General features: G+C 39.5%; 2 protein-coding genes across 2 annotated transcripts; one reads left to right on the top strand and one right to left on the bottom strand.

Moving 5' to 3' along the window:
* Window positions 1-11,967: 11,967 nt before the first annotated feature.
* On the bottom strand, window positions 11,968-33,495 carry LOC129750859 (uncharacterized). The gene is made up of 3 exons (XM_055745968.1): window positions 32,686-33,495; window positions 13,503-27,370; window positions 11,968-13,436 (listed from the first exon to the last, which is right to left on the bottom strand). Exons 1-2 carry the CDS (start codon window positions 32,910-32,912, stop codon window positions 27,022-27,024), a joined length of 576 nt encoding a protein of 191 aa, XP_055601943.1. The 5' UTR covers window positions 32,913-33,495; the 3' UTR covers window positions 11,968-13,436; window positions 13,503-27,021.
* A 5,207-nt stretch (window positions 33,496-38,702) lies between these two features.
* On the top strand, window positions 38,703-58,489 carry LOC129756450 (citron Rho-interacting kinase). The gene is made up of 6 exons (XM_055753326.1): window positions 38,703-39,145; window positions 39,258-39,355; window positions 39,421-39,567; window positions 40,255-42,098; window positions 55,063-57,257; window positions 57,319-58,489. Exons 1-6 carry the CDS (start codon window positions 38,914-38,916, stop codon window positions 58,362-58,364), a joined length of 5,562 nt encoding a protein of 1,853 aa, XP_055609301.1. The 5' UTR covers window positions 38,703-38,913; the 3' UTR covers window positions 58,365-58,489.
* Window positions 58,490-67,077: the final 8,588 nt, after the last annotated feature.

Genomic DNA, 67,077 nt, shown 5'->3' with positions numbered 1-67,077 from the left:
CAAATCAAGCAAATTGAACCAAATTGAATCAAATTTGACCTCTCAGGAATTCTGGGTAGGACAAACCGTTTATTATAATGGCTTAAAACTCATTCCATCTATGAAACAAATGCTTCCATACAAATTTAATATAAAATTTACGTATAACTCGAGAATTCAACAAACAGAACAAATAACAGTAACCGAACAGAACAAATAAGTTCAGATAAATAAGCCATAAACTCATATTGGTACCTTATATAAGAAGCTAATGGATCAAGTAGGCTGTTGCTTAGTATGACAGCAAAAACATGGTTGCATTGTTTTTTTTATATCCAAATATTCAGTGTGTAAATAATTTCTATTTTATTTTTGAGTCAAACTAGAAGATCCAGTCTTTTTCCTTTTGAACGAATGTTGTAGAGACATTTTGTAGAAAAAAAGTTGAATAAAAAATTAAGTTAATCAAAAGATACTAAGCACCTAACCGAAAAGGTTTTGAGAAGGTAATAGAAAGTTTATATTCTAAAGACGTCATTAACTTTTGAATAGGCAAAAAGTGGAAACTAGTTTTTTTGTGTTGGATTGCTGAAACTTCAATTTAAATGTTTGAGTAGGAATGAGAGTGGGGTAACGCGGGGTAACATGTTTTCCAGATGTCCGAATATGATGCAAATTCGTAATTTTTTAACGTTGTACGTTCATGCTGATTGTATCCCATTTACCCGAAAACCATTGCCCAGAATGAATTTTTCCCAGAATGACAAATACCCGAAATCAAACCCCAGAATGAACCATTTCCCAGAAAAAAATTCCCCAGAATGTACCATTTACCAGAAATTTTTTTCCCAGAATGGACCATTTCCCAGAATTTTTTCCCCAGAATGGAACATTTACCAGAATGGCACAAATCCCAGATTTTTTCCCCTAGTATTTTTATTTGTTTTTTTTTCTAATGAATTCTTGAATATTTCATATGATTCGAAATTAATTTTTTCAAAATAATTTTTTAAATAAAACTACGACTTTGAAATTTTCCAACTAAATTTATTTTAGAACAAATATTGTGCATTGTTTATGGTTTGGGTACTTTAATTGATTCAATATTTACCATGGTCCTTTAAAAAACCGTGTTGGTATCCGACTCCTCACGCTGCGCGTTCGAACTTGAAAGACGTTTTGTCCTTCACGCTGTCGCGTGGCGGACGGGGCTAAGGGATCACCCCTAGCTTTCACGCAGACCTAGGAAGCCCCGGCAGACCTAGACCAATGTAATGGGGCCGCCGCTTCCGACGGCGGGTCGGCGGCCACCTCGGATTTGGGAGCTTCGGCGGCTTTGTGCCGCCTCAGCCCCTTCATCCTCGTTGGTTGCGGCCTTGCCGCAAAAGAATAAAGTTATGAAACCCCATTTTTTTGTAACAATTTTTTTTTTTAAATAATTTCTAGTAAGGATAAATGTTTTCAATTTTCTGGGAAATGGTTCTTCTGGCGAAAAAATTTCTGGTACTTGGTTCATTCTGGTGAAAAAATTTCTGGGAAATGGTACATTCTGGCGAAAATTTTTCTGGGGAATGGTTCGTCTGGGGAAAAAAATTCTGGGGAATGGTTCTTTCTGGCGATTGGAATTCAGGGGATTTTTCATTCTGGGCAATGGTTTTCGGGTAAATGGAGTACAACCGTTCATGCTTAGCTTAGCTTAGCTTGTTTGACTACTCATATCCACCTTAAATCAATAAGCCCGAAATGCTTTAATTAGTCTTCAAAAATACAATGGTCTCATGGTTTTAATAAACATATAATATTATATTGTATCAAGGCATCAATACATTTCGAATTTCATGATCGCTGGTGTGGCTAAGTACAACGAGTTCCACATCGCCAATGGTTGCTACTCCGTGATTGATCGAGGCCATCAATTTTGTACAAGGGCCAAAAGAATGGTGCTTGGGATTAGCAACTCATCCTCAATGTACAAAACTCATGCTCTCCCATAAAAAAAAAGATCAATAACGGCGCCGGCCACATCCTAGTAGTCAAAGAGGGATACAGAAAGGATTGTTAGTAAGATACTTTTTAGGATCAACCATAAATCTGTTATTCCAGTTTTCTTCAAAAGCTTGTTCTGAAAAACTCTGAAACAATGATAAGTCAGTATCACCGGCTATAGAAACCGTCTATACGTCTGCGAATCTATATTCAAGTATCTCAGAAAGGGTTGTTTTAGTAAGGGAGAGGTTTGGATCTGGAGCCATTTTTGGAATATGGTGCGATCTTTGGTTGACCTACACCTCCTGTGCTCCTAGACATTTCTTAAGGAAACTCCTAATAATTTGAGGTGTTTTTAATTAGAAAATTTTAAAATAGTTATGAACTCTCAAATAATTAGAATAGCAACCATGCGAATTTCCTAGAAGCTAACTATTTCCCCCACTATGATCTCTAACATATCACTGATTCTCGAAATAACAGTCTATAATTCACCAAATTTTCAATTCGCGAAAAATAAACAAACAGGAAAAACACGACGACGGAAAAAGCGCATCCGTTCTCGAGCACGGATTGCTGCGATCTCTTTTTATAACGTTAAAAATGTTCGTAAAAAAAATAACGATTTTTTTTTCAATTCTTCTACCTCAAATAAATAAATTTCATGTTATTCTGAACACATCCATGCCAATTTTTTTTATTTCTTCATGAAATAAAATTTTAGTGGAGTATTGAAAATATTTTTTTTATTCGCGATAAAATGCAACAGCATCAAACCGAAACTTCACCTACGTAGCAAATTGTATGAAACAACGAATTTGAGGATTTGTTTGATAGATTTGTGATCGGTGAAATGTCCAGTTTCTGAAAAGCATAAATTTATAATGAATTTTCGAAATTTACAAAAAGGGGTTTTGGCCAAGCTTTCATAGGTCCTGCCCCACTGTGCGTCAGCAACTTATCGATGTCGCTGACCGGACAGCTCCGTTGCTAACTCGCGTTATTAAACGATATAAGAAAACATTCGACGACGATCCGGAAACCTTAAGCCAACCGTCGGAGTGGAACCGTCGATCGGATACTGCGTGGTAAGATTTAGAAGACGATTACTAGTTGTCAATCGATTCGGACGTGTTTTTTCCGCTCCTCCGTACTCTGCGTTTAACTTTTTTTTTTTATCGCCCGCTGTTTTTAAATTAATTAAAATGAAGTGTGAAATTTGTTCTCTGGACTCTGCCACTGATTCAATCATGTGGAAGTGCATTGGTTGCCCGCGAGTTTTCCATGCATCCTGTGTGGGAGTTGTTATTCAAAGAAACACATTGAGGAGCAAAAAAGTGGATTCCAGTGCGTACCTCTTACCGTGCTGTCAAACTTGCCAGGAGCTCGTTAATGCTAAGCTAGAAATCAACAGTTTAGCTGAAGAACAAAAAAAACTAGCTGAGTTGATTCACAAAAACACGGAGGTGGCGCATCGCTTCGCGCTTCAGCATGATCAGTCAAACATGATCTTAGAGGCGATCGAAGGGCTAGAAATAGCTATGCAGGCCATTAAATTAGAGCTCACTACAATTAATAAAAACAGCACTTTAGCTGGATCTGTCGCTGCGTTGAAAAACCATGCGACATCGCTTTTCGACACGGCTATGTTGACTTCGCAGGAATGCCTAACAAAGTCAATTAATTCAGTGACGTCAGGTCTTTCCAAAGACCTGTGCAACATAAATGAGGAACTCAGTCAGCTACAACAGCTGTCGATGGAAATCGCCTCAAGTTGCACGATTACCTCAAACCCAGTATTGGAGCTTGATATACTGGATGAGTTAAAAACATTATCAGCCAACATAGCCTCTGCCCGTTGTCGTTCTCCCTCACCTCCGACACCAGATTACCCAAGCCTAGATATCGAGCTAAACAGAAAATTAAAATTAAATGATTCAGGTTGGCGACTTCTGGGTACAAAAAAGGTGTGGAAAGCTGACTGGGCAGAGTTCGATATTCGCCAGTCGCGTCGCAGAGAGCAACAAAAAAACGCTGATAAAGCGAAAAAACGAAGAAAACGTCAACGTCAAATCAAACCGATCAAAAAGCCTTCCACTGACAAAGAACTGCTTGCTGCCGCCAAGGTCACGTTTAATAGGAAACCTCAGCCGAAAACAAAGATCCCGACCTTCATCAATTTTCAACGTGGAGATACTCTAAACCCTGGACCCTCTACTGTATCATCAAATACACCACCACTGGACTCTGGACCCTCTTCTGTGTCACCTAATACGCCACCACATCATGATAGGCTACCGGCTAGGTTCCCGACTACTGCTCTGCCGCTCATAGCAAGTCCGTCCCATTTGCGTTTTTGTTGAGTTGAGAAAACAGCAATTGAATTTGGTTACTTGTTTTGAGAATTTTTGAATTTTCCCGCGGTTTTGATGGCGGCAATCAACAGCATTTGTTACTCACGTGACAAACAAATACTTTTGCATCATTGCTCGTTAAAAAATACCAAAATTTGGTTTGTTTGTGATGAAAATTATGCTCTGGGACGCATATGCGATTATTTTCATGGTAGGTATCTAGCAAAAATGATAGCAAGTCAGTCCCATTCCATAGCCAACTGCTAACGCTGATGAAAAAACAAGGCTAGAAGAGAGCTTGTCCCGGTCTATCGGAACCTATTTCTTGAACAACCAACGGTAAGCATTCCAGATTGCCCAATTTCAACCAGGCTACCGGATCTTTAAAGAATAAATGGGAAATACCCGGTCTGGTCCGGTTGCCCGGATATCGAGAAAACAAAACCCGTTTTTTCTGAGTTTTTTTCACAATTTTTGCAAAATGCAAACCAAAAACTTCATTTAGTTCATGAAATGTATCATTTTTGGGACAAATTACTTCGAATATAAAATAAAATAGCTTTGCATACATTTTTGGAATAGTAAAATAAGATTTGAATGCCCGCCGTTGATGTGTCTTGGTAAAAAAAATCTGTTTTCATGTGTTCATTTTTTACCTTTTCTCTTGCCTTTTACAGGAAAATACCTGGATTTTGACCAGAATTGACCGGTTATGGCCCGGTTTTTTGAGTTTAAAATTTAGAAATCCATTGCCCAGGAGATTGCAGTATTTTTGGATGAAATTGATCGAATTTTCCCGGCCGGATACATTCAAAAATAAGCTTAGAAAGCTTAATGTAGGGTATGAAGAGAACTGTAGGTAAAGACTTTTTTGCGTTATTATTTTATACAATTTAAATTTTATGTAGAATGTTCGGAAAATAGCAAAAATATTTCACTTTTTTTTTATAACACGCGAGTAATTGCCGGCTTGATCTGTATCATATCCAATATAACTGCAGGCTGCACAACTGTTACAGTAGCAATGTTATATTTCAAAGCACACTACATGGTCGTTTATCACTATAATTGTTGACTTTGGGACCGACTTGTGATGATTTTTTTGATGGGACCGACTTGCGATCATTTTCACGATGGGACAAATTTACTTGAGGTTTTTTTCAATGTTCATCAGAACAAAGTACTCAAAAAATTTTTTTCTCCTAAAACTACCGATAATTTTAAGGTGATTCCACGGATAAACTCAAAAATGATAAAAATGCAAATGGGACGGACTTGCTATGAGCGGCAGAGCTGCTGCGGCAACGACTTCACCGTACCAAGCAAATATGTGCACACATCATCCATCGACTTCCATGCCGCCATATGCAACGTTCAATCCGTGTCCCACTTCATTCAGTGCACCCTTTGCCGGCCCCTGCTACCACCATGGCCCTAATGCATTTGATTTCAACAACCCGGTAATGTATCCATATTTTCTGCCCCATCGACGCGTGCCACTATAGGTACTAGCTCTTTGATTAATGTTGACCAAGCGGATCGCGTTACAATTCGTTCGCGCGACCATAGAACATCTTCTGCCCTGAATACATCCGCTATAGTAAATAATAATGAAATTGTGGCTTATTGTCAAAATTTTAACAGAATGCGAAGTGCATCGAAATTGAATATAATTTATAAAAATTTAGCAGCTAGTAGTTATACTATAATTTTGGGAACAGAAACAAGCTGGGATGTAAACATAAAGAGCGAAGAAGTTTTTGGTTCTAGTTTCAACGTGTTTAGAGATGATAGAAACTTTCTTCTTTCTGACAAGAAATCTGGCGGTGGTGTGGTTGTGGCAATCAGCTCTGTCTTCGATTCTGAGCTCATTCCTACGACTAAACACAAAGAATTCGAGCAGGTGTGGGTCAAAGCCCGCATCTTCAATGAAACGCATATTTTTGGGTCGATTTACTTTCCGCCAGAATATGCCATTAAAGAATATTTTCAAAAGTTTCTGTTTGACATTACTGAAATGTTCGCAAATTTTGAGCCCGAATTTAAAATACACCTTTATGGCGACTTTAACCAATCAAGTCTCCAATTCTTAATTGATGAAGATAATGAAAGCATTCTCTTGCCGATCTGTGGTGATAATGAAACACTGCAAATTCTTTTTGATAATCTGGCTTCTTTGTGTCTTAATCAAATAAATCATGTAAAAAATGCCTGTAGTCGATATCTGGACTTATTATTTTCCAATTTGACTGATGATTTTTGTGTTGTAGAAGCTTCAGATCCAATCTGGAAAAACGAGGTCTTCCACACTGCTATCGAATTATCAATCATATGTCCTGATCAAAAACGTTTACCAGATGATTACGAGTTTATAGAGACGTTTGACTTTTTTCATGCAAACTATAATATGATTAAAACAAAATTACAAGTTGTTGATTGGCAAACAATATTCCGAGCTGAAAACTCAACAGACAATCAAGTGGAGATTTTTTACAAAATTCTTGGTAATATTCTCAATGAATACGTTCCAACAAAATTAAAGCGACGAACAAATAATAACAAAAATCCGCCATGGTTCACGAAAGAGCTTGTGCATTTAAGAAATAAAAAGCAGAAGGCACATAAAAACTGGAAAAAGAATCCATCATTAGTCACTAAGTTAGAACACCAAGAAGCCAGTAATCGACTAGCAATACGCTTAAATACTTCTTTCCAAGACTATAATATAAAAATTGAGCAAAACATAAAATCGAACCCAAGAAACTTTTTTAGATATGTCAATACAAAATTAAAAAATAATAGTTTTCCATCTCGCATGCACTTTGGCAGCGTAGAAGGTCAAAATTCCGACGAAATTTGTAATCTATTCGCCGACTTTTTCCAAAATGTTTACACTAGTTTTTCCGAGCAAGATCGTGATACTTCGTTTTTTAGTTATCTCTCTGATTCAACGGTACTTACTGTAGTAGAATCAATTTCCTTTGAAGAAATATGTAAAACCATTTCTTCCTTAGACAGCACTAAAGGGCCCGGGCCTGATGGAATTCCTCCACTTCTTTTAAAAAATCTAGTAAATGAACTGAGTATGCCATTGTTTCTTCTATTTAACTCTTCATTGAAATCAGGTGTTTTTCCTCAAGTATGGAAAGAATCATTTCTTGTACCCATATTCAAGTCAGGAAAAAAATCTGACATAAACAATTACAGGGGCATAGCCATTTTATCGTGCATACCAAAACTTTTCGAAGCTATAGTGAATGCAAAAATATATAACCAAATTAAAACACTCATTACTGAAAAGCAACATGGATTTGTTAAAGGAAGATCTACAGCCACTAATTTACTCGAGTTTGTTACCTATAATATTAGCTGTATGGATCGCGGTAATTCTGTACAGGCTTTATACACGGACTTCAGTAAAGCTTTTGACAGAATTGACATCCCCATGTTAATTTTTAAATTAAATAAACAGGGTTTCAGTTCACACCTACTGAAATGGATAAGGTCCTATTTAACGAACCGCTCACAAGTTGTTAGATTTAATGGTTCACTTTCAAAAAGTATCTCCGTTACTTCTGGTGTGCCTCAAGGCTCCCATCTCGGCCCCTTATTATTTATTTTATACGTAAATGATATAACTTGTCTTCTCAAGCAGTCAAATGTGCTAATTTATGCTGATGATATGAAACTTTATATGAAAGTGAATAGCGAAGAAGACTTTAGAATCTTTCAAAACGAAGTTAATGTATTTAACAAATGGTGCATTAAAAGTCTGCTCAAACTTAACGTGGCAAAATGTTCAAATATTGTATTTACCAGAAGAAAATGTCAGTCATATGAAATTGTCAAATTGGGAGATGATCCTGTCGAGAGAGTCAACAAGATTAGAGACCTTGGAGTTATATTGGACTCAAAACTTACCTTTGTAGATCACTATAACTCAATAATCCAGAAATCAAACGGTATGTTAGCATTTATAAAACGTTTCAGTTATAATTTTAAAGACCCATACACAATAAAAACATTGTACACAGCTTATGTTAGATCTATTCTTGAGTATTGTAGCGTTGTGTGGTCGCCTTTTCAAATTTTACATAAAAACCGTTTGGAATCAGTCCAGAAACAATTTGTTCTATTCGCTTTACGAAATTTAGGATGGTCTCAGAACCAATTACCTAGCTATGAATCACGTTGCCTGCTTATAAACATGGAAACATTAAGTGTAAGAAGAGAGTTTGCTGCAATCTGTTTTGTAAACGACATAATTAATCAGCGCGTTCAGTCTGCTTATCTACTAAATCAATTAAACTTTTATTGTCCTTGCCGTCATTTAAGAACAAGAAATCTTTTCACTATAACCTCTACTCGAACTGATTATGGAAAATATAGTCCTGTTAATTGTTTAATGTATAGTTATAATAAACATTATGAGAATATAGACTTAACTATGTCAAAACAGCAGCTGAAAAAAGGTTTTTACGGTAACAGGCACCGAAGAACCTGACTTTGTAAATGTAAAGAAAAATTATTATTATTATCTTATTTGAACATTGTAATCTCTAGGTTTAAGTTATTATATATATGTAGCCTACACTGTTTGGCGGAATAAATAAATAAATAAATAAGAGGAATTCCAATCTGTCGGACCGTGATTTGACCAGAATATGACCAGGTGCTGACCAAGTTCGACGGGTGTCTTCTGATGGATCCTATGTCAAGGCTGACTTCGGGCAAATCCCAGATCAAAAATTTTACTTGGCTCGGGGAGATATTTCAGCCAAATTCATATTTGTTTTTGCCGACAAATTTGCACGAAAATTTATGATTTAGCATGGCATTTGCAGTTGTGGCAAAAAAAAAAACGAAAGTTTACAAATTAAACAACGACGTCGAAACTAAATATACCAAAAAGAGTTCATATGTAGGAAGGTTCCGGGCAGAAAATCAAAGCCTGCTAATGATTAAAATTGGATAGCGGAAATTTTTGACGGTTTTTTTTCCTTCTACCGTTTATAGCACGGGGCACAAGCACGTGGTTCTTGGATCAAATAATGAGCCTACATTCATGATGAAAAAATACTACTGGCCTGTTAGGAATATATTGATATGAACAGTGGTTTCCAAAGTGGTGCCTACCGCCGTTAGGAGGGGGGGGGGGGGGAGCGGTGAGGATGTTGAGAGTCTACAAGAATACGCAGTGTGTAAAGTCAATTCAATAATTCATCTTCATAATGAATTGATTTTTTCAGCTGAATAATTTTAAACAAGTTGAGCACCACTGACTTTCAGTGTGTGCTGCACGGCTAACTCTTACCGAAAACACAAATACGCAAAACCCAAAACGTTGTAGCAGTATCACAATTTACTTACATGAAATTTCACTAATAGGACATATTCACAACCTAGGCTAGCTAACATTGTTTTATCCTACTTATGGGCCCGTATTTCCTACATTAGTGTACAAACTGACAAACAAGACGAACAACATCCATATCACAGTTGGTTCGGCACTGGAATATCACAGCTATTGCGTCGGGTCGACTATAACAGGAACTGGCAACACTGCTCCGAGGGCGCACCTCAACTGCCCGGAGCACCTCTGACTGCCTGCAGCTGGGTCTGTTGGCCACATGCTAGCTGCTTGGCTCAAGGCGGGAATTTAGCTCATCAACAACGGCTCTGTAGAGAACCAAATTTGTTTCTCGTTTTCTCAAAAGGTTTCTTAAGTGCTAATTCGTCACTCACCCAGTTGGAGCCGTCGGAAATTACAAAATATCAGCACAGTCGGTGATGACTGTGGTAATGTTACCGTTGTCTGTGCATTGAGGACAATAAATGTTAATTCGATCCGTTTCAGGTGTCTTATGTTTTTGCTCAGCCGGTGCGGAATAATCCGGTGCTTTATAGATCACAACCTGTATGTAACGAAGTGCGCGAAACAAACTACAACTGCGAAATCGACGAATGATGTTGTTTTGTTCGATCTTTGTTTATGTTTCCCCATGTGTTTTTGTTTGACAGCTTACACACTTAAAATTATACACGCATTTTTGGCTACTTGTTCAGTCTATTCGTAGGATTGACTACACATTAAAGACAAAATAGCTACACATATTTAATTATAACGCTACAAATTATTTGGACGGAGTGACGAAAACTAATGAGCCGACTTTCATAAATGGTGATTTTTTTTATTATCTGATGGGTTTGCGCCTGGAGTCTTCGGATTTTCTCCAAAATTAAAAGTTTTGTTCGTTTCTGCACCACAAGAAAACTTGTGTTTTTGCAGATTTCTAACACTTTTATTTTTCGAGTTAGATAACGTTTAAGTTTAAAAAAAAAAAATTACCCTCTATCCAAAATACCTATCTACCCAGCTATCCAAATGAAATATTAACAAAAAATTATATATTGATTCTCGGTATAAAATGAAGTAAATATGTCAAAAATGACGTCCAAAAGTACCGTCTGCACAACCAAATTTTTTTAACATATTTCATTTTATAGTCCTATTAATTTCACAACTTTCATCTGAAGACACCAAAGTGGGCCATAAACTCCTTCAAGAGTTATGAAAGAAACAGTGACAAGAAATCTCTTTTTTAACGTCAAAAACTAACAATTTTCGAACAACTGCACTCACAATAGGGACTTCGTCTCTTATCGTACGCAAGTGCACCGGGGGTTAAAAATCTGCAAAAAATGCCATTTTATAGTCAAATTAGTTTTACAACTTTCACTTGAAGACACCAAAATGAGCTAATCACTCCTTCAAGAGTTATGGAAGAAATAAGGACCATATGCATTGTTGGACCATATGCATATATATATATATATATATATATATATATATATATATATATATATATATATATATATATATATATATATATATATATATATATATATATATATATATATATATATATATATATATATATATATATATATATATATATATATATATATATATATATATATATATATATATATATATATATATATAAATATATATATATATATAGATGTGGTATTTTATATTCTACGTTGAAAATTGACAAAGTTATGGGCATTTGAAAAGAGGGTAATTTTTTTTTCAAAAAAACTTAAACGTTATCTAACCCGAAAAATAAAAGTCTTGGAAATCTGCAAAAACACATGTTTTCTTATGGTGCTGAAACGAACAAAACTTTAAATTTTGGAGAAAAACCGAAGACCCCCGGCGCAAATTGTCAGATAATAAAAAAAAATCCCCAAATTCCTACTTCTAAGAACCAACCATTTTCATATTTTTGGAATTCCTCATAGAAGAAGAAAAATTAATCAAATTTAGTGTTATAAGTTGGAGGCCGCGATTTCAAAGCAAGTCGATAGCCGTCGGGAAAGTTTGTGAAATTCGAAACAGTGGTTGGCAAGTTAAGGCTGTTCAAATTTTTAGTACTGACTAAATATTTCTGGAGGTTAGGATTTTTAGTGTTAAAAAGTATCGGAAGTGATGAGCAGTTGAATCGTCTTGACGCACTCAGAGTTAGTCGGTCGAATCACGAACCTTTTGAAAAATGTTTATCTACGCGACTTACCTGCAGTTATTCTTGAAATCAAAAAGGGACTTTTTCTTTCCTTTCTAACAACAACAAACCAGTCAGAATATTTGAAAAGGTCTGATTTTATGTATACAAATGTTTAGTTGAATATTTTACTACACATCCCTATCACTATTGTGGAATACAGCTCATAACAGTTGCGGTGACACAATCTTCAATTTTTTTTCAGTTGTAAGTTCACCTCAACGCAAAGTTGAAATGTCCGGCTATCCTGTATAAACTGTTTAAGTAATGAATAAATGTTAAAACCTCAATGCTTTTCATATGGAGTGTAAAAAGAGTAAAAGATAATTTTTTGAGGAAAAATATATATAAAAAATATCTTCAAACGAATTGTTCCGAAATCAATACAAATGAAGCAAGATCAGTCGTTCTTCGGGTGAGTTTGCGTTACTATTACGATTAGATTCTATTACGATCTACTGTTTTTGCACATATTTATCATTCACTTCCCCTCAAGATTTAACTACCAAGTCTTGTTAATACAAACAGCGCATCACATTTCCGCTCATATGCTTACATATATTAACTACCTCTTAAAGTATAGAAATTTGTTCTAGGTTTATTTTAGTTCTGTATTTATAGTTCAACGATTTGATCGTGGAAGCATTTCTTATAATTTGAAACTCCCTTTCGTAGGGTTTATTAATAAATCAGATATTCAGTGCACTTTTAAGATGAACGGAGTAGTGTTACATTGGTATCGTTTTGTTTGATTTTTTTTCTTTCTAAATTTCGATTAATGTAATATTGTTTTATGAGATTATTTAATTACTGGCCCTTATTCTGCGCCTCGAGTGACGTGACGATAGTCGAGTCACCCAAGTCACTCTATTCCCGTAGTCGGTTTAGGTGAGGATTGTCACTTCGGATGAACTTTGTGAGTTCTTACCCTATTCTCGTAGTCACCGTGGGTGAGAATCGTCGCATTCGGGTGACGATTTTAGGTGACAATTGTCGGTACCTTTTCAGGTGGTGACAAGATAGAAATTCAATGAAAATTTTTCATAAAGCAAACTTAGTTAGGCTCTAAATAGTTCACCACAGACAACAATGGCAATTTTTAGAAAACCCAGATAAACTTATTTACCTTTTTCAAGAAAATCAATTTTTTTCACCCCGTGAAAAAAAAATTTGTAATGAAAAAGATGATTTGTAAAAAGATGATTGTAATGAAGATGATTTAAAGAGCTGATTTTCGAATCCAAATCTAAAGTTTGTTTCTGCATGTATAAAGTTATTTATTTTAGAAATCAAAATCCAAATTTAAATTTTACAATAATAGCACAATATTGGTATGAAGGTGTTGATGATAATATAATCCTTTCAACGAGTGATCATCTCCAGTTTTGCCCATCTCCAGTTGGATCCATAGAAGCCTGGAACTGAGGCTTTCTGACGAACATGTTTCCTGGATCGCATCCGCATCTGATAGCCGATAGGTTGTCCGGTTGCTTCCAATTTTCGGCGGCATTCCATTATGCTAACAAAACCTGCCACCTTCAATTCACCCCTACGAAAAGTGCAAAAAAATATATCCGGATTAGCTCGGATCATTTCTGTTTTTTTTTAAACTTACTTGTTGTTAAATCCTTTCTTATCCAGGGACAATACAATACCGGTTTGTCGGGACAGCAGCCGACGACTCCTGCATTCGTTTTGCATATTTTCCTCTGGGTATCATCGTATCAGCCAACTACATGGTTATGTTTTCACACCATCCGCTGCACTTCTGAACTTCTTATCTAGCTTGAATGCCTTGCTTAGATCGTGCAATTCGACGGTAGCCTTTTCCGAACCGAAAATCTTACTAGTTGAATTAAAAACTAATTTAAAAGTTTGAAAGCGCTTACAAAACAAAACAAACCAAGCCGGTTAGACACATAAGTTCATTTGGTCACTCACCCACAAATGAGCACCTGTCACTTCACCCACACAGACTCCGGGAATAAGGTGACAAATCTCACGGTGACTCGAGGTGAGGTGACAATCGTCACCTCATGCGCGGCGCAGAATAAGGGAGACTGTGTTTTTTTTTCAATAACAATTTGACTGTGCTTATGGTGGTAACAAAAAGATTGCCTTTCGAGTTTTAACCTGACATACATATATGCGTTAAGCTTTTGACTGTGAGCCGTTTGTTATCTTGCGATAAGCCTTAAGTTTAATTAATTTGCATCGTTTCAGGTTTTTCGTAAATTCTATTGTTTACTACCAAATGATAAAATGAATTAACGAAATATTTTATCGTTAAGTGAGCATTTTTGTTTTGCTTGTTAGACCCAAAGTTCTACATAAATGACACCGCTAATAGCTGGGGACTTGAATAACAAAGATTTTAAAACGCTGTTGAGCTGATCAAGTTTTTACAAAAAATGTACTGAATTGATACATTTCGTACATAGCAGACCTTCGAGTAAAATTTTCACAAAGAACAGATTTTCAGGCATTTATCAGTTGTTTTTTCCTTGAGTTTTTCTTTCTGTTGCCGAAAAAACAACAAAGTTGCTTCTAAGCATTCTAAATGCCACCGGAAACTTTACTTTTAGTCTAAAAGGATTAATCAGTTGTTGGTTCGTTTTCCCGCAAACTATAATGCTGCATTTAGGATAGGAGCTTGTATTCACTAGACCAGACGAATAGTGGTACTCATTTCTTCCTCGAATAAACACGGACGAATTCGTTTTATTAGCACTTTTGGAACTAAAATAAACGCTAATTGCCTGCGATTTCGTCGTTCCTTTACTATTACAACTAAGTATCCTTCAGAAAATCCTTTTCCCCAATCAACCTTTTTTTTTCATTCCAAAAACCGCAACATAACCAGCCCTTGTAGACCATCACTTTGCCGCAGTACTCGGAAATATCGTGACTAGCTAAAAGATTAGGTAAGTACCAAGTGGAGTAGATGAAATCATTTGCGAAAGCAGTAATGAAATGACATTCCCCCAACCAACCACCGCGACCGCCGAGAAGAACGAAACAAAACGTTTTTTGGCATTTTCGAACACGCTAGGCTAGGATATTTATGAGTTTTTTTTTCCATTGCAGCGCCAGCTAGAGGTGTACAGTAAATATCTCTTTTAATAAAAGTTGGTGCTGGGTATTTATTTGGAATTTATTCTTGTTCGTTTAAGACATGGACAATGGGCCTCCTAAATAAGATTGTTTGCGATAAAATGATTGAAGATGAACGTCCATGGAACTCACAATCGAAAAGATTTGAATGTTGCCAAAAAGCTGCATAAGTTTCAAGATGACATGAAAGTGTCTCTAGCATTTCGAGACCGTTGATAGCAACCACACACGTTTGTTCAAGTTCAAGAGTGTGCAGCAAAGAGGCAAATTTGTTTTTCTCTAAAACTGTATAGATTTATTTTTACGGAAAGGGCATCCTAAGCTTTCATCGATGAATAAAGCATGGATCACCCAGAATCTGGACGCACTGTTTATTACACCATAGCGCTCCTAGTTGTCGGATCTGGAATGTTTTGACAGTATTTTGTTCGGAATTGTTTCCTCTATTAGTGCTGAAAATTTCATTTCGGTTCGTTCTGTTCCAAAAAAGTTACACGTGATGGAAGCCGCGAAACGAAAATTAATTTTGGACACTCACGTCAAAAACCCGACGTGGTCGGGTTAAAAAATAGCAAAATCTGTAAAGATGGTCAAATCGACCGCGTGCAGCGTTCTCAAACGTTTCCGTGAGATGCGTACTATCGATCGTCAGTTTCATACCAAGCGTTATAGTGGAACTAAGGATCGGAAACTGCATTTGAAGGTGTTGAGAACGATCAAGATAAACCCAAGGCAGTCGGACTATGAAATCGCCAAGAAATTCAATGCCGACCGGAGCACCGTCAGAAGGATTCGTCTGCGCGAAGGAATACGATCTTATCGGGCCAGTAAGCAACCAAACCGGATATTGAAGAAGAATGTAGAAGCCAAAGAACGGGCCCGGAAGTTATACAACAAGGTTCTAACGAAGTACGACGGATGCATCCTCATGGATGACGAAAAGTACGTAAAGATGGATTTTGGGCGGCTTCCTGGCAAAAATTTTACGAAGCCACTGGTCGGGGTGATGTCCCCGCCAAGTTCAAATTCGTTTTTGCCGATAAGTTGGCAAGAAAGTGTTTGATCTGGCAAGGTATTTGCAGCTGCGGACGAAAAACCCCGGTTTTTGTGAAAAACAGGACCATGGACTCTGAAATGTACAAGGAGGAGTGCCTGAAAAACGTTTTTTTCTGTACATCAGATCTCACAAAGGATCAATAAAGTTTTCACCAGATTTGGCAAGCTGCCACTACAGAAAAGAGGTACTACAGTGCTATCGAGACAATGCAACGGGGTGGATTTTGTCGAAAAGGACATCAACCCACCCAACTGCCCTCAATTCCGCTCTATCCAAAAATTTTGTGCAATTGTCAAGCAGAAGATGAAGAAGAATGGTAGGACGACTCGGGATGCAACAGAGATGAAGAGATTGTGGAACAAAATGGCCGCTGAGGTCAGCGAATAGGGTGTCCAAACTATAATGAGTGGTACTCACCGAAAAGTTAGATTTTTTTTTATTATTTTTCTTTTAAAGTGCAATGAAAACCCTACATTTTGAATATAAAACATTTTTATTTCGTTCACATAGCTCCGAGATAGACCCTTTTTAATGCGTCCAGATTTTGGGTGATCCATGCTTTAAACTCGCTCGATAGTTATGGAATCGCATAACTCGAAAAACTGACAATTTTATATCCTATTAATTAACGGTACATTTAAAGAGGTTCGGATCAAAAAGTGTATTATGTAGGCGGATCCGTGGTCGATGCCTAAAAATAGATGGTAATTCGTTAATTTTTTACCTTATATTGGCAATATTTTAAACCATTTATAGTCAATAAGCGTGTTACTTACAGTTCACTGCCTCGCCGGACTGTTCACAATATGGCACGATAACTTCATTACATTCTGGACTTCAAAAGTGTCTCGACGAGGGATCTTTTACCAATTCGTGGAACATGGCGAAGTTGGTGCTACTACCGAAACCTGGGAAACCCCTAGGGCATCCATCATCATATAGACCCATTTGTCTGCTGGACACCCTTGGTAAGCTACTGGAGAGGACAATATTAAACAGACTTATTATCAACACAGAAGGCGAAAGTGGACTGTCGGACAGACAGTTCGGTTTTCGGAAAGGGAGATCTACGGTGTACGCGAATAAAAGAAGCGGATAGATGTTCGTCACTGCGCCATTGGGACGATCGACGTTAAGAATGCCTTCAAAAATGCCAGCTGGTAAGCGATTGCCAAAGCGCTTCACAGGATGCGTGTTCCCAATACCCTCTGCAGGATAATAGGAAGCTTTTACGAAAATCGAATCCTGACGTACGAAACCGAAACTGGGTTACGATCTACTGCCCTAACAGCGGGTGTTCCACAGGGTTCCATACTCGGACCTGTGCTTTGGAATGCCGTGTATAATGATAGTCGGATTTGCTGACGACATTGTGCTCATGATCACCGGCGAAACAATCGAGGAGGTAAAAGACCTTGCAACGGTGTCCGTAGAAAGGGTTGGCATCTGGATGGAGGGAGTTAAGCTTCAGATAGCTCTCCATAAAACCGAAGTTCTGCTCGTGACCAATAAAAGAGTTGTGCCGCACATGGAGATTACTGTTGGAGGGTACACGACATCTTCGAAACAGCAGCTGAAATACCTTGGAATAATGGCGACCATCGCTTAAGTTATAGTGCGCATGTCAAATACTGTTGTGAAAGTGCATCGGAAGTCATAGATTCATTGGCCTGGATTAGGCCGAACTGCCATGGTCTAAAGAGTAGCAAGAGACGTCTCCTTGCGAGCGTAGCACTGTCGAAACTACGATACGGAGGAGCGGCCTGGAGCTCCGCGATAGAGGTAGAGCGCAACAGATCCAAATTACGAAGCACACATCGGCTAATAGCCATGCGAGTTTCCTGTGCATACAGGACCATATCAGCAGATGAAGCATTTGTCATCGCGGGTATGATTTCCATCGACATAACTCTGGCGGAAGATATGGAGTGTTACAAAGCAAGAGCTGTTAGAAGAGTGCGTAAAATTCAACGAGCACGCATCGAACAACGCAAGATGGACGGATGGATTAGCCTATGCCGCGAGTTTCAGACTGGGTAAATCAGAAGTATGGAGAGGTCAACTTTAACCTAACGCAGTTCCTTCCGGGTCATGGGTGCTTTAAGCAATGCCTTCATCGGTTTAAGTTTATCAGCTCGCCTTATTGCCCGGAATGCGTAGATACAGAGGAATCGGCAGAACATGCTATCTTTATCTGTCCCAGGTCCATTTCCAGGCGTCAACAACTTCAAAATTTGAACGCTGAAAACATTGTGAGTGAAATGTATCGCGACGAGTAGTCGTGGCGTGCTATAGTCGACGAAATCTCGCAAATCCTGCGCGATCTGATAAGAATCAGGAAAGATGATGAACGGAGAGAGCGAGATAGTCAACCAAATTTGACAAGCTCATGGAAGGTCTTGGGCCTCGTATGACATTTCAATCCAAAAGCAACGCGATCTTAGGGCGCGGTATAACCCTAATCTGGACTCATACGTGTCTCACGTACTCAGCTACGATCTTTCCTGCAGTAAAAGGAAGCGGAGATACCATTCGGGGTGGTCGTGACGGGATTCTAGCTTGGAAGCCATGCCTTGGTGGTTAGATATCCTGCGGCAGTGGTTGCTGTGACGGGCGCGAGTTACTTTGAAAGCCTTACCTAAACGGCATACGTTTCGGGGTCTTCCGTACCAGTCTGAAGTTGGCGATAGAGAAAAAGGAGAAGGAGGAAAAAGTGGATAAAGCAGAACGATGATCAAGGAGAAAGACCAAAATTGAGATAGAGGAGAAGTAAAAGGGTGAGATGTATAAGTGCATGAGCACAATCCACCCCTTGATGAAGTCTCATAGGGTGAAACCAAGGGGCACATCTGGCACAGGAAGCCCAAGGTGGTTTTAGTGGGTCGAACCCACTCATGGAAGCAAACACCCGGCTGTTATGGTTTGAAGTCAAATTCCCATCTTGTAAAAAAAACATTCTGGACCTCCTGGGCTTGTGATATAGCTCAGTTGGCTAGTCTGTTGTCTCCTGAGCAGATGTCTGCGAGTTCGAGCCCAAGAGTGAACATCCAACACAGTTGTACCGGATAAGTTTTTCAATAACGATCCGCCAATTGCAACGTTGATAAAGTCGCGAATGCCATAATGATGGTAAAACGACTATAATCGAAACAAGAAAAAAATCTGGACCTCCTTGGGCACGAAGACTTGAAGCTGGTGTGCTCGTTCTTGCCGTGCCCGCTGCTGGCCTCTTTGCGGAGTTGGCACTGCGGAAGCCGCACCGTCGTTGGTTGACCTGATGCAGAATTGTCCCGACAATCCGGGAATCGCTTACAGAATGGATTGTTCCGACTTCGTCGACCTGGCTGGCTTTTGTCCACCCATCTATTTCGGCTACCGTGAGCAGCCGCCTGGCTTTTCCAACTTCGATTCGGCTAAATTGAGCACCTGGATTAGTTAGACCACTGCACGCGATCGCCTGGCTGTTTTGCGTCTCGTGTATTGAACAGTTCACCTGGCTGTCCCGACCTCATGGCCGCTGGGTATCTGCCCTTTTGGATCTTCTTTTTTCGACCACTGTGTTCGGCCTCTCTGGCCGCGCCATCTCCGATTCTATTTGGATTCACTTCCGGTGAATGCTGCTGCGGTTTGAATACCTGATGTGAGCAGCCGTTCTGATTGTTTGGGGAGAGGATGCCGTTGACCAGACCGCCTCGCTTCTCCGATTTCGATCAATGAACACAGCTGCCCTGGTTGCGTCGGACTAGACTGGACTCTCGCAGTGATCACCCTTGGCGTAAAGAACGCCTTCAACAGCGTCAGTTGGGCAGCGATTGCGTCGTCGCTCATCAATATGAGGATTCCGGCATATATCTGTAGGATGGTGGAGCGATCAAATACCTGGGGGTGATGATCGATGACCGGCTGAGCTTTACGGCCCACGTCGACTACGCCTGTAAAAGAGCGGCAATGGCAACAGCAGCCCTCTCACGGGCCATGTCGAACAACTCAAGATCCGCTGCAGCAGAAGGAGGGTCTTGGCGAGTGTGACCTCGTCCATTTTGCGGTATGGAGCGGCAGCCTTGAGCAGGCACTGTAACCTGCAAAAGCTCTGCAAAGTGCAGCGGCTGATGAACCTGCGAGTAATCAACGCATACCGAATAGTGTCCTCGGTAGCTGCTGATGTTGTGGCGGGGGTCATGCCAATCTCAGTCTTGTTAGAGGAAGATATCTTCTGCTACGAGCACAGGCACTTGCCCGACGTGCGGAAACATGCCAGAGAGGCCTCGATATCCAACTGGCAGCACCAGTGGAACAGAACGGAACGTGGCCGATGGACCCATCGCTTGATCCCTTACATCGGACCCTGGATGGACCGGAGACATGGAGAGGTAGATTTCTGCATGCCACAGTTCTTGAATGGTCACGGATGTTTCATGCAGTACCACCATCGGTTTAGACACGTGGCCTCGCCATCCTGTCCAACCTGCGGTGACACAATAGAGACATCAGAGCACGTAGTGTTCAACTGTCCGAGGTTCGAAGGGGTAGGTGCTAACATGCTTGCCGCCTGCGGACCAGACACGACAGCCGACAACATCGTGCGGAGGATGTGTGAGGATGCCAATACTTGGCGCGTGGTCAGCGATGGGTTTACCCGGATCATGACTGTCCTGCAGAGGAGTTGGAACCAGCACCAGTTCGCGACCAGTGTAGGGTGACTCCTTCGTCGGGGAGCACCTAAGTAGTGTGCGTCCGATCCTGGCAGTAAAGCATACAAAGATAAGACTATACCTTCTGCGTATGCCGAGCTGTTAGGTACGTCGCGCGTCTGTGTCTTGGTTTCCGTCGTGGAGTATCCGAGTCGAAAGCATCCTCTGCGACGGAGGTTGTGGGGATAAGACATGACCTTCTCCGCAGTCGAACTCGTAGGGGGAAGAGTATTCACGTCGCGGAGTACTCTCGGGTAGAGTGGTCCACGTCGGAAGGTTAAAGACCCGTACGTGCGCTGTGACTGGCGCGAGTCCAGGATAAGCTGCTCTCGATTCGGCACACAGCGGGCAAAAAGCATAAGGTTGCCGGCCAAAAGGGAGGAGGTAAACCGGACCACGGTCGGAGTAGAATGCCCTTTCGGCGGGGGGCATTCGAGAAGTATGCGCCCGATCCTAGCAGTAAAGCATACAAAGATAAGACTCTACCTTCTGCGAAGGCCGAGCTGTTAGGTACGTCGCGAACGTTGTGTAGGATACCTCCACCGCCGCGGAGTCTCTGAGTAGAACGCGCTCCCTACGAGGGAAGCTGCAGGGATAAGACTTGACCTTCTTCGCAGTCGAACTCGTAGGGGGAAGAGTATTTACGCCGCGAAATACTCTCGGGTAGTGTGACTTCACGTCGTCGGCGGGTGAGTCCCTCGAGTCGGTGGAGGATGAAGTCTTCGCCGGGAATAATCGGAGTAGTGTTCGTCAAACCCCGGACGTGTGCTGTGATAGGCGCGTCCAGGATAAGCTGCTCTCGATTCGGCATACGGGTGGGCAACAGGAGAGGGCCTCGAGCAAAACCAAGATCTCGAGTCGTTAGAGGAGAGGTCATTGGTCTCTTGCAGTGGTCTCGAACAGAGGCGGAGCGCACGATAGTCATGGAAACCAAGCGAGCCTGCGAGTATAGGCCGGACCTCGAGTCGTTAGAGGAGAGGTCCTTAGTCTTAAATCGTAACAAGAGGCAGGGTATTTGTTTTGACTCGAACTGGAGTTTACCGATGAGCGCTTTAGCGCGGACGTGGTCTCCCATCTCGGGTACATCCTTCGATGCAGGTCCGGATGGGAATTATGACCAGAGACCCCAGGTGGACTTTATGGCGTAGGAGTACTTAGTATCATGAGTCGTCAAATTGCACCCATTGGAACCAGAGTAGCATACTGGGGGGAGTCGGTCGCTCGCCGTGCCTTGGAATGCAATCCGTAAAAAGGATTTACCACCTGGGTGATCAACTAATAAAAAGACTGGACTCTCGACCACCGCAGCGACCACACGTTTTTTGGCTATGAAAACTGCTTTTTACAGCCGCCCGGATTAATCCGGCGATGATGTTAATACTGATACCTCCTGGCCTTCCGACTTGAACCCTAAACGCGGCCACCCGGGCTGTTCCGGCGTTAATAGGACCCTTGATCAGCCATTCCGACTGGATCGACTACGTGCGGCTGTACCGATTGCCGACCGTTGCACACGGCATGTTACGGTAAATTTTGGATGATTCAAAGTCGCTCACTTTTTTTGCAGCAGTTCTTAAACAGCTCAACTAAAATTTATTTCTGCTGTTAGTTAAATGAATACTTTGATTTTTGATTAATACTCACAAATTTTAGTGACCTATCTTCCTTCAAATTTAGCCCTTTTGATTTCTATGGCCTTACAATAAAGCTGCCTTACAGCCGACCTAATTTATAAATTTCAGGTAAGTATAATTTAATTTTGTTTCAGGTTTTGATTTTGGTACTCACGATTCCCTTTTCTTTTTACAGATGTCGATTGTGTGCAGTTTACCGATTTGGTTTCAATTATTATATCGAGAGGAGTTCTGAGAATCACTGGAATGTGGTTATCTCAACTTCGGTTTCTCCGTTCTAGAAGAATCTTGGTGTTAGAAACTAATTATCAATCCTAAACATCTTTCGACTTACGTTTCTCGATGAAACAGTTTGGTTAAATTGCTCTCTAGCTAGAAGTTGGATTATGCAGGTTGTTAAACGAATTACTTAACCTCGCAGTACCTGTACATAGCGGAAAACAAGGATTGAGCTTATATTTTGTCGATAATCATAAAATTGAAACTAACCTTCATTCGAGCTTCTCAGATCGCTCTCTTTTCACGGAATTATGGGTTATACAACCGTATTTCTTTTAAACTTTAGTTTGAGAAGTTTTCAGAAATTGACAATCTTCAAACAGGTGGTTTTAGTTTAGACAATTCTTTTTCTTCTCCCTATTTAATCTATCTTTTCTCTCCTAACCAGAAACCTGTCATTCGCTTTTCTTTTTGCCTGCTATTCTGACGTTCGGCGGCTGTGGGCCGTGTCAACACGGCAGGTGGAATTCGACACCTACTGTGAGCAGCCGCCCTGTTGTTCCGTTGGCGATATTGGTAATCAGCCGCCTGGCTGATTCGACTTCGACAACTGCTGAAACAGCCGTCCGGGTGGATGCATGTGGACATTTCTACTGGCTGTTGATCTCTCCTTTCAGGGAGCAACTACTGTTGTCGCACTACTGACCGGACTGTTTATGCTCGGATGCAGTGGAACATCTGCGCTTGACACGTGGATGATGATTTGAATGTGGTGGAAAATGTGGCGGAAACGTTACGAAAACTTTGCAAGAGTTTTGCAAAGGTTGTTTGTAAAAAAAGGGGTCCTAGCGATTTAGTTTTTGGTCTATGTTTTTACACCCAGGGGTTCTCACGAAATTCGACCTCTTGTCCGATGATCTTCTCGTGGAGTTTGGCTTTTTCCCGGATGAGCGCGTTGCTTTGCTATTTGGGGAGGGGGGCAGGAGGAATTGCTTTCCTTCTGCGTTCTCCTTTTTCAGCTGACTTACTTGAATCCGTCCGTCGTCCCTGAGCTGCTGGCCGAGACGTTGTTTAACAGCCGAGGCACCTATATGAGAAAGCGGAGCATTAAGAACCGCCTTGCAGCTTCGCTTGGTGTTCAGCTTATTTACCTTCTACCCATAGCGGAGCACACGCGTTTCCCTCTTGGGACGATAAATATGCACACGAGCTCTGTGGCCACTTTAATTTTCTTCCGCGCTTAAGTTAAGCGGCTTAACACGCACGTCCACCATCTTTTTCCACTGGAACTAGTGATGACGTTCTGTCATTTTTTCTCCTTCACGCTGCAGCCAACTTTTCCGGACCAAAATAGCAATATAATGCCTAGTCGGAAATTCTTCCCGAAGATGGGTCCGATTATGGGCGATTTCGACTCGTCGAGCAGATATTTTCGGTTAATGTTTTCCAGTAAGGAATTTTTCCTGCTAGTCCGTTGTTGGGAATATTGTCTACAACTTTGCACGAAGCTAAAAAATGATCTGGACTATCGACTTATAAGAAGGTAGTGACTCCAAATCACAACGATAATCAAAACCTTACGGTAAAAACAAGAACTTCGAAGATGTATACGACATTGTTGACAAAGTTTGATTGCGTGGTAATTGAAGACGAAACCTACGCTAAGGCAGACTTCAGACAGCTTCCTGGCAAGAGTATTAAACAGCAACCGGAAGGGGAAAGGTGGCACACATTTTCAAGCATTTTATTTAAACTATCAAAGTTTGCCATGAAATATCTCGTTTGGCAAGTTATCTGTACCTGGTGGCTTGGAAAGCGACATTTTTGTTGCAACCAGGGCCGTCACCCAGGATTGGAATGGTATGCCTCTAACAACATTCAGGTTATCCCCAAGGATAAGAAGAACCCTCAAAATACACCGGAACTTGGATAAGAAGACTGTACAAAATCCGATGACAGGCATCCAACGAAAGCCTCGTCAATTTGAACTAGGTCGACCGGAAACTTAACTGAGTATTTTTTCTGTATTTTATACATATTGAATTTCCAAAATAAAGATATTTTTATTTTTTAATAAACAAATAATCGACTTACACGCAATTTAGTTTGACCAATGTGACCCTTCTGGCTGTTATTCTAGAGACTTGTACTTACTATGTTGTCGAAGAAGATGCTCGCTCAGATTTTATATTCCTCGTGAAAACTACACCAAGATTTTTGCACGTTTTTAACATGGGTTTTTTACACGGTGTCTCAAAGAAAGTATTCTGGGAGAAGCTTAGCTCTAAGCTTGAAAGTAGAGACATGAGAAGTAAGACATGTTACGTGAGTCATAAGGAGACTAGAGAGAAATCTGAGACATGGACATGAAAAGTGGAACTTTAAACCTGATCAGAAGGAGGGATGGAGGAAGGATCCGAATGGGCTATCTGTGGGATCATCACAATTACAAATGAAATGAGACTTCAGACCCGAGGCATGGAAACTGAGACTTGAGACTTCCCAGCAAACATTTTTGTAGCTATGTATGTTCTTATGCTGTTTTGATTTAAGTTCCATATACATTATAAAATGATCAAAGTTGAAAAAGTACTTTTTATAATCAACACAACGCTGTCAAAATTGTTCATCTCCCATCACGAGGAATGTAGCTATAGCCAAAAGAAAGTGTCCCCTTCCATAATATTGAGATAGAGAACCTAAGAATGCCAAAAAAAACAAGTTTACAAGAATGCCATTTGGCCTGAAAAATGCTTCTGCAACATTTCAAACGTTTTACAAAAGCATAAAAAAAATCTGTTACTTTTGCGTTGATGATTTAAAATAAACCAGTGTTTAAATGGTTTGAAAATAGATGAAGGATAACCTTTTTTGTAACATATTTTAGTCTCGATGAAACTTGAAAACCCCATTGACTTACCACTAAGCGCACCAACTCACGCAGGAAATATAGAGATTTATCAGTTTGATTACGCGTCTTCGAGACAAGAAATATGGTTGTTTGCCCTTATATATGTTGTGAGCCTACTTGGTTGAATAATTCTACTGGTTCAAAGTAATCGAAAGATTCCCTTTAATACAACCCCGGTATAAGAAAAGTTCAGATACCGGTATTTCGATAGCAACTTACCATCTTCTTCAGTGAGCGTTTTCGATTGAGTTCAATCGAAAACGCTCACTGATGAATGGAGTAAGTAGCCAATAGTATAGTCACTAGAGGTAACAGAAGCAGATGAGGAAGGCAATACATTGATTGATGGTGCCCCCAAAAATCCTGGTTGTCAAACCCACTGGAAGATGAAAAGTAGGGCACCTAAAAGGTATATGAGGATTTAGCAGTTAATTTATGGGACTTTTAATACAGATTTCAGATAATTCCAAAACGTTTCATTGTTAGAGCTGTGGCAATGAATGAATTTCGAAATCGAAAAACTTGAAATTTTTCAAAGTTCTTGTACTAAAATCAAAAATAATGGTTTTATTTCTGCACACTTCGATTGTTTGCCTTGCGATAATGTACCTTTTCTAAAGCGAGTATCGCTTAAGCAAACTTTGAATCTAATGGAGGATACTTTTTTTTTGAATATATTAAACTTTCAACTGGAGAATTTATTTGAAGTTTGTAGACATATTGGACGACACTCACCCGTAAAAATACTCTTTAAAATTCTTACGAAAATTTGCGAACCTATTCCAGTGAGACTACTGCATCAAAAATTGTAAGTACATATTCGGATACGATGATGACGACGGCAAAGGTGATGGTTCTCAAGGAGTTTCCCGAGCGATTGAATAAAACAGTGCTGCATAAGCTTTCGTTTGTCATGATCAGTTGAAATTGTTTAATTACATATTCCTATATAATATACGTGCCTATACAAACTGGATTGTATATTCAGCCTTAGCCTTTACTACAAGAAAAAAAACACAAATAATTTATAAATCTGCAAATATCGATCACCTATTATAAGTCTGGCCTAAAAAGCTCTACTGTAAACAGAGAACGTTGTATTGTATTTCTTCTTACTTCGCGAACCTAAAATGCTTACAATAAACTTACAATTTAATCACATCTCCGTTTCTGATTGTGAGCTTCTGTTCATTCGAATGCCAAAGTATTCACGTTGAGACGACAGTAGGGTACGTGAGTATATCGTTATCTATGTATGTATGTAGAGAGAGAGTATGAATCATCATTTCGTGTCTATCATTATTAAGCTAAGGATGCCTGCCTAACTTCCGGTTTAGATTATCCCCAAAAGGAAGTAAGCGTCGCAGTAGTGATGAGCTCTCGATCAACCTGTCTGTACCTACTACAAAAAGGGCGCTAGAGTTGTTCATCCATCTGCTGCGCACACTGGTCACTGTGAGAGGTTCGGGACCTTCGACTACTACCGGATTCGATAAAGAGAACTATCCTTACGTGAACAATGGCAGATGGTAGAAATCGAAGCCCCGATAGCCCCGGGCAGCTAGCCAGATGTAAACCACGTGGTAGGCTCCCGGCACGAAGCAGATGAATCCGGCCACGAAGAACACCGCGGCCTGGGACCCGTTGTGTGGTTCGGCTATCGCGTACGCGCCCATCGCTATTAGGCCGGTTCCGATGACGAGCAGGGTCGCGGCGGCCAGCACGGTTCGCCAGTTCTCCCGCACCTTCGGATGCCGCCAGCAGTAGGTGTACGTATCGTTGGACGACAGATTCCCGTATTCCTGTATCAGCGAGTCGCTATCCCTGGAGGTGGTATCATCGGTGTACTTTAGAGTCCTGGTAGGCCAGGTATCGTTTTTTTTGTTTTGCGATATTTTGTGATTGTTTGCGTGATTGTGTATGTTAGCGTTAAGGACCCAGAAACCACCACCATCGTGTAGTGTGATATAGTGTGTAGCAGTGTGAGTGTGTGCGTGTGAAAGAATAGAAAAGAAAAAAAAACAGACTCTAAATACCGTTATCCGTAAAGACTACACGATTAGTTAGTAAATACAATAACCCTCAGTTCCTAGAATTGCAATATTAAACTTAACCATTAGAGTGCCCCAAATAACCCGACTTTTGAAAAAATTATACGCTGCAGGCTTAAACTGATCCTTGGCCTAGTACAAGTTCTCATGTCAAATTTGGGCCAGATCGGATCACGTTTAGGGGTCGCTCAACGAGCCTTAAGTTTGTATGGGATTTTGAGACATTTTGTTCAGGAGAAACATGAAAAACCAGTTTTTCATCAATAACTTTGGTTCCCGTCGGCCGATTTCTTTCAAAAACGGTTTTTCTCAAAGTCTAAATTATGAAAAATATTTCATCCGAAAACTGCATTTCGATAAAAGTTATTAGGCTTCAAAAATGGGCTAACTTTTTTAACGGTGGTATTCAGCACTGTTAATGAGGAGTCAATATGTTCGACCGCCTCGACTCATTAACAGTGATGAATACCATCCTTAAAAAAGTTAACCCATTTTTGAAGCCCTATAACTTTTTTATCTTAACTCTAATTGAAATGCGGTCTTCGGATGAAATATTTTTCATAATTTAGGCTTTAGGCTTTTGAAAGAAATCGGCCGACGGGAACCAAAGTTATTGATGAAAAACTGGTTTTTCATGTTTCTCCCGAACAAAATGTCTCAAAATCCCATACAAACTTCAGGCTCGTTGAGCGACCCCTAAACGTGATCCGATCTGGCCCAAATTTGGCATGAGATCTTGTACTAGGCCTAGGATCAATTTTAACCTGCAGCGCATAACATTTCACAGGTTTTGAATTTCCCATACAAATTTGGGGCAGTCTATTAACCATATTAAATTCGGCAGGAAAATTTTCAAAAAAAGCACAGTTTTCAAAATACGATAGTTCCCATGAAAACATTAGAACAATAAATTTGAAGCATAACGGGCAACATAGATTAAATTTTGTTTCGTATATTAATCTTATAAGTTACAACAAGGTCCAATTAGGCTAAGGTTTGAAGTTGTCACATAAATGATATACAAGTCGTGTCATTTAGTGAAAAAGATAGTGGTATAAAGTGACCTCCTTAAAATGAAACAAAGGGGAGATAAGGACATAACGGGCACCTCGAGCGAACTGAGAACCCCTTTTTTCTTACAACTCCGATTCTCTACCTCCCCGTGATGCTAGCTGGGATAAGAGCAACCTTAGCGGAGATCGGGTATTCAGCCCCGGTGGATGCTTTGGTCGCATGTAGACTGAGATAGGTGGCTCCGTATGCGTTTGTTCTCCATGTCCTCCTGCGAGATAGTGGGTTTAGCTTGCGAGCTCGTGACTACAAAAAAACACGAGCAACGAACAACAAATTTCGGATGGAAATCGGTAAAGACCCACGCGACGAAAAGGGACTAGCGATTGGAAACTTGGTACATGGAACTGCCGATCTCTAAATTTCGTGGGCAGTACCCACGTGCTCTCCGACGAATTGAAGAGCCGCAAATTCGACATCGTAGCGCTGCAGGAGGTATGCTGGAAGGGCTCCACGGTACGAACGTACCCAGATGCTCGTGCAATCTACCAGAGCTGCGGAAAACCACACACGAGCTTGAAACAGCTTTTATAGTGATGGAAAAGATGTAAAAGCGCGTGATCGGGTGGTGGCCGATCAACTCACGAATGTGCCGATTAAGAGTCAAGGGCCGGTTCTTCAACATCAGCATCATCAACGTTCACAGCCCTCACCTCGGAAGTACCGGTGACGACAAATACAAATTCTACGCGCAGTTGGAGCGAAAATACGACCGTTGCCCAAAACATGATATCAAGATCGTCATCGGGGATTTTAATGCTCTGGTCGGCCAGGAGTAGGAATTCAAACCGACAATTGGAAGGTTCAGTGCGCACCAGCTGACCAACGAAAACGACCTCAGACTTATAGATTTCGCCGTCTCCAAACGAATGGCCGTACGTAGTACCTTTTTCCAGCACCGCCTCCCACACAAGTACACCTGGCGATCACCGTACCAAACACAATCACAGATCGACCACGTTTTGATAGACAGCTCGAGGAGGACCTGCGTACACTCGGAGTATTCGAGCGACGAGTGTTAAGAACCATCTTTGGCGGCGTACAGGAGAACGGAGTGTGGAGGCGAAGGATGAACCACGAGCTCGCGCGACTCTACGGCGAACCCAGTATCCAGAAGGTGATGAAGGCTGGCCGGATAAGCTGGGCGGGACATGTTGCGAGAATGCCGGACGACTGTCCTGCAAAACAGGTATTCGCTACGAATCCGGTAGGAACAAGACGAGCGGGACCGCAACGAGCGAGGTGGTTAGACCAAGTGGAGCGTGATCTGGCGAATGTAGGATGTTCGAAAATTGGGGACGGTTGCCATGGACCGAGTAAGTTTTAGGAATTATGTTCGTCAAGTTATGTCGTGAGACGGAATACTACGAAAAAAAAACGTATCACCCGCGGGGTGCACCCTCTGCTTTTTATGGTTCCGAAATCACCATGGTAAGAAATGAGAAAAACTGGGAACTCAAACCCAAACATATTCACTGCATTTACTCCACAATAGTAAGACCAATTCTGGCTTATGGGTGTCTAGTGTGGTGGCAGAAAGGAGAAGCTGCAACAGTTCGGACAGAACTAAATCACTTTCAAAGAATGTGCCTTTTAGGAAAGTCCGGATCGTTCACAACAACTCGTACTGCAACAATAGAGGCTCTGTTTTCTATCAAACCTCTACGCTTGTTCCTAAAACAGGAAGCCTTCTCATGTGCTTATCGTCTACAGGCAGTTGGTCTCTGGCTGTCAGGAAATATCGAAAGATCATCGAGTCATACAAATACAAATATTTTCGGAACAATTTATTTCTGTTCAGATAGCCAAGAAGCTATCAAATCACTTTGTGCTTCCAGTTCTAGATCAAAAGTGGTAATTTCATGCCGGAAAGCAGTCGAAGAACCTGCTGAAGGCAACGGATAAAACCTTCTATGGGTACTCGTATATAAGGGATTTTTTGGAAACGAATGCGCCCACGAACTCGCCAGAGCTGGCTCGGAAATGGATTTTTCCAGACCAGAGCCGGCTGTCCCAATATCGCCATGTTGGTTCAGAAACTCTGGTCCTCAAACCAGCGTGAACGATACTGAGAAGTGTTGGGCACTTGTCACCAAACTAAATTATCCATCTCCAACCATATTGAGTTAGGTACTTGTTAACTTTAAGTAAGTTATTGCAGCATCGTGATCAGAACACTCCCCGATCATTGTAAAATCAGCTATCATTTGCACAACATTCAGCGTGCTGAATCTCCAGTATGTGGTAGTTGTGAACCAGATGTGAAAGATCCCTTCCATCTTATATGTAACTGTCGCTCATTTGCCAGCCTACGTTTTCGTACTCTGGGATCATACGCTATAAGCGAGTCTGAGTTTAAGAAATTAAACTAAAAAAGACTTTAATGTAGATGATCATCGGACATACTTTCATCCCTTACCGAATGGGGAAAAGTACTTAAATGCTAAAATGCCTAAGTGGATAGACTTTATGTCATCTTAATTAGATTTTTTTTATTTACAAGTTTTATTAAGGCATTTAACTCATTAAGTTTTTTTTTGTGCCGAGTTTTAATTTCACTTTTGTGTGATGTTAGTAAGAGGGGGGCCGTAATCGTCGCGGCTACTATCTTAATTAGATTGAATTTATTTCTTTCTCTTATAGGTTTTTCAGGATTCTCAGGTAAATGATGAAATCTTGGAAGGCACATTTTTCCCGTATGTTTGGATTAAGTGAATAATATTTTAAACCCCGTGTTTTTGGAAGCAAGTTCTTTTTTTTTGGGATTCCAGTTTGTATTAAAATATTCAATACTCTGGGAAATGGTCCTTCAGGCGATTTTTTTTTTTGAAAAGTGGTAAATTCTGGCGAAAATTTTGGGCAAATGGGGTACAACCCAAATTTATAGGTTTCAAACAAATTCCGGTAAATGGTATTCCGGTAAATAGTACTTCCGGTAAATGGAATTCCGATAAACAGTATACTACCTTCTAAACTATTTGAAAATATAGGGGAATTGAGGGCAAACGCAGCCTTCATTCGATTGCTCGGGAAAAAACATAAGATAGGTCTTGTTTAGTTCAAAATTTCGAAGGCTTAGCGTGAGAAGCCGGGTTAATTTGTTGCATCGAAATGTTGCCCTTCGCGCTATTGCGCGGCAGACGGGGCTAAGGGATCACCCTTAGCTTTCACATAAATCAAGGAGGCCCCAATAGACCTAGACCAATGTAATAAGGCCACCTCGGCGGGTTTGGGTCGCCTCACCCCCGGCATCCTCGATGTTTGCACACCGTAAAATTTAAAAAGAAATCTTGAAAGTTTAATGAAATAGTCACCACACGGTAAGTTCAAATTATGCCAAATGGCTTTTCTGCTAAATGTCATACTCCCAATTTCTATCATAGTGCGACTTAATTATTAAATTCAATTAAAAGGGAAGAATAATGAATATACTTATACATTTTCCATCATTTTAGTTCACCTTACTCAACTTGACTAAAATTTTTATAACTTTATTGATTTCGTTTAAAAACAACAATTAATTCTAATTAAGGATTCAAAGCCCATAAGCCAAAAAACTCTACATGTGACCAAGGATTTCCGCTGTAGATTAGTAAAACTAGTTGTTTGATCTACTTAATACCCTCAAATTTAATTGAAGGGTTGATCAAATTTTAGATAACAGAATAAAGTTTTTGTAGAATATGGATCTTTTCGTTTGATGAATAAACCAATCGCTGTTTCTTCATAGGTTGCGTTATTTTACCGATAACGACCTTGCAGAACAAGACTTTCGATTTGCATTTCGCAAAACGAGCAATGACGAAACATGCCTATCTGATAAATGCCGATAGTACCTATCGATTTCAAAACAGCGATGAGTAGCAGCGCAGAACAACAGAGAACAACATTCTTCTACCGGTTTTCTCCATCACCTATTACTACTTATAGCAATCCATTTCTGGCTTCCCTCTACACACCCAACACCCAAGCTTCTATATTAGAAGGCCTATCATCATATTAGCAGCAATTGCGTATCGGATCAAAACAAAGATGCTGGCCAACACTCACCTCTGGTCGTGATGAATCCTTATCGATACATCATCCGGGGAGCGAGCTTTGGCTCTCATCGGGGTCGATATCACCGTGGAACCGTAAACCTTGATCACCTCATCGGTTTCCTCCTCGAACGCGTCGTGGATCGAGAAGCGTTTGTTCGGCTCCCGGGTGGAGCTGTTTCCGGTGGCTCCGCTACTGCTGCCACTTCCCGTTCCGCGGAATCCTCCAACGGAATGCATTGTTCCGTCGATTGTGTTTTGATTTTCGCTTTTCACAAGTGACGTCACGCAGCGATAGAAAGGGGAAAAACAAGACTTGGTTCGATTTTAATCGAATTATAATGTCCCCAACATCTACTGCTGGCGAACGCAAACAAAAATAATTTTCACTTTTCACTTCAGGTCACACACAGTCCACCATTAGCCAGTGGGTACCCACATACCAGACTTTACTTTTTTGAATTCCAGCGGAGTGATGAGCACATCAAAAATGTAAACCAGAATATTGAGCAAACACACGCACCGTAGCAGCAGTAGAAAATTGGGCTGTTTTTTCTAGCTTTCCGTCCTGATGGCCGTGCGGCAATTGTCAACACACGTACACGGGATATTGCGTGGGCGGGCAGGTGATTCACAATCCACGTATCTTTTCGCGACAACCGACGATATCGGGAATGAGTAACGGCAGCCACTTAATAGGGATTTTTCAATCCGAATTTCCTTTTCCTTCTACGGATAAACGACGTCCATCAATAATAAAATAATAATAATTAATAATAAAATGCACCCTTTTGTTGTGTTTTTGTTTTCTCATCGTCGAAAAAATGCAATTTAACTTCATTCGTTTACAGCGGTACTTCATCGATTTTTTTTTTAAAAAAAATTTCCATCAGAGGTGCCAGGTTTTTTTGTCAAAAATCAGGACAACGCTAAAAATCAGGATTTTTCAGGACACCACCAAATTGGTGATATTAACTTGCAGTTCTGCTTAGATTGCATAACTAAGATGAAATATAGGTGCTGAAGACGCCACGAATTATGAAACGCAAGAATAACCTTGGCTGGCCTGTAGTTAATATCGAAAAAGATCATTCAAATATCATTTGAACCAAAGATTGGTTAAACTGATTAAATTACTTTATTTAAGATTTGTTTGATGTTTTCATCATTTAACAATATATTTAGTTATAATTTGGATATGTTTTTTTAAATCAGGACATTTTTTTTCAAAAATCGAATTCATCAGTTGGCAGTTGGCATCTCTGGTCCCGCCAAGTAAAACTGACAGATTCGAACTGATCGATTTTAATTTCTGTCATTGTATGGCAGCGGAGAAATGGTCGGAAAAATCCAATAGAATTCCGAGAAAAATCGAACGGATTTGAACTGACAACTAAAATTTTGACAGTTATTGGTCCGGCTGCGAATTCGTTCCGATCCGGGTCAGGATGGCCTCTCGAAAATCAGGACAAATCCTGAAATATCAGGACACCTGACACCCCTGATCCAAATGGGGTTGCCATCAAAGTTGCCAGGTTCAGTGAATAATTTGAATTTCAGTAAACATTGGTAAACTCCACGATTTTTGTACTCAAAGTGTTAAATTAAGCAAACAAAATTGTAAACAAACAAAATCGATTTTGGCTCCTTAAAGCCTAAAGCCTAGTTCACACTAGGAGACGGTTCGTCTCGAGACGGTCTCAGCGTCTCCCATTTTCTTCGCGAGACACTGAGACAGTCTCAGGTTTCCAACAACATAACAACAGACAACAAAGTTCGTCTCATGTTGCCTAATGTGGACTATAGACTTAAGGCGTTTCAAATAAAGAACAAAAAAAAAACCCCTTCAGAATTTTTCATGTCTTTTTTTTAACAGCTAGAAACGTACTTGGGATGCATGGTTATGGACATGACCTTCTCAATCAATTATTCGTTTGTAAACACAAACTTTACTTGAATGGTTCAAATCCATCATTTAATTATGCGGGTATATGCATGCATATAGAAATGGTTGAAATGCGCTCGAAGATCCATACTTTTTACGATTTAGTTTTAGTTTAATATGAAATTTCAAGTAAGCTTCAAGAAACATACATGAATATGTAGTTTATTTAAAAATAGTGAATTGGATCATGAAGCTTCAAATAAAATCTTTTCGGAACTCACTTTTTCTCAACTGCTGTTGTGGCATCGCTGTCTGCGGTTCGTTGATCGATTTTTTTTATTGCGTATTCAGAGAAAAATTGAATTCACGCAACGGTAGTTAGACCCGAAATTTGACAACCGTAATTTGACAGCTCGATTGATGGGCTGCATTTTTGTCAGTGTAACCGAGTAACACTGAAGAAAATAATCATCTTTTATCTGAGGCTTCTTTTCTGGTGGTGTTTTTTGTTGTCCTTTGATAAAGAGTAGCATATGCGAATAAAAAGGTAGGTAGAAGTGAAAGAGGCCGTTCACATACCACGTGAACAACTTAGGGGGAGGAGGGGGGTATGGAAATGTCCACGCTTGTCCACGGAGAGGGGGGTAGGGGTTTTGGTCATGTCCACGTGGACAAACTAACTTTCAAAATATTTTTTTAAGGTGAATAAATATTAAGATGTTTACATCAAAATCTCAAAATTGCAAAGCTTTCCAGTTTAAGTTTAAACAATTAGAAGCTACTTGAAAGCAAGTAAATAAATATGATAATTGGGAAATTTAAAATATTTAAAATCATTTTATATCACAAAAATCTTATTCGTTTTTTTTTAAGATCAGCCATTTTAATAACAAAAAGGCAAAAACTGTTATCTAACTGTCAAATTATATTTGTTTAAAAAAAAAACTTTTTCAAATCTGTTCACGTGGACATCCGGGGAGGGGGGTAGGGGTTTGCCGAATGTCCACGGAGGGGGAGAAGGGGGTCAAAAATTTCATTTTTCTGTCCACGTGGTATCTGAACGGCCCCAAATATGATTTTGCAAATTCAAAATCAAAATCGCTTTCAGGTATGGCGCTTTTGAGAGCAATACAATTGCCCATTGTTTGTTTGGGTACTATTTTTTGGGACTGGAAAAAGTAGAGTTTGCCAAAATTTACAACAACAACAAATACAACAATCGGAAATTGGGTTAGCTAGTTTGAACTCAAGGGAACGGTTAACAGATGCAACAGGGCAAAAATCTTTTTTAAATTTCCGAAACAGAGCGGAAGTGGATTCAACAATTCCAACAACAACAACGATTGCTCCATCGGAAAATTCATTTTCTTTAGAAGTAGTCAATGAAATTCCCGATTGCACAGATGTCGATCACATTTGATTCCATTTTATTATTTTTATATTTTTTACTTCCGTTGTATGCTGTTCGGTAGAAATTAAGTAGCCAAATGTTTTCAAATTGTTTGTTTTATTAAATAAATGTTTCTAAAATATCAATGGTTTTCTTTAAAGATATTGAAAAGAAATCTGAAAAAAAAATTGGGTTGGTTTAGGCATCCATTTTTTATAAATCAGTGGTTGTTTCAGTTGTTTTATCAAAAAAATAGGTAATAAAAAAAAATTCATGTTAATGGTTAAAGAGTAGTTTTTGAAATATATTTTGTTCTACAACTATAAGAGTTAATATTTTTATAACTCAATTTGTTACGGAATGGTAAATATGTAAGGCTGAAGTCAACTTTTCTACTGCAAATTAATGGAATTTGATTTTTTCTTCACGCAGCGAAAAGTAGTACCTTTGAACTAAAAAATATACATCTTTGATTCAAAAACCTTGTGTCCATTGAAACAAAATCCAATTTCCTTGATTCAAGTAAATTTTATATTGAACCGAACTTTTTTCCCATAAAACCAATGTTCCGAATTTTTAAATCAAAATATTTAATTTGAATTCAAAGAATTTTTTTTTAACTCAGAATCAAAGTAAAAATTCATTGATTTAGATTAATTTTCTTTTGAACCAAAGTATTTTTTCGTCAAACAGTCGACACATCTTCATTAGCTTCTGTTCTGTTAGGTGAACGGGTCGGCGAGAAGCTTATCCGACAACCAGTCAGACCTATTTATTTTCTCCGGAATCTCCCTGCCGCGCAACCACCAGACAGCACCGAAATCACAAGACGTACCCGGCGTAGGAAAGTTTCGACAGCTTTGAGAGGACAACGACAGTGGACTCTTAGGTAGGTCTTTCAAAATTAATTTAATTTCAAATAAACCGTCTAAGTAACAAATTTTTTCAGGGCAATCATTCATCCAACTGATTTAAAGAGGTACTGTATACCGACTGTTCCGGTCCTTCAACTATGCGGTTGCAATCGCTTCCGGTCCGATCCAAGAAGACTCAACATCTGACGCCGAAACCCTTCATCAGCTGTTCGGATGGAACTGTCCGCCAACAAACATCGTCCAGTAAGTACTTTTCATGCAATGTATGCAAATAATTTTAATTTTTTTTTAATTGCATTATTTAGCCCAATGTCGCTTTTTTTACGCTTCATAATAAATCGTATTATGTGTTCTCTTCTTTATTTACAGATGAACCGGTTCAAGAACTCTTATCTTGTGATGAACATGTACTTTAAGAGAAATAAAATGTTTTATTATAATTGATTTCTTTTTATTTCTAATAGGATGCAAATTTTTATGTAGTACTAGAATTTTTAGAAACCAATACTAGAATTGAAAAACAAACACTTTTAAATTGAAACCCAAATACCGTTAGAATAAAGATAAATTTCATAAAACTAAACGAAAGGGTTTTTGAATCAAAAGCATTTAATTATTTGAAACAAAGAAAAAGTTTTGATTCAAAGGAAAGCATTTCTTCGAAACAAAAGGAAATGCATTTGAATCAAAGGAATTTTTATTTGTCCCAAAATCAAAGGAAAAAATCCTTTGTTTTTGCGGCACTTTCCTTTGAAACTAATTTTTATTTTTCTGTGTGTTGAGACGTCAAAAACAATCCCTTCACTATATTTTTTGTAATTATGACATGGACTATAAATGATTCTGAACAAAGTAATGCTTGTTCCGTCGCGTTTCTTGACGTGTCGCTCTTATCATACCATCCGCTTTAAAGTTAGAAAATAAATCCCTTATAATACTATAAATTTTTATAAATAAAGAAATAGATTGGTTCCCGTTTTGTTTTTCAAATCAATGATTCGATACATTTCTTTTCTAAATAAATGTGATAAATCATTTAAGAATTGGTAAAATGCTTTGAAAACGGATTTAAATGTCACTGCATCATGTATAATTGACTTTTAAACAATGGTTTTTTTTGCCCGCAAAAACTCATAAATATAATCTGAATTGTTTGTTTCAGTGCAACAGCTTTGACGTCTTGCGGTAGTTTTTCTTCTTCTTTTGGAAGAGTTGCAAAAATCCAACTTTTCTCTGTAGGAGCAATACACTGAACAAAATATTCATCTACTATATGAGAAATCAAATGTTCAATTTTGAAAATTCATTTTGTTAATAAATTATACCTAAAGAGCCTGTATTAAAAACTATACTGTTTACTATAGGCTCGTTTATGACGATGATAAAAAAACAGTTCAGTTAAAAATAGCAGACTAGACCAAAACCAATTCCGAAAAGATAAACGTATCCAAAATGGAAGTCATGTGAAGTTTGAAGCGAAGCAGTGTTGCGCTCAAATGACAGCGGGGCTGCTATATGATTTATTTTAAAAAGGATCAGATTGCGTCTCTTTGTTTATAATACAGGCTCTATGGACGGCAAACCAAGCCTGTCATCCATTTCGATTGTTTCAGTTCAACCGAAACAAATATCATTAATAAATAAAATAAAAACTGAGAAAAAAAAATGTCACGGGTGAGTTTAATTCTCAAACTAACTACAGCGTTTTTCGTAAAATTAACTTGTGGAATTATTATACTGTTTTAAATGACTTATTGACTCTTTTTTAATTAATTTCTATTATGGGGGCGCCGCTCAAACCAAAACTTCATTCTATTTCAGTGTATCAACCGCAAAATACCTGTCCTGTCGGTGAACGACTAGCTGGCAACACTTCTTGCCACCGCCAGCTGCAACGGTTTTCAAAATTACAAGTCCGGCGCCAAACGGAAAAAGCTGAAAAATTTACTATTTTTCACAAATTTGACCCTGTTTCCCTACCGATAGTCGGCGAAAATGTCCCTCTTGGTTTAGTGATCCGTTTCGAGTTTGGGTTCCACAGGTTTGTGAGTGTGCGTCCGGGAAAATCAAGTTAGAAAGTTTGGGTGGAAAATGGACGGCAGAAAAATAAGCGTCCGCACGGCGCGTTTAAATAATTTGGTTCTGGGAAGGTCCGATTGCTATGGATTACAGAAGGACCAGCCGGACGAGGACGGCGATGGTTCCCTGGAGGTTGCGATTTGTCGGGAAGGTTTGCTGGATTCGCTTTTTGTGCTTTATGAGGAGTGCAGCAAGGATGCGTTGACAAAAAAGGATAAAAATGTGGCGGATTTTGTCAATAAATGTAAGTTTGTTTTTAAAATTATTGAAATAGTAGCAAGTAACTTAAGCTTTATGGTATAATACTATAGTTTTAACTTCCACGATTCAAATTAAACTAAAAAAACCAATTCTAGATCGCCCAATCATAAAAGAAACTCGTTCGATGAGAGTCAATGTGGCCGATTTCGATGTAAAGAACATGATCGGAAAAGGATATTTTGGAGAAGTTCATGTAAGATTGTTGTAACATCACTTTCATGTCCTTGTTTATAGTTGATTAACCAATCATCATTTCAGCTTGTAACGGAACGCCAAACCGGAGAAATTTATGCCATGAAAAAGATGCGCAAAGCCATGGTGACCTCAACCCAGGTCCGAGAGGAGAGAGATATAATGGCATCGAGGCGATCCGACTGGATCACCTCACTCCAGTATGCGTTTCAGGTACCTACTTCTTCGTTTTCATGATTATAAAAAGTCGGCCGAAATCGCCGTAATACACTTGAGTCTCATATTTTTAATTTCTCAAATGGAAGTTTATTCCCATAGTCAAAATAACAGGAGTCATAAAGTTCACATCAAAGAAATTTCTTATCTCGAATCAGAATAATCCAATGTAAAGAGCTTTTTCAGCTATTTAAAAAATAGGTTAAAAAAACGGATTCTGAAATCTGACATTTCAAATCTGACACTGAAATCTGAAACAGATTCTGAAACCTAAAAATGAACGTGAAGCTTAAAATGAAAATTTAATACATTCTTAAATCTGAATATAATATTGGTATCTCGAATCTCAATTTGAAATTACTATTTGAATCTGAAATCTCTAACTTGAAATCTGAATTTATAGAATGAATAGGAAATCTATAACTGAAATTCGAATCAGGAAATTACAATTTAAAATTTGAAATCTTAATTTGCTATCTGAATCTGATATTTGCATCTGAACTGAACTGAAATCTTAATAATCTAAATTCTATTTTGAAATCTGAAATCCGAATATGAATCTTAAATTTGAATCTAAATTCTAAGTTTAAAATATGAGTGTAATAGCTGATATTGAAATATGATTACATCGATTACACAAACTGAATCGGAAAAGTAACTGATCTTTATCAAACCGCATTTCAGGACCAAGAATGTTTGTATCTTGTTATGGAATACCTGCCTGGAGGTGATCTGCTCAGTTTGATGATTAGGATTGGCGTCTTTGATGAAGAGCTTGCACAGTTCTACTTGTCAGAACTGACAGAAGCGCTGCATTCACTCCACGAGCTAGGTTACGTTCATCGGGACATCAAACCGGAAAACATTCTATTGGATCGCTTTGGTCATCTGAAGTTGGCCGATTTCGGAAATGCCATCACAATGAACAAAGATGGTAGTGTGACCAGTATGACACCGGTCGGAACACCGGACTATATTGCGCCGGAGCTTCTGCAGACATTGTCGATCAGCTCCAAAAGCACCAATAGGAACCACGATGTAACGTGCGATTTCTGGTCGATGGGAATCATAGGATATGAATTTGTAACGGAAGCTACTCCTTTCCACGATGAGAACGTGAATGAAATTTATTCGAAGATTATCGCGCATTGTGAGGGGCGATACGCCAAGAAGCTTGAATACCCTGAGCACGTGTCGGTTTCGACGCACTACAGAGATCTGATTGATCGATTGGTTACGAAAGCCTCGAATCGAATGGGTTACCCGGAGATAAAAAGACATCCGTTTTTCAGCGATGTAAACTGGGATAAGCTAAGATATCGCATTTCTCCTATCATTCCAACTGTTAGCAGTGATGATGATACATCTAACTTCGAAGATGTAGACAAATCGATTAAAAGAAACCCATACGCTAACAAACCAACCTTTCCCATTTCCAAGGTGAACGATTTTAGCGGACAGAATTTACCTTTCCTCGGATATAGTTATGTATATGAAGAACCTGATCTCGCGGGTATGTATCGCGATACGGATGAACATATGGTCACTGCTAGATTATCACAAAAGATAAAGGAACAAAACCGAGTGCTCAAGGAGCACGTTTCCGAAATCCATCAACTTCAGCGAGAGCTTCTGGAAAAAGAACGCAAAGTAGTAACCGCAAGTGCTCACAGTAAAATCTTTGCTGAAACCAAAAAGGAATTGGAAAATTTACAGGAGCTCCTCAAAGTAAAAACAGCAGAACTGGCTGCAGCAAAAACCGACATCAAGACATTGCGAAATCGTCTGAAGATTGAAGAAGAGCAGCGACTAAAGAACGATGCCACCATAGCCGATTTGCTTAAACAAACTTACAAAAAATGGGAAAAGGCAAAGCAGAGTTCCGATCAAAACTACGAGAAACAGATCGCCGATCGTCGCACTGAAATAAGCACACTCAACGAAAAACTTCGGTCCCAAACCAACGATCTTCGTTCCAAGATTGACGAATGCAGTCAGTTGCAAACCATGGTGGAAAATTACAAAGAACTATTGAAAAAATCAAAGGATCAACTGATGCTGGACAAGGAAGAATATGACAAGAATCATCAGCAACTAGTATTGACTTACGAAGGCAAGATCCTAGAGCTGAAACAAAAATGGAAAGCCGAAAAAGAAGCCCGCGGCAAGCAGGAAGAAGAAAACCGGGAATTGCGTTCCCGGTTGCAGGACAATGAACACACCGTCAAAAGTGCCGAACACACACACCAAAAGTTTGTGGACAATATGAAGCGACGCATGACCATCCAGCTGGAGGAAGCCAAGCAGGTTTCGGACAAAATGAGTGAAGAGATGCAACGCAAGTGTGAAGATTTGCGGCGCGAGATTTTCAAGCTACAGGAGCAAAGTGTGAGCAGCAGTGCCACCAGCAGCAACCGCAGCTCCCTGTTGAGCACCCACGATCAGGAGTTCAAGAGTGCCAACTCGAGCCTGCAAGAGCTGCACGTCCAGTTGGAGGTACAGCTGCGCAACGATTTGATCAAAGCCAGGTAAGTGAATGAAAAATTGTCTAGGAGCGTATATTTTCAATAGTTCAAGTCACAGCGTGATTCTAGGGTCCAAACTTGAATTTTTTTTTCTTTGTGTTATAAAAACATTACAAAGGCTTAACCAGGTTCTCTGAAATACCAAAAAAAAAATTGTTTTGCGGTTTCTTAAAAAAAATTGTCAAATTTGTAAGTTGATTTTTTTAAATTTAACATTCGCCCCGTTCTGACCAATTAATAAAGAGGCATTAATTTTCTCGGATATAAAATATATTTCAACGTAAAATACGAAGGTAAGAATAATACTTTTTAAATTTTAATTTGCGTTTTGTGGAAAACATTTCTTTGAATCTTATCTATCCCAACTCATAAATAAAAACAATCGCTGATTTCTACGTGGCATTGAAGCGGTAGCCTTAAAATCGGCGCATTGTTAAAAAAATCACAGCGAATTACAGGATTACCAAAAAGTGTAAGCAGCAATACCAGTCAAACTCGTAGGTTCGACAAAACACGAAAAATGTACTGATTTTGGTAAAATGAAACTTGATGACCTTTTTTTGGTCTAGCAGAATTTCCGGTAGAATATAAATTTTTCGATAATCCGTAGAAAACACTGAAAATCCGTAGGTTTCGAACATCGATCCGTAGAAGTCCTTAAAAACCGTTGATCTATGAAGAAATCCATAGATCTGGCCACGCTACTCTCGTTCACACACACCTGACACCATGACACCAGTCTGCGTTGAGCAGCCGTCGCGTTCAGTTCGTTCGTTGCTGAGTGCTTTCGTGAGTTTATCGGATACGTTTGCCTTGATGCGAATGTGTGAAGGAGGAGATTCGTAATTTTGTTTCTGAAATATTTGTAACATTGTGAAAATGGGTTAATCATGAAGGGTGTATATTTTTCAGCGGTGGACAGAGGTAATGTTGGCCTTGTAACCATTCATTCAATGGTTACAATAAAAATTGTGATTTTTGGGCGAGTTTGGATGAAAACATTGTAAAAATTGTGAATATAAATTATTGTTCGTAAATGTCTAAAATTTAATTGTAATCAAATAAAACGAGTTTTGCTCTTTAAAACTTGAAGGTGTAAGCCGTTTCAAATAAAGAATTTACAAAAAAAATTGTCTTAAATTAGGATAAGATATCTACATGTTTGTGTGATGTCTTGTCCTGATTTAAATAGCCATCGGCTGGTGTCATTCAGGGATTTAGGTTTTGTTTATTTATTTATTCGATTTATTATTAATTTTTCATTATTTATTTAATATTGCGTTTATTATTCATTTTTTTTTAAGTTATTTGTTAGATATTGGTTTGTTCGTTTAATATATTTTGTTCTGGAATGCACGCTACAAAATGTTGTCTTCAAAAAAGACACCAGCCCTCTATATGTCAGTTCTTTTATTGTTCCTGTCGTCGAGAGTCTTCGAAGGGGACGAAACATGTTTCGCGGGAAATGGAAACATTGCGATGAAACGAGGAAGCGATGAAACGAATACGACATTTCACTTAATGATTAATACCTCCAAAACGAAGGATGGTGGCCTGCGGATCCGAGACCGACCGAACCCGTTTGTCTAGTAATAACAAGGTCACGATCGACGGCGACGAGTTGGAGATAGTCGAAGATTTCGTCATGTCGGCTCACTGGTGACCGCAGCCAATGCACAGTGGTGCAGAACATCAATCTAGCTGTACGAAATTAATAGCGCCCAGGGATGAAGAGATAGACATTTGATGTCTTCAGCAAAATTGTTCAAGTTTACATGGAGCATATTCCAATATCAAAATTTTTGCCGAGGGGTACACCAATAGCGAGATAAAAATGCTAACTTTTTTGTTCTTCAAATTGGGGCTTTGATGTCTTGGACAAAGTTGTTTATCTAATCAAAATACATAAGTTTGTTGAATATGTCAAAGTCCTATCACATCACCCTCAGGAGTTACATATAAAGTAAAATAAATCTCTATAAAAAACAGTTTTTTGAACCTGACACGTTGTAGATTGGATAAAATGGTTCGCTGTCTTTGAAACAAAGTTGTAACAAGCCACGATCTACAATTGTCTCATACATTATGATGGGTTTAGATGTTGCTGAAGCCCTATAGAAAGCATTTAGTGTATTTTATTGGCAATTTTTGAAGGCTCGTCCATCGAAAAGTGCACATTTTCGCAACACCCCCTATTTTGTGATTATTTTTGATGATAATCGGAACCATTTCCATTTGAAATTAGCGGGGAAATCGGTGGAAATAGTAGAGATTTGAATGATTGAAAATACACTTTTTATACGAAAATTACCTATTTTACTTATAGATAAAACATCATAATGTATGAGACAATTGTAGATCGTGGCTTGTTACAACTTTGTTTCAAAGACAGCGAACCATTTTATCCAATCTACAACGTGTCAGGTTCAAAAAACTGTTTTTTATAGAGATTTATTTTACTTTATATGTAACTCCTGAGGGTGATGTGATAGGACTTTGACATATTCAACAAACTTATGTATTTCGATTAGATAAACAACTTCGTCCAAGACATCAAAGCCCCAATTTGAAGAACAACAAAGTTAGCATTATTATCTCGCTATTGGTGGACCCCTCGGCAAAAATTTTGATATTGAAATATGCTCCATGTAAAACTGAACAATTTTGCTGAAGACATCAAATGCCTATCTCTTCATCCCTGGGCGCTATTAATTTCGTACAGCCAGATTGATGATCTGCACCACTGTGCAATGACACCAGCCGTGAGATTCGGCGACGAATGATCAGCGGAGGTCGTGCCTACTACGAACTCTTAGCCCTTGCACCCAATAGAGGAGGCACTACGTTTTTCGATACAGTTAATTATGGATGGTTAATTAATTAATTAATTAACAAATTAATTTCAATTTGGGTTACTACTTCTTCAATACAGTTAATTGGTGCGGGACATAGAATTTAGTATGTGGTCAAGCTTCTATTTCAAATGCTCTTCGCTCTTTTCACCACCTTAGAATTTTCTTCTGATATTCTATCCGTCTTTCATTTCAACTCTTTAACCCTCACCGATAAAGCCGCAAATTAATTTCATAAAGCTCATTATACCGGTTGTTCTATACGGGCACGAGACATGGATATTGGTCGAGGAGGATCTACGCACACTCGGAGTATTCGAGCGAGGAATGTTAAGAACCATTGGCTTTGGCGGCGTGCAGGAGAACGGAATGTGGAGGCGAAGGATGAATCACGAGCTCGCGAGACTCAACGGTAAACCAAAAGGGTGCCTACGATGAAATTGCCTCACTAAGACATTTCTCTAACTTTTTAACCGTCGGGTAGAATTTAATGATAATTTGGGCGGATTTAGTTCATAGTGCATTGTTTACATCCTGCAAGTTTCTCTCGCATCGTTCCATCGCTAAAACGTTGGGAATCGCGAATTCCACGGTGTCGCGAATATTAAGCGGTTCGAGGAACGATTGACCACTGATCGGAAGCCCAGAAATAAAGGAAAAAATATTCCGTACAACACAAAAAATCACAACCGCGTAGCCGGGGCCTTCAACCGAAACCCGAACGCCTCCGTTCGGGATGTGACTAAGGAGCTGCACCTAAGCCGAAGTTTTGTCCAGAAGGCCAAAACTAAGGCTGGACTTCGAACGTTCAAGGTATAAAAGGGGTTGTACTCCATTTACCCGAAAACCATTGCCCAGAATGAAAAATCCCCAGAATTCCAATCGCCAGAAAGAACCATTCCCCAGAATTTTTTTCCCCAGACGAACCATTCCCCAGAAAAATTTTCGCCAGAATGTACCATTGTTACATATAAGTTTTACTATACGTTAGTCATGATACTTTCGATACGATATGAGCGAATGGCAACATTATTTTTGATAAAACCCATCCCTTAACTAAATTACATTAAGCGTACAACAGAAATCGATCTCATCCCGGATCGGAAAAAAATCGAACACAAAACCAGCACGGTTTGACAGAATTCGAGCAGAAGACGGCAAATTCCTACAGGGATGAAAAAAGAAAAAATCCCGTCTGACAGATCCAGTTCCGGGAGAAAATTTGCTAGCATCGGACGAAAGTAGTAAGACAGCGTGCTTGCTGTCGGGAAAAAACGCGTGTGTGCCGTGAATTGGGCATAAAGGACCTTCGAGTGGAAAAAAAGAGCTCGCGATCCGCAAAAGAGCGTCAGAACTGGTAACGAGTGGATCCACACTGCACACATCACTTTCCTTTTCCGAGGTCCACCAACGGCCGAGCAAAGACCGACGCCGATAGGATGAGTCCCTGCTTCCAAAACGGAAAGCAAAAAACTAATTGGAATCTCCTTCCATAGAGAATCCAAAAAGAAACCCTCCGCCACGCCCGGAACGATTGCCATCGGGGAAAATCCCATGCAAAAAGGGGTCTACAAAGTGAGTAGCCTCAATATTGTTAAATACCGGTCCGGAAAGGAAGTGACCAAATTGTGTTCCGCATTCGCAGGGCCCCTTTTTTCTTTCTACCCCAGTTTCATCACCACACGTCTCATCCGGCGATTGACTTCCGGCGGACAGAACCTCCGAAGGAAAATAACGGCAAATAAGCCAAGGTGGTGGCCAAGATTAGCAGTAACGACGGTGGAATCGTCCACAGGGCGAATTGGCAGCTTCTCAGCAGGCAGTTGGCTATTCCAGTGGCAGCACAAGGGGGGCCACAAGCCACACATCATTCTCACCAGTTTCGTCGCCACTGCACCAGCAATTGCAACATTGTTTAGCAATCCAGTTTGGGATTATTCCGCTGCTTTGGCAGCACAATTTAAGGCGGTTTCGGCAGGAAAATCACCACCTGCGGCGCCAGCACGTTTTCGATCCCATCGTCGATCGAATCAATTGGGACATCGCTTCCTGAGGGGCTCGCAATCCGCTGAGTCCGCGGCAGCATCAGTCGAGGTGATCTGTGTCGTCCGATTAAAGCAGCTCTAGCAGGAATCTTATCGCCACATCAGCATCCACTGTGGTTCTTCGGTTCGACCAACATCTCCGGTGTCCGAGTGCTACCGATCGGTTACTACGTCAGCAGGATTTCCCATGCCGCACTGTCAGCTGTGGCAACCGTGGCCTGGTCGGCCGCACAGCTTCAACGGAAGCGTAAACCGCGCTCACTCAACAGGTCAGCTAGCAGCAACGACGGTGGTGCCCAGACGCATCAGCTCCAGCAGCACAAGCTGCTTTCCGGTTTGCAGCACAGCATCAGCATTTGCGTTGGCCAGTGAACGTCATCAGCAGCACAGGCTGCTATCCATCAGTGCGCTGGCAAAAATCATATGTGGCATCGGCCACTTGGGCAAAACGAAGACGACAGCAGATCCGAAACCAACACCGAAGGCGGCGAAAGAAAGTTTGTCCGCATCAGGGCAGAGGATGAAGCCGATTCGTGGCCACACAGTGCGCTGCAGCGCTTTCATGGAGGATGCCGTAAGTGAATATTAAAATCTGATCGCAATGTAATAGCGAAATGTGGGGTAAAATGTTGCCAAAATTATAAATCAAAATTAAATTTAAAGTTTTGAGAAACATTTATTTGTAACGTCGCCTAGGGCAAACTTCCCATAATACCATTTCCCAGAATTTTTTTCATCAGAATGAACCATTTACCAGAAATTTTTTCGCCAGAAGAACCATTTCCCAGAAAATTGAAAACATTTATCCCTACTAGAAATTAATAAAAAAAAAGGAATTGTTACAAAAAAAAATGGGGTTTCATAACTTAATTCTTTTGCGGCAAAGCCGCAACCAACGAGGATGAAGGGGCTGAGGCGGCACAAAGCCGCCGAAGCTCCCAAATCCGAGCGGCCCCATTACATTGGTCTAGGTCTGCCGGGGCTTCCTAGGTCTGCGTGAAAGCTAGGGGTGATCCCTTAGCCCCGTCCGCCACGCGACAGCGTGAAGGACAAAACGTCTTTAAAGTTCGAACGCGCAGCGTGAGGAGTCGGATACCAAAACGGTTTTTTAAAGGACCATGGTAAGCATTGAATCAATTAAAGTTCCATAAACCATAAACAAAGCACAATATTGGTTCTAAAATAAATTTAGTTGGAAAATTTCAAAGTTGTAGTTTCATTTAAAAAAATCAATTTGAAAAAATGAATTTCGAATCATATGAAATTTACAAGAATTCATTAGAAAAAAAAAACAAATAAAATTACAAGAGGAAAAAATCTGGGATTTGTGCCATTCTGGGAAATGTTCCATTCTAGGGAAAAAAATTCTGGGAAATGGTCCATTCTGGGAAAAAAATTTCTGGTAAATGGTGCATTCTGGGGAATTTTTTTCTGGGAAATGGTTCATTCTGGGGTTTGATTTCGGGTATTTGTCATTCTGGGAAAAATTCATTCTGGGCAATGGTTTTCGGGTAAATGGGATACAATCATAAAAGGCCCCTAATTGCCTTGAGAAGCAGAACAAGTTCGCCTAAACCCGTGCCAGGAAGTTGAACCTCAACATGCTGACGAAAGTTGAATGCTGCATCATGGACGATGAAACATATGTGAAGGCCGACTTCAAACAGATCCCCAGCAACCTGTTTTTCACGGGCAAGGATACGTTCAGCGTTCCGGAGCATGTCCACACTCAGAAGATGTCCTTATTTGCGAAAAAATCCTGGTTTGGCAAGCCATCTGCACGTGCTGGAATTGGAGTGCACCTTTCGTGACCCAGGACACGATGAACGGGAAGGTGTACGTGAAAAAGTGCCTCCAGAAGCGGCTGCTTCCTCTCCTGAAGGTCCACAACGTCCCAAAAATCTTCTGGTCGGATGCGGCCTCATGCTACTACTCCAAGGACGTGATGAAGTGGTATGCGGACAATAAGGTTAATTTCGTGCCGGAAATGTTCAACACTCCGGAGCTCCGCCCCTTCTAGAAGTACTGGGCGATTATGAAGAAGCACCTTCTTAACCGACCTATTAGGTTGTGAAGACAGTCGAGGAACTGAAGAAAGTATGGGTTTACATGTAAAAAACGGTTGATTCAGAGGGTTGTGCAGAATCTTATGGCCGGGGTTAAGGCAAAGATGCGGGAATTTGCGTATGGACTGTAAAAAAAAACGATAGTTATTTTTCAATCCCTGAAAATTTGATGGCAATCGGATGAAAACTCAAATTTTCCGAATCAATTTTTTGTGTGGCAATTTCATCGTGCGACACCCTTTATTACAAAAACAGTGAAAAGTTCGTATGGACGATCCCTTTTACCGACCCCTGACCTAAACTTCAAATACCTGAAAACAATTGCTCAACTGTCAAAATCTCCATGTGAAAGTTTTCATCTCAATCCGAAGAAACATAACGTCAATATCGCGAAAACATTATTTTTCTTGTATAGAGACCTCCTTCAATTCGAAAATCAAAATTGTTTCATCATTCCTGGTCCTAAAAAGCATCCATACCAAATTTCAGCTCTAGCTTTAAGACGGCTGAGCCTATAGAGGACAAACAAACCAACCCACAGAAATTGCTTTTTATATATCTCGCGTGAGCTTTCTTTACGTCGTATAAAACGTCGCAGGAATTCTAAGAAAACTGCTGCAAATGTTATTAAACAACTTTAAAATTTGTACAACATATTTAGAATATGTTGTTCAGTTTATGTCAGTTTTTGTATTTTTTTTGTAAAAAAACGGTTTGTTTACATTTTGTTCCATTCGACATGATGAAAGCTCACGCGAGATATATAGATTGGTTTTCTCTATTTGGTATTATTAACTACATAGTATAATATTAATTTTCTACCAATACTAAACACTACACCTTCTAAGGAGGTAAACTCCGCGGTCCAAGAAAGTTCTGCTTCATCAAGAAATTTCTTAAGTGCTTAGATCCAACGTCCGAACGCGTCCCCCAGCTTCAGCCCATCGAAAATTTCTGGGCAATCTTGAAGCGTGATATTTACTCCAAAAATTTGGTCGCGAAATGAGGAAGAAATGGTGAATAAAGCTCAAAAACATGCCTAAACACATGTCCGAAACGGCAAATGTGAAAATTCATTGCCGAAAACCCTCTCGCAAGTGCGTAGATTTGTATTACAGCTGTTGGGGTCACTTGTTGCGAACATACTACTTCCCCTGGAATACTGTTCTATTTACAGCTCCTCTCCCCGCTAGGTAGGAAAATCGCCTAAGAAGAGATTTTGAACTGTCATTCTTGACTATCAACTCAGGCTGGCTTTGTGGTCAAAACACTTTAGAGCACGACGGCCTGCCCTGGCCAACCCTTGACTTGTTTGATTTTCTCTAACGTTCTTCTGGTCTACCTCACTGGCCAACATTATGAAAGTCGCACACTTGAAGTTCTGATGTCAATTACTGCAAAAGTCGTTTAACGAAGTGAACGGCTAGAAGTAGTTCGAATACGTTGAAGCTGCTATTGTCACACACATCCAAGTCGGTATGTGCATCGAAAGCAGTTGTAACGTATTCGTGCGACTTTTAGACGTTGAAGGTTTCGAACTCGTTGATTTGAACGATACGAAGAGACACGGGGTAGAATCTCCCGAAGCGCAGGATTATCTCCAATCATTTACGAGCTTGTGCTATGCTCGCAAAAGTACACACTACGAAAAAAATCTGTAAAATCACATCACATGTGATGTAAATAAAAAGAAGCATCATATATGACGGAATTTTCAGTGCTAGTTGGAAATTACACGACAGTAAAATGTTGCAACGTGTAAAATAAAAAATGATGTAAAATTCAACATGTAAAATAAAAATTATGTAAATAAAAAAATCACTGAATATTGGAAGAAAAAAAAATCCAATTGGAATCTATTTTGTTTTATTTATTGGTATTTATGATTCAATAATGGAATTATCCCATAGCATAATAAAAATAAAACCTGTTTGTAATAAATTTAATTTATTTTATTTAGTGACAATGATTTTTTAATCTCACATTTTTTTCACCTTTCATTTTTTTCCCTTAAGTACCGGATCCAAAGATGAATAACTTGGAGCCGCTTCCAGAACCACATCCTGCTTCACGAAGATCTCTGGGAACCTTTCTCGTGGGAAAACTGCTTAAAAAAAAATACTTTGGTGCACGACTTGACTTGACACTTTGTTTACATTTCTCTGATCCTTTTCTTGACAGTCCATAATTTTACATGACATTATCACGTTCAGTGTATTGTAATATTGATTTAATTAAAATTCAATGTCCTCATCACATTCCATGACGTGTAATTTGAGGAAATTTCTTATTCAGTGTTGTTAAGAATTGCGTGTGACCAAAAAAAATTGGTAAAATTACATCACATATGATGTAACGAAAAAGAAGCATAACATATGATGGAATTTTCTGTGCGAGTTGAATATCCCACGTCTGTAAACTTCAAAAGACGTGTAGAATTTAAAGACATGTAAAATATTGAAGACGTAAAATATTTAATTAGCACTGAAAATTCCGTCATATGTTTAGCTTCTATTTTATTTACATCATATGTGATGTAAATTTACGTCAAATAATCGCGTTCCGTGTCAAGTAATATTTGTGACATTAGAATTCAGTGCTGTTAAGGATTCAACTTTTTTTATTTTGTAAATTTACATTAATAAATCGCGATCCACGTCATGTAATATTAAAGGTTTTCAGTTTTAAGTGTTGTTAAGGATTCAGATTTTTTTGCTGTGTAGAACAGGAACCAGTAGTTCGAGCATATTGATCAGGCTTGGCATCAGTCAACTGTGACTGTGAAGCCCTTGGTCCGTCAAACTCAATTGACTGTTCCTCATACGCCAGTCACTCAACCCCCAGTCGTTTGAAGCTAAAAAAATTTCATAGTCAAGCATTCATCAATCGCATTCGAACGAGTCTAAGACGAAAAAGAAACGCATTTATTATTATTGTTGCTCCTGCCAGCAAGCGCGTTTTCAGTTTTTATTGCTATTCTTGCTCTCTGCCAGCAAGTCGTCCAATTAGTTGTACCTGCCGTCAGCAGCCGATCGAAGTGCGAAGAGCCAGTCACTCTCAGGAGAAATTTGACCATGTGTAGGAGCTTCGCCAGTCGCATGACGGAGAAATGTTGATTGTTGTCGTGCTTTATCCGTCATGCGAGTAGTGAGGCTCCGTCAATTGAGTACGATGCCGGTCGTTTGATGAAACAAAACTAGTAGGGTCAAGCGTGACGGGCGTGTTTTACCTACCCTGCTCTTGACATGCTTAGTTCTTGATGTGAGATTAGTCCCGATCCGGTTCGAAGGACCAGATATTTTGTGACTCGTTCGATGATCCGCAACGGGTTGATTAGCAGATTGTGGAGAAACCGAGACTGGGAGATTGCTATGCTACAGAATATGGAGTATGATAAAGAGCTGAAAATTCTAGTTCTTTTTTATACAAGGCCCATAATCAAGCTGAGAAGAAGGCAATTTTGCCTCACTGATGAAGAAATCTACATTTCAAGAACTTTCATTTCTCTTGACTTGAATTTTTCAATTTTATAATGCTTTTTCCGAGCATTGAGTAGTGGGATGTTTTTTCATAATTCTGAGGTCTATTATTGGGATATATTTGAAACGTTAGCTCTTAAAATTTAAGTGGAATATGCTACCACTTAGCCACTATATAATGTGCTTTTCAATTATCCTTCAGAGACGAATTAAAAAAAAAAAAATTAACATTTCTTAAACTAAATGAAATTTTAAAATGTTGCTGAACCCTATTTTTAACCTGCTTTCATAATTCGGAACAAGTTCTAAAGCGTAACATGTTTCAATTTTCCTCCAGTATTTTTTACTCGATAAAAGTGTACTTAGACAGCTAATCCCAAGTAACACCGATAGTTTTATTTGACTCCTTAAGCCCCTTATAAAACCTAAACTTGATGTAGTAGCCTGCTATAAAACTTTAAATGTTACTTGGGATGTATAAAGTCTGCTTCATTTAATATTGGAACAAATTCTTTTGCTCATTGTGGCGCTCCTAGTGGACGGATTTGGAAACTTTTTTCACCCACGTGTCGGGAAATTCATTACCTTTCACCATGTATTTATGTCATAACACCAAACGATAGCATTTTGTAAACAACCGCCATGGAAGCCGAACGGAGAGATCAAATTGTGCACAGTTTTCTTACGAGTACGAGTACGAGAATTTCTTCGAAACAGCAATGAATAATTTTTTTAATTTTTTTTTTATGAAAGAGTAAAGAAAATGCTACATTTGTATGAAAAACAAATTATGAATTCGTTAATAAATGACTGAACTACACGCAATTGTTTGTGTTCCAATATTAAATGAAGCAGACTTTACATCCGTCGAACTTGGTCAGCACTTGGTCGTACAGCTTTCGAGCACGGATTCTGGCCACATTGTTCTGCTTCAGCGTCCGATTTGGCTGTTTGCTGGCTCGGAATGACCTTATTCCTTCCCGGAGACGAATTCGTCGCACCGTACTGTGAGCGGCCTGGAACTTATTGGCCAAATCGCGGTCTGAAAGATTGGGATTCCTCTTGACGGCCTTGATGACTTTCCCACGCAGTTTCCGGTCGACAGTTCCACTCCGACGCTTCGAATGCGGCTTCCGAGCCGTCGTCAATGTTTCCTTGTACTGCTTGATAACACGCCATACGGTATTTCTGGGCATTTTAAGCTGTTTAGCTAGCTTCGATGCCGACAACAATGGATTTTCAAGAAAACTGTGCACAATTTGATCTCTCCGTTCGGCTTCCATGGCGGTTGTTTACAAAATGCTATCGTTTGGTGTTATGACATAAATACATGGTGAAAGGTAATGAATTTCCCGACACGTGGGTGAAAAAAGTTTCCAAATCCGTCCACTAGGAGCGCCACAATGAGCAAAAGAATTTGTTCCAATATTAAATGAAGCAGACTTTAGTAACCCAAGTGACAAAGTATAACTTTAACTTGAATAGAATCTTCTTAGTCTTGAAAGGAAAAAATACTTAGTCTTGAAAGAAATTCTTTAAAAAAACTGCTGCTGAATAAATGTAAGATTTTCTCACAGATTCCAGAGCATTGAAAACGAATTAAATCATAACAACACTAATTATAATGATGGAGTATGCAGAATATTTTACACTTATTGGCATTCAATCGATATGATAGTAAAAATGGAACGAAAAAAGTCATTACAAGTGAACACGAAAAAAACGTGTGAAACAATAAGTACCTACTTATAGTTAGTCACTACCCTCTTGCCCACCGTTTTGTTTCACTTTCCCATTTGAATACCTACCACAATCGTACCGCCCATATCATATGGAAACTCAATTATCTGCTGATCAACGCATGATAACAGGTCTACCTACAAGACCTACAACTACACTACTTACTTCGATCGGGCTGCTCGCTATCAGCTGATCATCGATAGCGGTGTGTTCGTTCCATTCCATTCACGGTGTTGATCTACATTCGAGGCTTTGCTAGGGTGTGACGAAATTTATTCTTTTCTATGCTGTTCTTAAAACTAATTAATCAAGATAAATGATCACATAATTGTTTAGTAACTCATTTATTGAATTATGCACTTTTTTATTCAATTTTATTGAAGGATTTGTTTTAGGAATAAAAATTTGAAAAAAACGACAAGTCTCAGCGCTTTTCACGCTCATATCCGATCAACAGTAACAAATGGGTGGTTATGAGGAAAAGCAAAAGTCCAACGATTTGAGATCGTTTTCCTAAAGAGGTTTTGGTTGTTGGCGTTTTTCGTAGTTATAAGGCAAAAGTTAGGGAAAACTAACGTCTTAACCATGACTGTTTTTTTCTCTCTCTCTCAAGTTTCGATACGGTGCTGCAGCTTGTTGCATTAAACCCTATTTTTATGGTACACGCACAAAACTTGATAGCAATTGAAATGGTCATGTTTGCGCCGCGCGGCTTTATTTGTTTCATCAAACATTAACTTTCTTTTCTGTTTCCACTTGCTACTTTTTATCCTTTCCTGCTGTAGAGAAAGTGAAGACCTTCAGCGAAAACGAGCGGACGGATTGGAGGAGGTTGTCTCCCGACTGGAAAAGATAATCGATCAGTTCAAGACCAACGGTTGTGGTGCTGTTGCTGGTGCTAGTGGCCTTGGCGTGGGTAGTGATGGATCTACTCTGCTATTGGAGCGCCAGAACGAGCGACTGGAGGACAAGTTGAGTGCTATCCGGGAGCAATCGATTATAGACAAGCAGTCGGCCAGAACGGCTAACCTTTCGTTGTGGAAGTTGGAAAAGGAACTGGAACGTGTTAAGTTGGATAACTCAATATTGCAAAGGAGAGTCGAGCAGGCCGAAGAAAGGGTGAACAAAGCTCGTCTGGAGAAGGAAGAGGTAGAGTTCAAGTCCAAACAGGCGACAGAAGTGTTGGGTGGGAAGGAAAAACACATTGATGATTTGAAGGAAGACATTCGGCAATTAAAGGATGAGTTGAAGAAGGAGAAAACTGCTCGGGATTATATTGATAAAGGACGTTTGGCTGAAAAAGCTGAATTGATAACTTGCTCGGCAAAAATTCAAAGTTTAGAAGAAAAATTGGAAGAAGTTAAACAAACGGCTAGTCAAACCAATGACAAACTGAGAATGATGACATCTGAAAATTCAAGGCTGTTGCGAGAGTTGAAGGAATGCCAGGAAGAGTTAGCCGATGTTCATGAAACGAATAAGGAGTTAGAAGCGAAGATGGCAAGTATTTCTCGAAATTTCAACATGCTTAAAGGTGCATGCAGCATAACAGAAACTCAGCTAACTGAGCTTGAAATATTGCTGGAGAAGGAAAAGAAGAGCGGTAAGGAAAGTTTAGAGAAAATAACTTACCTACAAAAACAACTCAAAGAAAAAGACTCAGACATTACCAAATTCCGTCAAGAATTGCATCAAGAACGTTCCTCAAAGACACTCAGTGAGTCTAGAACAGCTCAGCTGGTGTCCGAATATGAAGAGCTTCGAAAGAAATTCGAAGATTTACAAACTCAAATGGTTGATCAGCAGAAAGAGCTTATAGAAAAAACAACCAGCCTGTTCGAGGTTCAGGAACGCATAGAAATGCTTAATTTAGACACTTCAAACCTGCAAAAGGTAGTCTCAAATTATGAACATGAACATCTTATTCTCAAAGAGGAAAATGCTAAAATCCTAACCGATCTGTTCTTGGCCAAGGAGCATATTACTAAGCAGAACAACGATGCTAAAGATTACAAAAATCACATCAATCAACTGAATGCTGAACTAGATCACGTTAAATCGGTTTTGGCTGAGCAGAAGCTATTCTATTCCGAACGGGACATTAAATCAGAAGCCACTTTGGCGCAACACAAAAAGCTCATCGACTATTTGCAAGCTCGTGTCGAAGAATCAACACACAAGAAAAAGAAAACGTTTGCAGAAAAAGTTTTCGGAACCAGTGGAAATGACAAGAAGGAAAATGTTCCGCCGAACCCGATTATGGTAGAAAATACCACCAGCTATAAAAAACTTCAAGATGAACTACAGAAAGAGCGACAGCGGACGAATCAACTTAAAGAACAACTCCTCAGAGCGAAAACCGATATGATTGCCATGCAAGGAACTTTGAAAAAGGCCCAAAAGGATGAAGATAATAATCAACATCAAATAGATAATCCTGAAATTACACATCTTCCCGAAAAAACCTCTTCCAAGACGAAACATCCGGAACCACACTCTTCCAAAAAACGTAGTCCAGTTAAGACGACCACCGCAAGTAGAGCCCACACATTCGATATGACCCTGGAAACGCCTTCCTCGAAAAATCCTGTGCAACTATGCAGTGTTTGCGATCGCCACATCCTGGCCGGACAAGCATACTGGAAGTGTAAGGATTGTTCCAAGAACGTGCACCGCAAGTGCCGCTCGGGGGCGCCAAATAATTGCCGGAGAGCTTCGGCGTTAAGTGGCGGGCTGAATTCATTAGCAAACGAATTGACTGAAGATGGCAGCACTGCTTCCCTTGATGCTGTATCCATTGCCGATCGCCCGTTCGATTCTAGCGACGATCATCCCGTAAGCAGCATTGGGGAAAAGACTGACAACGACGAAGATGAGGGGGACAAATACGTGGGAGATTTGCTGTTCAAAACTAGGCCCCTCGAGCCTAGATTGATCATTAACGACGTGTACGATGTAAATGAATATATCGTTCTGTTAGGTAAGAGATTAAACATTTTTCTCCTATGAACTTGAATAACCTAAATTTTTAATTATTTCAGCCTGCGAAAACGGCTTGTTTTCCTACAACACGGAAACAACCGAGTTGGTTCACATCAAGGGCATTCCTAACGTAAAGTCATTCACCATTTCTCAGCATGTGCCAAAGGCGATCATTATTGGTAACGATGGCGAATATCTGTACCAGTGCGATACCCGTCATTTACAAAGCCGAGCACAAGCCTCATCCTGCCTATCGCCTAAATTGGAAACGTTCGTGTTAGATTTGTCGATTGCGAATCGAACACACACCGAGCGGTGGCATTTGGTCGAAATGATGGATGAGGTACCTTCGCATCAGATGTCGGAAGTTATCGCCATTGCTGCTACTTCCTCAAGAATAGTGATTCTTAAATTTGACACTACCCTCGGTCGTTTCAAACCTGTTCGCGGGCTGGATACAGTGGTTCCAGTCCCTAATATTCTTTTCACCAAACATACCGCTATCGTTAGTTCGGATAAATTTTTCGAAATCGATCTCACAACCTTTGGGGCAGAAGAATTCCTCGATATGTCCGATACCAGTCTGCGAGACATAAGAAGTTGCACTCCTATGGCTTCGTTTAAAATCAACAGCCAGGAGATTCTCCTTTGCTTCAAGGAGGTGGGCATATTTGTAGACGAATATGGATGCCGATCGAGGCCGCACAATATCAACTGGCTACAGGAACCGCTAGACTTCAAGTACCGAGAATCTTGCCTTTTCATTGCCCATTCTGACTGCGTTCAAGTGATGTACATCAGCAAATCGTACACCAAAGAGCTGGAACGTCAGGAAACCGCGGACGAAAGGAGAGCGTTCGTGAATCTAAACTCTCCTCCGCGGTTGATGGCATTTGTGGACTTTGCGCGAACTTGCATTTATGTTGCCTGCGAATGTGGCTCGTCCAAGGAGCGAGAGATCATCAAACTCGATGGCTACAAGGCGCTACAGACCACCTGCCCCGGCATCAGCAAATCCATGGAAACGTTGTCCAGTCTTGCCAGCTACCCCACCACCGTTGGACAGAGCAATGAAACGTTAGCTGATTTGGCTCAAGCGGTCTAAATACTTAGATGTTATTCCTCTAAGTGAGAGGAGAGCAGAGAATCAGTTTTTTTTTACAGAACTAATTTTGTTTTTAGTTATATGACTCGATGTATGGTTAATTACAATAAATATTTTAAAATACATGAGTTAAGAATCGATTTTTCCAGCATCCGAAAGACTTTGAAAACAAAAAAAAGCAATTTGCACCAAACATTTCAGTCCTCGATTTTTACAACAGAAGCATGATTTTTCGTACATACTTCTTTTATTTTTACATCCACAGATCAAATTTGTACCCAAAAATTGAACCCTACGTAGCTCACAAAATTTTTGTAGATAACTATGCCCGATGTCCGGCACTTATCGTGAATTGCAGTCGACCTCACGAATTTATCATTCATTCGATTAAACATCCCTACTGCAAAATTAGCTTCGGCCAGTGACCCTTTCGGCCGGATGACCTTCGCTCGAATGACCTTGATTGTTAAATCAAGCGGCGTACCATAAGGGAGTCACTTAGGGTCTCTTCTTTTCATCATTGTTATACTCCCTTATTCTCGTTTTTGATCAAATGACATTCGTTCGAAAGTTTTGCAATTTCGTTGTTAATCTTGTTTTCGTTCGAACGAATGAGAACAGTTCGATCTTCCCGTTGCATTCCCGTTTTCGATTGAACGTACTTTTTCTATGGACTGACAAACAATAAAACGATTTTTCTGAAGTGCTGCGTGACGTGTTTAAGCTGCTAGGCGCAGATGACCTGAAAATGTTCTTTCTTGCTGTGTACTCCAAGGATTGTTTGAGTCTGCAAAATGCGCTTTTTAGGTTTTCAGAATGTGCCATTAAGGTATTGCTTTAAAAATGCAGCGGTTACCTTTTCTCGGAAAGAGAGTTGCACTTTCAAAACCTTATGCTACGAATCGGATGATCAAGAAAGGTAACAAGTAGTAGATATCGTAGGGAAATACTTTTTTTTCCAACAATATCCATTACGGAGAAGGAACTGTCTGAACCCACGCACGCGACCTATCCTCCCTCGAGATCCACACTATGCAGATGGTATAGCCTTCTCACGTCTCATCTTGGTAATTTCACTCGCAAGTTCTAAGTATCACCAACTATGGAAACCGTCTGTACGTCTGCGAATCTATATTCAAGTATCCACGGAAGGGGTTGTGTTAGTTAGAAAAAGGTGAAGATCAGAATCCATTTTGGTCAATGGTGCGATCGTATTTTCCTACACCTTCTATGCTTCTAGACATTTCATAAGGAATCTCCTATACTTCTACGAGGCATTCGATAAACGTTAAATAAATGTATAGATATTGAGTTAAGTATTGAAAGAGAATTATTACCATCCACATTTAATCCTATCCAATCCTATCAAACTAGCTTTTTTCCCTAACAGTGGACCCTGTTCAATCAAAGAATTTGCAAAAGGCTTTTATGGTTGAAGTGAAACGATATTTTCCATAATATGCCGACACAAACTTCTCAAATTGTTTTTCGTGGGGAGATGGGGACATAATGGCCACCTTAAGGAAAACGCTTATTTAACCATAGAGAACAGCTGTAATATGTGAATTACATCATTGTTTCGTGTTCAGACACTCAAATAGTCTATTGCCTAATTGGATGAAACTTGAAAAAGTAGATAAAAACGTTTAAAAATGCATTTTAAAATTTTTTGCCGAAAGCTGAAAACCAGTCACTGTAGAGGTATAATGAGAAACCCCCCGAGGCAGTATGAGTACCATTAATGAAGGCATAATGAGCGTTTTTTGCCGGGGATTCTAGCAGCAAATTCGACTCGATGAAGTCAACTGAGTAAAGCTACAGCTTGACTTGTAACGTCTGACGATTTTGGCCTATTGGTAAGATGTCGGAGAGGTAATTGGTGGGCTCGAGTTCGATTCCCCTGGTGGAGGTGATTTTTTTTTTATTTATCATTCATGATCATGATTGCACTAAACGGTGAGGCGTAGATTAATCAAACAATGCAATAACAAAATAATCTAGGTCTGTTTGTAGAATTCAAAGAATTAACACATGCTCATACATTATGTTTCTGGTGTTTTGTTTGACGGATGATGCTTTGACGCTTTAAGCCGTATAATGTAACAATAAAAAAATTTCAATCTTGACCTTTAAATCATCTCGATCTGAAATGTACGCACTGCAACATGATCTATAGGGGAGATGGGGGCATAATGGCCACCTTAAGGAAAACGATTATTTAACCATAGAGAACAGCTGTAATATGTGAATTACATCATTGATTCGTGTTCCGACACTCAAATAGTCTATTGTCTAATTGGATGAAACTTGAAAAAGTAGATAAAAACGTTTAAAGATGCATTTTAAAAAATTTTGCCGAAAGCTGAAAACCAGTCACTGTAGAGGCATAATGAGAAACCCCCCGAGGCAGTATGAGCACCATTAATGAAGGCATAATTAGGGTTACCATTCGTACTCTTTTAAGAGTACATGTACTCTTTTTCGATCGAGAAATGAGCGTACTCTTCTTTTTGTGAAATCTTGCGGTTTGTACTCTTTTTTCTGTTGAAAGGCATTTTATCAGAGAAAAGAACTTATTTCTTCCACACAGAAAAAAAATCTGAATCCTAAACAGCACTGAAATAGAAAACCTTTATTATTACATGACGTGGAACGCGATTTATTAATGTAAATTTACAGAATAAAAAAAGTTGAATCCTTAACAGCACTGAATTCTAATGACACGAACATAACTTGACACGGAACACGATTATTTGATGTAAATCTACATCACATATGATGTAAATAAAAAGAAGCATCACATATGACGGAATTTTCAATTCGAATTCAATATTACACGTCTCAAATATTTTACATGTCTTTCATATTTTACAGGTCTGTTGAAGTTTATAGACGTGTAATATTCAACTTGCACTGAAAATTCCATTATATGTGATGCTTTTTTTTCGTTACATCATATGTGATGTAATATTACAACATTTTCGGGTCACACAAAATTCTTAACAGCACTGAATTAGAAATTTCTTAAAATTACACGACATGGAATTTTATAGGACATTGAATTTGAATTTAATTAATATTACAATACACTGAACGCGATGATGTCATGTAAAAATACAAACTGTCGAAAACAGGCAGACACAAATGTCAACAAAGTGTTGCGTCAAGTCGTGCCCAACAATATTTTATTGAAGAAGGTTTTCCGCGATTAAGTTAATCAATCTTGCTGGTTCCTGGAGATCTTCGAGAGGCAGGAATAGGAAAAGGACCATACAGAAAAATGTAAACAAACTGTTAGGTCAAGTCGTGCACCAAAGTATTTTGTCTAAGCCTTTTCCTCGCGCGTGAGTAAGCTTTTCGGTTTTGATGGTTCCCGGAGATCTTTGAGCAGCAGGGATGCGGTTCTGGAAGTTGCTGCATGATACCCAAATTTGGATCCGGTACTTAGGGGAAGAAAATAATTGTGTGAATGTGGCTCCTAATTAAATAAAATTGTGAGATGAAAAAATTTTGCCGCTTGATAAAATAAATTATATTTATAATAAAAAGATTTTATTTTCATTAACAGCTGAGAAAATTCCATTATTTAATCATAATAACAATAAATAAAACAAAACAAATTCCAATTGGAATGTTTTTCTTTTAAGATTCAGTGGTTTTATAATTTACATCTTTTTTATTTTACACGTTGCAAAATTTTACATCATTTTTCATTTTACATGTTGCAGAATTTTACTGGCGTGTAATTTCCAACAAGCACTGAAAATTCCGTCATATATGATGCTTCTTTTTATTTACATCACATGTGATGTGATTTTACAGATTTTTTTCGTTGTGTGCAGTTCTTAAGTTTGTGTTCCTATATGTACAAGAAATCCGAAGAAATGCAACACTTTATGCATTCAGAGCACGATACTTCAAGTTTCTCTACTTTATTGAGTTTTCCAAACACTGAATAAAAATGGAAAGCATAACAAATCGATTAAAATCTAAATGTTTCGTTACAAACAAGTTTTCTATTTTATTAGCAAAACTTTTCTATAAGTTGAACACAACAACTTCGAATGTTTCGAAACCGCTTTTGACAAAAGCTTCTCCCAGTTGTAGAAATAAACTGTGCAGGCAATCAGCGCCTTTGGATATGCAATTAGCGTCCAAATAGTTATTTTTTTGTAAACACTAACAGTTGGCAGAGAGCACAACAGCGATTTGATTTTTTTTTAAATGCAACGTTTTCTCATGTTAACGATCTTTTCGAATAATCCAACGACCCTTTAACTTTTCACTAAAAACCTGCAAGAAAATGAACAAATGCTGAAAACGATAACTTTCAATTTGTAAAACTATCTTTTGCCATATTGCCATATAAGTCACATAACTAGCAACTAATTGTCACTATTTGAATGGCCTAACATTTCCTGTGTTTCCCGTTTCTCCTAAATATTTTGAAAAATGATTTCAACGTACTCTTTTTGGCGTTGAAGGATATGGTAACCCTAGGCATAATGAGCATTTTCTGCCGGGGAATCTAGCAGCGAATTCGACTCGATGAAGTCAATTGAGTAATAGAGCTACAGCTCAACTTGTATCGTCTGACGATTTGGTCTATTGGTTAGATGTCGGAGAGATAATCAGTAGGCTCGAGTTCGATTCCTGGTCGAGGTGATTTTTTTTTCTTCTTTTATCATTTATGATCATGATTGCACTAAACGGTGAGGCGTCTAGGTCTGTTTGTAATCTAGGTCTGTTTGTAGAATTCAAAGAATTAACACATGTTCATACATTATGTTTCTGGTGTTTTGTTTGACGGATGATGCTTTGATGCTATTAGCCGTATAATGTAACAATAAAAAAAATCAATCATGAATGGTATGTGCAAAAAAAAATCCCCTCGAACAGGAATCGAACTCGAGTTTACTGATTACCTCTCCGACACCTTACCAATAGGCCAAATCGACAGACGAAACAAGTTAAGCTGTAGCCAGTGATTGAATTTTGCTGAGCATGAGCTGATCAACCATCTCTCGCTCAACGCTTTACTCGGAAGCAAAGGTTGCTTTGAGGCAGCGAAAACGACAAAACCGATGATGTATACGCTCTCAACATGGCCGCCTTCATGAAGCAATATACATTCGAGGCAGCGAATCCAAAAAACCAAACGAATGGCTCTCACTCATCTCCTGTCACAACCTTGAGGGAACCGAGTTCAAAAGGCAGAGCAAACCCGAGTCTCCTCGTTTGTGCCTGGATCGAATGCGTGAGGTTTTTCTGCTATTGCTATTATTGCACAGCAACCGCACGCAGGCAGCTAGTTTTTTCATTTCTTTTTCTTCCCCCCTCTTTCACCATTCGTTGCGGGCCGTGCAATGCAATAAGTTCGGTTGTTTTTGTTGTTGCCTCAACCTTTGCGGTCGGCTCGAGTTATTCAAATTCAACAACGTAAATGAGTATATGTGCCTCGTCTTCTTCATGCATCATGTAGCAACCGAACGTTGAGAGAGTTCGTTCGGGGCAGCAAACGGATAGTGTCTCTCAGAGCAGATCCTCCTCATGGGGGGAGGTTTGAATGAATGTATATGTATCGTCTCCTGTATAGCTATGCGAGGCCTCAAAGTGTGTATTTTGAATGCCTCTGATGAGAAAATTGGTGAGGATTTCAATCACTGGCTGTAGCTCTATTACTCAATTGACTTCATCGAGTCGAATTCGCTGCTAGATTTCCCGGCAGAAAATGCTCAATATGCCTTCATTGAAAGTGCTCTGTTCGCCTCTAGTGAACAAATTAAAGTAAGAACGCGTTTTACAATTGATTAAAGTGAAAAATCAAAAATTTTATGATGCTGAAAATTGAAAAATAATGTGTAGATCATGTTGCAGTGCGTTCATTTCAGATCAAGATGATTTAAAGGTCATAAAAACTTATTTGGTGGTGCTCGAAAATTATAATATTTTCGTCACTTGAGAACCTTGCTGGTTATTATTTAATATTTCTGTAAATATGAAAAGGATATTTCTTTTTTGAGCTTAGCTTAGCTTGAGCTTAGATAAACCGTACATTTCAGTAGTTGCTACTCCGTGATTGACAAGAACCATCAAAATTGCACATAGATCCAAATAAATGGGGCTTGGGATTCCCATTTTCTGTGTGCACGTTTCGAAGGTTCCTTTTCTTATATGGTCAATAACGGCGCCGGCCACGTCCTTACGGTTCATCGGGGTAGGGAAGGATTGTTAGTTCGACTTCCGTTGCTACTAGAGACCGAATACACCTCTAAATCTCCACGGTCGTCACAGGAAGGGTGGTTTGTTAGTGGGGAAGGTAAATAAGATCTGGATTCCCTTTGGGAAGGGATGTGATCAAAGCAAAGTTAAAAATCGTCGCGTCGCACACTATCGAGTACATCGCGTTTTTATATGTCCTAACTAACAATGTACTTAGCACCGGCGTAACAAACCGAATTTAACCGTGCGCTTAAGACGAGAATAGCAAAGCGTCCTAACGTGGCACTTTCATACACGTACAATGCACTTGGTAACGATGCAACTCACCGAATTTTATCACGCGTTTAAAGTTTAAAACGAGAAGAAGAGCAAGAATGACTTAACGAGCAAAAAACGACGACCGAACCAACCGATCACGTCAATTTTTCCCACACAAACACACACACACACACACACACACACACACACACACACACACACACACACACACACACACACACACACACACACACACACACACACACACACACACACACACACACACACACACACACACACACACACACACACACACACACACACACACACACACACACACACACACACAAACACACACAAACACACACACACACACACACAACGAACCGACCCCACTGACGGAAAAATTATCCATTACCGAACACTGCACAAGCCTTTGATTTGACCGAATACTTAAAAAAAAATAAATAAATAAACACGCAAATTAACTCTTGCAAAAACTCAGAATAAAAGCTTTACAAGCTAAAATTTGTTTGTAGCACGAACACTAACATTACATTGATTTTTCTTCTTCTGAATTTACAATATCCTTTGATTTAGAAATTTTTTACGATTTTTCATATTCATCGATGAACGTCAAAAGACTATTATTTGTTTCTGTTTTGTTACTAAAGAAAAACAACGAGCAAAAAAAACACGCACACACACACACACTTATCATCTTGAATGAACTTTGTTAGTAAATTAATTAAATATGTACTTAGCTTTTCAATCCACGGTGTCCACCACTAAACACATTTTCTTCTTCAAAAAATCATTTCAGAACCTGCCACCAGGGGAATCACATTTTGCATGCAATATTGCATTGCATAATAATAACCAACTTCGTTGAAGTAACGCCCGTTACTCCCGTTACAAACCGTCAGAGCTTTTCACACGTATGACGCAAGCTTTTAAAACACAGCTCACTATCTTCAAATCAGATCTTCTTAGCGTCGCCATTATTGCAACAACAATTTCTTCAAACCCAACATCACAAAATCACTCAAAAACAGACTAAAGCACTAATTGTTTTTGTAATTTTACTGTTACGACGAAAACTAATCACCGCGCTACCGAACAACCAGCCAAAAAAACATTAATTCGATAGATTACACCAGAAAAAACTAAAATAACGACACCGCGTCTCGAAACCTATGAAAAGGATATTTCTTTTTTGGTGAAAAATTAATACTATAGGTAGTACGAAACAAGTCCTCATGAAAAGTTGTTTAAGAAAATACGTACTTATGTAGAAAAATGGACTTCTCATTATGCCTCGGGTGCTCGTTATGCCCTCATCTCCCCTACATTGTTTCTCAATTTTCAACATCATTAAATTTTTGATTTTTCACTTTAACCAATTTTAAAACCCTTTTTACTTTAATTTGCTCACTAGAGGCAGTTCAATGAAGGCATAATAAGCATTTTCTGCCGGGGAATCTAGCAGCGAATTCAACTCGATGAAGTCAACTGAATAATAGAGCTACAGCTTGGCCTGTTTCGTCTGTCGATTTGGCCTATTGGTAAGGTGTCGGAGAGGTAATCAGTAGGCTCGAGTTCGATTACTATTCAAGGGGATTTTTTTTTGCACATACTATTCAAGTTTGATTTTTTTTATTGTTACATTATACGGCTTAAAGCATCAAAGCATCAAAGCATCAAAGCATCATCCGTCAAACAAAACACCAGAAACATAATGTATGAGCATGTGTTAATTCTTTGGATTCTACAAACAGACCTAGATTATTTTGTTATTGCATTGTTTGATGAATAAAAAAAGTCACCTCGACCAGGAATCGAACTCGAGCCTACTGATTACCTCTCCGACATCTTACCAATAGGCCAAATCGTCATGACGATACAAGTCAAGCTGTAGCTCTATTACTCAGTCGACTTCATCGAGTCGAATTCGCTGCTAGAATCCCCGGCAAAAAACGCTCATTATGCCTTCATTAATGGTGCTCATACTGCCTCGGGGGGTTTCTCATTATACCTCTACAGTGACTGGTTTTCAGCTTTCGGCACAAAATTTAAAAATGCATTTTGAAAAGGTTTTTATCTACTTTTTCAAGTTTCATCCAATTAGGCAATAGACTATTTGAGTGTCTGAACACGAAACAATGATGTAATTCACATATTACAGCTGTTCTCTATGGTTAAATAAGCGTTTTCCTTAAGGTGGCCATTATGC

Source organism: Uranotaenia lowii, chromosome 3, assembly GCF_029784155.1.
Source record: "Uranotaenia lowii strain MFRU-FL chromosome 3, ASM2978415v1, whole genome shotgun sequence".
Classification (NCBI taxonomy): Eukaryota; Metazoa; Arthropoda; class Insecta; order Diptera; family Culicidae; genus Uranotaenia; species Uranotaenia lowii.
This window is presented reverse-complemented; position numbering and strand designations above follow the sequence as displayed.

What these genes read in the sequence shown, in the direction of transcription:
- LOC129750859 (XM_055745968.1), bottom strand. Translation starts at nt 32,912, where the DNA reads ATGCATTCCGTTGGAGGATTCCGCGGAACGGGAAGTGGCAGCAGTAGC. An exon ending in AGGATTCATCACGACCAGAG is followed by an intron (nt 27,371 to 32,685) that starts GTGAGTGTTGGC and finishes CTGGCCTACCAG; the next exon opens with GACTCTAAAGTACACCGATG.
- LOC129756450 (XM_055753326.1), top strand. Translation starts at nt 38,914, where the DNA reads ATGGACGGCAGAAAAATAAGCGTCCGCACGGCGCGTTTAAATAATTTG. An exon ending in GATATTTTGGAGAAGTTCAT is followed by an intron (nt 39,356 to 39,420) that starts GTAAGATTGTTG and finishes TCATCATTTCAG; the next exon opens with CTTGTAACGGAACGCCAAAC. An exon ending in AACGATTTGATCAAAGCCAG is followed by an intron (nt 42,099 to 55,062) that starts GTAAGTGAATGA and finishes TTCCTGCTGTAG; the next exon opens with AGAAAGTGAAGACCTTCAGC.